At 45.2% G+C, this 70684-nt stretch overlaps 3 protein-coding genes across 9 annotated transcripts; all 3 read left to right on the forward strand.

Annotated features, from left to right (window-relative positions):
• The first annotated feature begins 6917 nt into the window (after positions 1 to 6917).
• Positions 6918 to 7760, forward strand: LOC149867593 (uncharacterized). Its single transcript, XM_090041256.1, has one exon. The coding sequence runs from the start codon at positions 7087 to 7089 to the stop codon at positions 7735 to 7737; it is 651 nt and encodes a 216-aa protein (XP_089897382.1). The 5' UTR covers positions 6918 to 7086; the 3' UTR covers positions 7738 to 7760.
• Positions 7761 to 14512: 6752 nt separating this feature from the next.
• Positions 14513 to 24934, forward strand: NMI (N-myc and STAT interactor). 5 transcript variants are annotated; one of them, XM_090045764.1, is made up of 10 exons: positions 14513 to 14709; positions 15760 to 15813; positions 17594 to 17668; positions 17811 to 17969; positions 18834 to 18962; positions 20165 to 20327; positions 20826 to 20932; positions 21057 to 21246; positions 21804 to 21916; positions 22660 to 24934. In XM_090045764.1, the coding sequence occupies exons 2-10, from the start codon at positions 15766 to 15768 to the stop codon at positions 22858 to 22860; spliced, it is 1185 nt and encodes a 394-aa protein (XP_089901890.1). In that variant the 5' UTR covers positions 14513 to 14709; positions 15760 to 15765; the 3' UTR covers positions 22861 to 24934. The 5 variants fall into 5 exon arrangements, with proteins under 5 accessions (XP_089901890.1, XP_089901889.1, XP_089901892.1 ...); XM_090045763.1 differs by lacking the exon at positions 14513 to 14709 and adding an exon at positions 14730 to 14887 and having other exon boundaries at positions 17817 to 17969; XM_090045762.1 differs by lacking the exon at positions 14513 to 14709 and adding an exon at positions 14732 to 14887.
• A 1822-nt stretch (positions 24935 to 26756) lies between these two features.
• Positions 26757 to 39158, forward strand: RBM43 (RNA binding motif protein 43). Of its 3 annotated transcripts, none has more exons than XM_090045770.1 (4): positions 26757 to 27124; positions 35065 to 35263; positions 35796 to 35890; positions 35974 to 39158. In XM_090045770.1, exons 2-4 carry the CDS (start codon positions 35143 to 35145, stop codon positions 36733 to 36735), a joined length of 978 nt encoding a protein of 325 aa, XP_089901896.1. In that variant the 5' UTR covers positions 26757 to 27124; positions 35065 to 35142; the 3' UTR covers positions 36736 to 39158. The 3 variants fall into 3 exon arrangements, with proteins under 3 accessions (XP_089901896.1, XP_089901894.1, XP_089901895.1); XM_090045768.1 differs by lacking the exon at positions 26757 to 27124 and adding an exon at positions 27339 to 27485; XM_090045769.1 differs by lacking the exon at positions 26757 to 27124 and adding an exon at positions 27627 to 29200.
• The last annotated feature ends 31526 nt before the right edge of the window (positions 39159 to 70684 follow it).

The raw sequence follows: 70684 nt of genomic DNA on the forward strand, positions 1-70684 counted from the left end.
TGCACATGGACAGTAATGACCAGTCACCTGACACACGTTAAATCCTGCTTTTAATTCCTTGTACTTTGTTAGTTTGTCCAAGTTTTTAGAGAGGTGAACCAGCAAAGAAGGTTTGACTAACTCAATAGGCTTACTAGAATTCCTACTGCATGACAGAAATCCCTTATCTGGGCTCTGCCCTTAACTGTAGCCCATTGCAGCCAGGGGACTCCAAAATCCTTCCTAATAGTGAAATTCCCTGCCTGCCAACTAGGAAAAATCTCCCACTTCATAGCAAAACATTTCTTAACAAGTAACAGATGTGACGGACAGAACTTCCTTGATCGAGGTCTTGGTTCCTCTGTTTTGATGCCTGCAGCAAGATCGAGGGTGATGGGTGTCAAACTTTTTAAACTTAAGGCACCCTTTGTTAGGTTCAAGCCACCCCTCAGAAAATGCCAGCCCTTAGTTTTCACTCATTTTTTAACTGCAGAAAAAGAATAATGTTTTTTTTTCCTGTCTCAAGCAACATAGAAGGCCACAACAGGTGAGAATATATTCAACATTATGGGTTCCTAGTTGAAATCTCTGGATTCATATTGTAAAATCTGTTTGCACACCTAAAAGTGCTAAAATTGTGTGGCACCCCACAACACCCCTGAAAGGATCTCAAGGCATCTCAAGGTGCTGTGGCACCCTGGATGAGAATCACTGATCTGGGGATTCACAGCTGAACAGATCCTTGGATAATTCTCCCAAGAATGTCAGGTAGAACCTGCTGGCTGTGCAGGCTGCTCCAGGTGATCTGTGGATGAAAATGCATTTGCAGAGTCACATGCTAGGAACTCTTCCTGAAGAGACTCTTTTCCCTTTTACCTACAAATACCCTTAAAAAAAATGTGGTGATGGGAGGCAGTGGATTCAGGACTTGACACCCTGGCAACACTTTGTCAAGCTCTGCATATTGCTGTGGTTTTCTTTTCCTATTGTTTAAGAAACCTTCCATTTCTTTTGTTTGGATCATGGCAGTGCATCTTTCGAACTTGTATTTTCACAATATTTCCTTTCCCCATGTTTTTCATGTTTTTCTGGCAAAGACGACTGCTCATGTTGTAATTCTAGCTTTATACAGTGACACTCCATCCAGAACTTTGTATTCCCTCTGCTTCCTTTGCCAGCTCCCAACTTTGAGCCTTTTGTTATGTCATCCATTATGCATCCTCCAAATTATCAATTAGAATATACAAAATGATCGTCTTGGGAAAACTTTTGAAGGCCTGCTCAGCCTTTGACACACACATGTTTATCTATAATGCCTCAATTAGTAAAGGTAAGCAGATTATATACAATGCAAGGACATTAGATAATTTCAGAGTGCATGTCACTGAATTCCTGTTATACAATCACAGTCATTCTGACCCTGCAGCTCCTGTTGCTTTCATACTTGCTGCTATCCATGTGATGACATGTTATTATAAAGATCAGTGATTTATACTTATTTGATTTCATATCTTTGGAAGAAATGGATACAAGTCCTAAAATGACTAACAGTTTTCCTTTTCTCCAGATTATCCATGGAAATTGGAACCTAAGTAGGAATTTCTAGACACTTAAGGCTGAAACAAAAACTCAGCTTATACGCAGCTTAAAGGTACCATGAGAATTTCTTATCTTCATTGTAGTAGCACTAAAGAAACTGGCCTCCTAGTATGTCCTAATAGTAAATGTCTGAATGTCAAGATGATCCTATCCCCTCAAATGACACCCCCAAAGCTACACATAATTGATTCTATCAGCAGAATGAAAGGGGGTCCAAAGGTCTGTGTGGCATGATGGGGCAGATCCAATTTCCATCAAGAACTATCTTGAGGCATTGCACTTCCAGATGACATCCGTAAAGGAACTGATGCTCTTTTTTTATCTAGTATGTTATTTTTAGCTGTCTTAGACATTTAAAAAGTTCTCCACACTGTCAGCTAATTTTTTTGAAAGTGTGATGGTATTTGGAGTTAGCCTTGAAAGTCTAAGATTCTTGATTCATATTATTAAGTAAGCACCTCAGCTGTCAGCTAAAAAAGAGTACATTTCCAAGTCTTATAGTTGAATGAAAAAGTGTAAAATCATCAGAGCCAAGAAGTTGAAGACCTTCAAGGCAAATAAAAATAAAAAATCCCCCACCCCTACACACTTTTAAAACAATCATTTGTGAGGGCTAGCTGGTAATGATTTGGCCCAGGGGTTTTGAAAGGGTAAAAGATGATTGGAGGGCTTGGGATTCCCTTTCCTCACCAATCAGGCTCCAGAGACACACCCTCCATGTCCCCTGATTGGCCCCTTGGGTCACCTGGAGGGGGATAAAACAGGTAGCGCAGCTGACTCAAGAGAGAGACCAGTGAGGGACCGTAAGGAAGGAGCTTCAAAGAGCTGGGCCAGAGGGGTGGGAGCAGTTGCCCTAGAAGCAGCAGGACCTGCAGGCAGCAGTGGGATCCTCAGCAGTGTGGCGTGTGGCCGGCAGGTGAGGCTCCCCGCAGGGCTCCAGGATCCCCCTACAAGAGGCTGCAGCCAGCAGGAGAGGTTCCCCAGCTCTAGCAAGAAGCTGAGCAGTGACCTGAGAGCTTCCCAGCTCTGTTTCCAGCTCCTCCAGCAGGAGGCCAGGAAGCTCAATGTGAGGCAGGGGCTCCTGGAAGGTCAAAATGCCTAGCAGCCACAAGTGGCTGGCTGGTAGGGTTTCTACTTACCACATGGGTGATCTGAGTTCAAGTCCAACCTGGGGTGAAAGGAAAAAATTCTTGTTGCAGTGCAAGGGAGTCATTGCGTTTTCCCTCTTTCCCCCCTCCTGGTACGTAGGCCCCGAAATTTCTTGTTATTTGACATTTTGTATTTTGTGCATTTTATATTTTGCCAACCAGTATTGTTTGTTCTGCTGGTTCTGTTTTATATTTTGTTAAACCTGTTTTTTGTCAACTAGATGAATATGTCTACGATTGTAAGTGCCTAACCTTTATTGAATCCTGCCCCCTCGGGACACTGTAGTGTCCCCTATACCTCCTGGTTTATACATGTTATGTTCCCAGTACTGTTTTTCTCATTAAAGGTATATGGTTTCATAGTTGGTAGGGTTGGAAGGGACCTGAGCAGATCATCAAGTCCGACCCCCTGCCATGGCAGGAAAGAGTACTGGGGTCAAACAACCCTGGCTAGGTGATTATCTAGCCTCCGAACAGACTGGGGAACAGTAATTTAGGCTTAAAACAGACAAGGAAAAATGTTAACTTGAATTAATCACGAGTATATAGTGTGAGTCCAGTTGAACCATTCACAGGTACGTGGAGCATGGAGCTGGGCAGTCTGCAAGGTCTAGATTTGATGCAGCACAAAACCCTCAGATGAGAATTAAACTGAGCAGTCTGCTAGTAAGGGTATTCAGAGGTGTACTTGTACTCCCCTCTGATTTCAGCTCCATCCAAAGTTTAAAACCAACTGCCCCGCAGCAACATTTCTAGTCAGGCAGCACTGACAAAACCACTTGACTTCATGGCTCATCAACAGGGATCCTGGTTTTCTCTGATTTAAAAAAAAAAATCCTCAATCTTCAGACCTAAAAAAGTAACCCCAAATCCACATTTCTCCAAGACTAAAATGAAACAAAATTAATATATAGATATCTATAGATAGATAGATAGAGATAATGCCATTTCATTTTAATCATGGAAAAATGTGGATTTGGGGCCACTCCCTCTAACCTGAAAACTGGTGGCCCCCCGCTTTTTTTTTAAATCAGAGAAAACCAGGATCTCTGCTCATTAATAATCTACCTGCTTCCTTCTAAGCTCTTCAGTCGATGGGTGTGAAGGACCTCTCCTCCTTTTTAACAGCCTTCACGTTCCACCCCTCCAGTCCAGGCCACCAACGCCAGCAGCCTGGTGAGCTGGATGGAACAGCTCTGAGCCTGTACTCTGGAAACCCCTGATTTTTGAGATGCAAGTTAGGTCTGTGATAGTCTGAGCAATTACAACATCTCAGTTGCTCTGCCATTGGCTAGGAGGGAATTTAGCTGTGGCTGTCCAGGGCATTTTCAGATGGCAGAATTTGAGCAGAGCAGAGGCACTGCCCTGTCTTGGCCCCTAGGTGCCCTCCCTCATGGACACTGATCCAGGCCCAGCCTTTCATTTACCAGCTGGCCATGCCCTGCTCCTGGGAACAGCAGCTCCCCACGTCCTGCCTTGCAGGTGGCTTTTACCTCCTTCCAAGCAAGCGACACTCCTATTTTTTAGCTTGGCTCCTAAATGAGTGAGTGAGCAAAGCTGCTTATTTCTCCCCCACAGGAGAGAACCACGCTGGGGCAGCGTTTCTCAAGCCACGGGTCATGATTTACAAGTGGGTTGCAAATATATTAAGTCCCCATTGATGATCTCACTCTGCTCTATAGGGGAAGGAAGGAGGGTCACTACAACTCCCACAGAGCTTGTGCACCTGCTCTGATTCCTTCGATTGGAGAGGGGGTACATCTTGGAGTACCGCCTGGGTTACACATTAAATACAAATTTTAAATACAAATTTAAAATCAAATATTGGCTTTTCTATGTTATTTTCAGTCATAAGTGTTCATTAAATTGAATTCATGATGAGTCTTCCCAAGTCTAAAGCCTTTTTTCATTCAAATATAATATTCAACAAAAATAATTTATTCAGCTCTTCATTCAAACATTATATCCTGCTGGTTTTTAAACATAAAAAGGCTTGGCTGTGAAGAGCACTTAGACCACCCATGATATTTTGTCCTATACGAGAAAGGACCGAACATAATATTTTCAGGGAATGATCAGAAAATGATCCATTTCTTTAAACACAGAGTATTTTGGGTTAAGACAAGAAATCACCCTTATCAAGAATGTTAAAAGAGCCAGTACGAGGAGTTATGATTTGTTTTTTGGTGGAAATAAGGTGTAAAAATTAGATGGAGAACAACCACTGTATATCTGTACCTCATTAAAGGAACACTACTGCAAGTTCAGGTGCCAAAATTATTCAGTCAGAACAACAAATAGTCATAAATAGATCAGAGAAACCCTAAGTGGGTGCATCTGCACGTGCACATGTACTGTGCAGTAACTGAAATTACTGCGCAGTATGGGGACACGTCTACATGTGCATGCAGGTATCAAATTTACACCTGATTAGTTACTGCGCAGTCACTCATGTGTAGAAGACTTACTGCTTAGTAACACTGTGTGTGGAGACTGACTTGGGACTAACTTCAGTCCCAGGTCAGTCCACACAAAGCATTAATGCACTTTAATGCCTGCATGTATAGATGCTGGCCTATTTCCACTTACTGCAGTTACTAACTGCACAGTAAATTTAAGCCAGTGTAAATGCACGTGTGGACACGCCCATTTTTTACTCCCTGAAGAGCTTATCTCTGAAAACACCTTTATGTGACAGTTAATGTGGAGGGGAGGGGCATTCCAAAGAAAATAGGGTCTCCAAAGAGAAGAAAACATTCTGGGTCTCTGACAGCCTCTTCAGGTTAGAGAAAAAAATTGGCATTTACAGATCAGATTCTTGACTCTGTGACTCATGGTGTGTCAAAAGGGGCAAGGAGAAAAACCACAAGCTGGAGAGAGATGTTGCTCTCCCTAGAAGTGCAAGTTTTCTTGTTTGTATTATAACTACACCACAGGGCTTCTCCCAAGCCAATTTTTGTGGAGCTTAAGACTAGACAAGTCATGGAGTCCATTTTAGAATCTTTGGCCTTGGGCCTTGTTTGTAACTCTAGTACTTGTGTTAATGCACACAAGTTCATTTTTTTTATAGGCCATGTGGACACTCTCAAAGGTTAAATTGCAATCTTTGTGGTATACAAATTACTGTATTTACTCAAATCCAAGACAAGGGTTTTTTTTCCCCCCCTAGTGCCCCATGGTGATTGCGGGGAAAAATCGTCTTAGGTTCAAGTACCAGTCCAAGGCAGGGAGTAGATCAGTTCTGGCTTTGGCTTTGGACTCGGGGCCAAAGCTGGAGATGAGGCACAGTCTACCATGGCTGGAGGTGGCTATTGTGGGAGGGGGCACACCACAGGAGGAGTGTGGGGTAGAATATGCAGTGAGGGACACATGGGGGAGGCCTGTGGTATGTGGGTTGGAGAGGCAGGCACAGGCTTTGGGGAGGCAGGGGGCACATGGCGGGGAGGCAGGCAATAGGATGGTAGGGGGCAAGTGGCAGGAAGGGTGGGGACCTTGGTGGGCAATTGACAGGAGCAACACAAAATGAGGGCAGGCACAAGCATGGGCGGGGGGCAAAGGGTGGAGAAGGCAGGTAGAGGAGGCAGGGGAAGGCTCTGGCTCCTTGCCCACTGCTGCTGCTTTGCACGGGGTAGGAAAATAAATTTAAGATGATTTTCCAATAATTAGATTCTATACATGGAAAATTATAACAAATCTGATTACTGGGGGGTTGTCTTAAATTCTAAGTCATCTTGGACTTGCGTAAATGCAGTATTTAATTCCTGGTTTTTTCCCCCTATTGTATTAAGGATCAAGATTCAACTTCTGAGGCCATTTTATTTCCAAATTAACATATCCAATGTTCTGAGGTGCTTTAATGCATAAACATTCACTTCTTTATTGAACACACGTGTTTACACCACTGTAAAAAAAGAGCAGACACATGACGTACAGTCCTACGTCAGTGCAACTCTGGTACAGAATTATCCCAGGAAAAGTCAGCTTTAACTTACATTTGTAGGTATCATGTGTCCATAGTTTATTCCTGGGTCATTAGTGTAACTGGGGGTGCGCAAAAGGGACACCCAATCAAGTGCCATGTTAGGAGAGGCACTGGAATCACCTCCCCTACTCCACAGTGTGGAGTTAGTGGTTTGGCAGCGTTGCCACGCCTTAACTCAAAATCAGTCCTTGGCTGCTGGTGCTTTAAGAGCAACAGCTGGGGCAGGGAGAATACAAATGCCTATAGCAGCAGCCCAGCTGTGGAGATTTCAGCTTGGGTAAGAGTTCTGGCTCCACCTCTCCCTCTGATTCCCAGATGCTGTGTCCCTAATTTGTATCCCATGACCACACTCTTGTGTCCCTTTCCTTTCTCCATAACATGCACCGCGCTCGCCTCAACTGCCTGCCTCTGAACGGGGCCGTGCGCTTCGGCCACCGGGACAAGAGGTGCCGACGGTGTGGCTACGCGGCGGAGACCCTCCCCCACGTGCTGTGCGGCTGCAAGCCGCACGCCAGAGCCTGGCAGCTGCGCCACAATGCTGTCCAGGATTGCCTGGTGCGGGCCATCCCGGCCGGGGCAGGGGAGATCTCCGTGAACCGCACCGTCCCGGGCTGCGAGAGCCAGCTGCGCCCTGACATCATCGTCATAGACCACGAGGCCAAGAAGATCGTGACGGTGGACGTCACCATCCCCTTCGAGAACCGGCGCCAAGCCTTCACCGAGGCCCGGGCTTGCAAGCGGGAGAAATACGCCCTGCTGGCCGACACCCTGAGGGGCCACGGCTACAACGTGACGGTGGACGCGCTTATCGTGGGGACGCTCGGAGCCTGGGACCCCAGCAACGAGAGCGTCCTCCACGCCTGTCACGTTTCCCACCTCTATGCCAAGCTGATGCGCTGCCTCATGGTGTCCGACACCATCCGCTGGTCCCGCGACATCTACATGGAGCACATCACGGGCCACCGCCAGTACATCGACCCCTCCAGACCAGCTGCCGCCGGACCGGACCCGGAGGACGCCGCCGCCTGAACCGTGCCCCCCCCCCGCTTCGAGAGGACTTCGCCACCATGGACGACCCCGCCCCACCGGAAGAGGACCCCTGCGATTGGACTTTATGGACTAAGACGCTGTCTCCGAGCCACTTCCTTCAACATCACGGACCACTGTAACGGGTATGTGTGTATCTATCTCCTTTCCCTCTCAGCGTTGTGACCCCCCCCCTTCCCCCTTCCACATCCCCCCCACCCCCGGGCTTAGTTGGCTAACATTGTATGGTATGTAACCTAGTCGCGTTCCCCTCCTCTCCCCCATCCCTCGATTGTTAGTCCCTTGCTCGGGCGCTTTGTATTTCCATCTCAACTTTGTCATCTTTTTTTTGCAGGGTTTTCCCTGGGTGGCAACTCCACTTGTTATGCCACCAGCCAAGGTAGTAATTTGGCAAGGCTAACTGGTTATTATCTGTCCCTTGTCACATAGTGGCAAGGTACTATAATACAGGGGTATAGGTTGTAGCTGTGTTGGTCTAAGGGCATGGGCAGACAAGGTTCTTTGGGTAAATCCAACATCGTTTATTAGACCAACTCAAAAAGTTGCAAAAAATATTTTTAGCAAGCTTTTGGGTATAAATATCCTTCATCAGACTGAGGAAGCACCTGCAGGTGGTGCATACCCTTCTTGGATGGAATGAATAGTAAAGAAGCCAGAGGCTGTTATGCATGCAAGAAAGGCAGTCTGTGAAGTTGTAAATTGAGGAGTCAGTGGGTGAGAGATGAGGGTGGAAATGGAAGTGGGGGACGAATGTGGGTGGTAAATAATGGAGAGGTACCTGGGGAGTCAGATGTCAGGCAGGTTATAATATGCCATTAATCCAATGTCTATATTTAGTCCATGCTTTTTTGTATCTGTAGCTTGATGAAGTGAAGTTCATAGGTTCAGCTGTGAAAAGTGTTTTGTAAATTCCCTTTGAGGATTAGAACTGAGATATTGGAAAGAAAGTGGTTTTCTTATGAGAAATGTGCCCCCACAGGTAATTGGGTACTCTTGTCTTTGATAGGCTCCTTCCTACTCTGAGTTCTTGGCCTTCTGGTCTCTCATTTCCCTGAATCTCCATGGCTTTGACTCAAGGAGTTATCATCTGGTTCCATCCTAAGAGGGGCTTTACCTCTTGATGGGAAGACTGAGTGCAAGCACAAGTTCTCAGGAGCAAAGACATTTATTGTGGGAAAGGCCACCCATCCAGAGGTTCTGCCCCCTCAAAAGGGTAAAGCCATTCCTCTGTGGCTAATCCTGCCCATGCAACTCAGAGCACCCCCAAAGATACTCAGCTGTTCTTTTTTAAGTCTTTCTAGGTTCTCCACCCCAAAACTCCACAGCTCCTCAGTCTACTCAGCATCCAGACAATTGGCCTGCCCAGTCTGCTCTCCCACTGTCATGTTAGTCTCCCATCTTAGTCTCCATTGGCCACCTTCAGGGTGTCTGGCATCTCAACTTTACTGATATGTCAACAAAGCCATTTAAGACTGTCAATAGGACTGTGTTCTTGATTTGTCTTGCCCCACACCCAGTGAAGCAAGAAATCTGCCTATCTCTTTAACTCATTCCTTCCTCACGTACTAGCATTATTGGGAAACTGAAGCATGCAGTATTATAATGACACAAACATGATCAACATAGAAATATTACAGACCCATGGTTTGTCATACCCTGTAACTGCAGCCTTGGGAATTGAGAGAGGGGAAGGACTACAACTGCAATATTTTTATTCTTGGGGAATTCAAATCAGAAAGTCCTTTCTGCCAAATAAGGCAAAAGTATGCAATTTATTATTCAAATTAGTTTCTTTAGCCTTCAACCTATTTGCAAAGGGGGCCTCTCTTGCAAAAGTTTTGGCCTCTCTGCTAGAATTTGTTCTGCCATCTAGAAATTAATAATATTAAGAAATCATAAGCTCTGAGAACTGCATTTTTTTTGTTCAGTGAGTAATCCAATTTGCAGCCAACCAAGGTCTGGCTCAGTCACAACACTGTATGTCTTGACTTATTTTTACTTCATTGCTTTCTTTGTAGTGGTCATATTAGGACTGTTTGCTACCTCAGTGTCGTAACATGATAATATGTCTCTCCCTGGGACAAAGACTCAGGGAGCTGACACTGTTAGGGCACATTTCAGAGTCTTATCTGTAAATAATGCAAATCAGTATTGGCTGTTTGCATCCTAACCATTTTGGAAGCATACTTTTTTCTTGTAAAAGGGAGATACTTGGCATCTAAATGCACCTAGACCAAGGGCAGGCAAAATATGACCCATGGCTGGAACCAGCCCACCAGGTGATTTCATTCTGCTCACAGGCAGGTTCCAATTCACTGTATCCAGCCTGACTCCAGGCTTCCCTTGCTATGCTGACATGGGGCTGAGCCCTCCTACCCCTGCCTGCAGGATGACCCTGACCCTGGCCCTGCAGGCAGAGAAGTGGTGGCAGTGGCAGGGAAAAATGGTGGTGGGTGGGTGGGAGGGCAGAAGGAAGTAGGTGACGTGTGGGCAGGAAGCAGCAAAGGCAATGAGTGGGGTCAAGGGATGTGGTGGCAGCAGAGCTGCTAGACTCTCCAGGGCAGGTGTACTTCTGCATCTCTGGAACTGGCCATTTGATTCTAGTGTTGACAAAGGACCAAATTCTATTCCATCTATTAGTCTTGTAAGAGGACTCAGGTGCCCAAGTGTGATTCTTTTCTGCCCTGTTCAATTCCTGAAAACCCATTTATGCAACTACTTCTGTAATACACCAGTATCTGGAATCCCTATGCTGCGTTTGATAGTTTACGCACCACCTCAGAATAAGATCCAAAACCTCCACCATGGTAAGGAGATTACCTAAATTCAACTTGGACTAAAGAGCAGTCTAAAGATCACCAGTGGAGAAACACTGTGGTCAAGGCTATATCTTAAATCCTACCTCCCTTTCCAAGGCTTAGATGCCTTTGTCCCTTCAAGAGCCACATTGTAGAAACCTCTCCTCAAGGTAAGCACCTTTACTTTCTCTTATGACATGGGTAAGCACAACCAGCATACTTCTTATATAATAACTTCAGGCAGTGAGACCATAGACATTCACATCCCTATCTGCCAGAAAATGTGCCCTAACCAGCAGGGCTGTCTTCACCCCTTCTTTTGAAGCTGTTCCACTGTGCAGAAGAATTTAATTGAGGCATGAAAAAATCAAAAGCATTAGCTAGCTTAGCTGTTAGGGCACTCACTTGGGAGAGTAACGCTTACAGGACAGTTTATGAATCGTCTTTGGACCATTAACTATGACCCAGGTCTCTTCCTTCCCAGATGAGTGTTAGTCACTAAGCTACAGTAACACTTACACTTATACTTTGCTTGAGTCCACGTATCTTCAATTCCTTACTGCTCTGTGAAACAGCTTCAAAAGAAGGTATGCAGAGAGCCCCTACTTCAGAACCTATAACCTGATGGTGAAGGTGCTCTCTGGGAAGCTGGGAGCTACAGCCTTGAATCTGCTCAGACATAGGAGGTAATTAAACCTGATTTCTCCACATGCTAGATAAGTGCTCAAACACTGTCCTTTCTGACTGTTTTAAAGGAAAGCAGCTAATACTTTTGTAAAGCTAGCAGCAGCTAAGTAGTTTTCAAGATCACAGTTTTGTATACAGGCACCTAAATTCTATTTCAGTTTTTTTCTGAAATATAGTCCAATTTCAGAAAGCTTAACAGAATACACTGCCATGTGATCTTTAATGACCACTGTCCAAACCCTGAGTTGTGATCAAGCTGTGTGTGGCATAAATCAGGGGCAGGAACGTGGGTGAGGTCTTTAAACTTCTTTTGAGCACAATTTCAAGGGCTTGCCCATACCAAGAATTCTTGTATAAGACAAATTCCTAATTAATATCTTTGTAGATGCTCCTTTTCCACAGCAAGAGTGTTGTTCTGAATTACTTGAATCTACTTTGATAGTTAATCCATTCTAAATTCACAGCTTAAAGCTACTTTAAGCAGTTATTTCCCAAAGTAGACTGCTCTAAATTTAAGGCTTGTCTAAGAAAAAGCCATGGCTAATTTGAACCCCTGCACACAGGCAGGGGTGCACCATTCAAGAAGATATGGTGGTGTGGTCACATGTCCCTGTCCTGCCAAGAACTCTGGTGTCAGTCACCAAGCACATGCACAAAGGACTCACTGCATGTGCACAGTGAACTCTCTTCTGTTGCTACATACACAGCTTTCTGGTATCTTGGATCTGCTCTGATCAAATCTGGACTGCATGCAGGTCTTTTCCTCTTCTGATTTCTGATGCACAGCAAGAAGTTTCATCATTGTGAAGAACCAGGTCAGTGTCAATCCTAGTTGGTCAGGGGAAGCCTCCAATTTTTTGAAGGTTCTTTATATTCTAGATTAGATTTTAAGTAATCTCCCCTTTTCCCCTTTAGTTTGCTTTTTCAGAAGTGTTCCCCATTTCTCCAATTCACATATGAGCGCTACTCTTCACAGTACAAATAAATTAAGTAGACAACTCAATATCGGTTGAGGAACTCAGCCCAGTTTAAAGGCTCCAGTAAACTTTCCTCCCCAAAACCAGACACAAGCTTTCCAATTCCCTTGTGAGGCCAAAAGCTAGTATAAACAGATGAGCTCTGCAGTATTCCCTGTAGTTTAAGAAACTCAGGCTTTGTCAGACCAGCAGCTAGTCCCCAAGCTGAGTTGTTGGCAAGTTGTTCTCCATGACCATACTGTGACATTTAAAACCTAAGTGCTTTGAGCATAACATAATCACTTCCCCTTTACTCCCGGAACACCCCTCCCTTTTACTCATCGGTTAGTTACCAACTCTTTGTTTAGAAAGCAAAAGCAGGCAACCTTATTAATTGTCAAGGTTAGGAAAATCCAGAAGGAAGAGGCTCATAAAAAGACTGGGTCAGATTTTTATGTACTTATCCAAAAACAGAGAGGGAAAACTAAAATACTGCTCCCTTTTATGGCATGGTAGAACCCCATCTCCAGTAGTACAGGTTGAATTGTATCTACCTAGAATGTGTTTGAATGTTCCTCTTGTCCAGCCAATTGAAGCAAGAAGACTAATGATTTATAACTCATCTTGCATGGACCTCCAGGCAAAATTAGTCTCATGCTAACAAATGTCTGCACAGAATAAGGGACTAAACATTTAATTTTCATTCTTCTTCCCTGAAAATTGATGTCCAGCTCTGTTAATTAACTCTTTACCTAGTAAATTCATGCCTGTAATTTCTTTGTCATTAAAATTTGTTAGGTAAACTGAACAATCATCTTCAAGTAACTCTTGACAGTGCTGGTAAACACATTTAGCAGTAATGTAATACTAGATTGCTAACTTTACAGTACAATCTGTTACAACTCACAACCACTGTGCCATATTCTTGAAACAAACCTACTAGTTTTAGTTCAAGAAAAACCTCAAGTGTTTGAGGTCCTTTTTCCCTTTAAAAATTAACTCACTGGGTTGGCTTGCTGGCACTTAACAAGAGAGCAATTCCCAACCCATTTCTCAACTGAGACATAGTGTTTTGCACCCCAGAGTAGTGTCCTGTTCCTACCAAGTCTGTCCAGCCTCTGTCACCCTACTATTGGCCCAGTTCCTCTCTGTTGTGGTAATGCATAGTCATCTCCCAGTCCTTCCCACTATCTGCTTATGCAAGTGTTTTGTTTCTGCTGGCATCACTGCTTCCCACCCTACAATAACCACCCAATGTATTGTCTAACATTTCCAAAGGGCTGAGCAGTGGGGGAATTTTCCTCCTCCTGCTCCTAGGATGGTCCTGATGCCCTAAATGGCATTGGTCTCCTCTGCTAGAAGTTGCTCCTGTGAGACTTTTCTGACAGGGAAGATGATCCAGCCTTCAGCAAGGGGTTGGACTAGATGACCTCCTGAGGACCCTTCCACCTTATTTGTCTATGGGTCTGTCCCGTCATTGCCCATTGTAAAATCAGCTGTGATTCAGCATGAGTCTTCCCTAGTTCCTTTTCCACCTGTTGAGTTTCCATCTACTATGCTGGGGTTTACCACAGCCCAGGAACGCTTGCGTCACTTCCACAGCCTGCACCTTCAAGCCTGCGTGTCACTGGCCACGCTGCCATATCAAGCAGGGAGCAACCGGGGTGACCGCCCTGGGCACCAATGTGAAGGGGCACCAACAGCTGCTGTCCAGCTGGGGCGAGGCATGGGATGGAGCCGTGACTGGGTCATTTGGGGGGCGCGGGGATGGGAGGAGGGCGGCTGCCACCACTGCATGCACTCCTGGGCAAGCACAGAGGGCACGTGCCCCTGGACCCGTGCATGAGGCGAGGGCCGGCTGCCGCTGCGGACTTTGCCCTGGACGCCAAACTTCCTTGCCCCGGCACTGACCGGCCCAGTCCTGCAAAGAGGCCCTACAAGTTCTGCTGCCATCTGCGACTCCTCCACCCAGCTTCTCCTTGTCCAGATCCCTCGTCCAGGCGGACTCTCTGTGCCAAACCCGAGGAGCTTCACCTTGCCTGGGGTGCGCCCCGCTTCACCCCACGCAACAGTGGTTTTTCACGTGTCTGACAACTCGCACCTTGCTTGAAGGGTGTTTGTCTGGAGCGCTTTGTGCTAGACATCACCTCCAGCCCTAGTCCCAGCCGTTCCCTGACCGCAGCTACCCGCTCCCTGTCAGCGCGACCCGGCAGGCGCCCTCGCTCCGTGCAGCGGCCTCCGCGCCCCTGGCGGCCGGGCCGGGCTGGGCCGAGCTGTGCGCGGGGCTGGGCAGACCCTCCCCTTCCCCCGGGGGAGCAGCAGGCGCTGCCCCGTGTGGAGAAGGCTTCCCCGGAACAGGGTGTGAAGGGCCGGGCCAGGCCGGGCCTCGCTCCCAGCCCGTGAGTGGTACCGGAACCGGAACCGGAACCGGAACCAAAGCGGGGGCCCGACTTCCGGGGCTCTGCGGCCCGGGTCTGTTCCCACGCGTTTGAGAAAGAGCGGAGAGGGGGAATGTAAGTGACCCGGAAGGTTTTCTAGCTTTCAGTTATTTCCAGACAGGAAGTTCATTCACCAGTGGGTACAGCAGAGACGAGCGCTTCACTTCACTGATCATTAGTGATAATCACCGAGAAGTCGCGTCCTTTGCAAACCATAATGGCAAGCCCGGAGAGCCCCGCTGGTGTGGCCAAGGTATTCCTCCAAAGGCAACAACACACCTGAGCGATGTGGCCGCTGGCACAAATAGCCACGTTTAACTCTGCGGCCTGAAATGTGTGGCGTTTATATACGTGCTACAGGAAGGGGGGGGGAGGGGGGCACTTTAATTAGAGTAGCTCCGAGAACTGCTTTAATTAACGTACCTGTAGCGTCTAGCGTCGGGCGGGCAGTTCTTTTACGTGGAGGGCTGCTTACTGAGTTTTGGCAAGCCATTGAGGGCTGAATGACTGGCAGTCCAGGACAGATAAATATTAATTTTCTACATTTTTTAGGGGCCCTGCGGACCGGATAGAATGTCCTGGTGGGCTGCATTTTGCCCACCCCTGGTCTAGCGTGTCAGCATCCCCGTACTTAAAAGTGCCAGCAGGGTCACTTTAATTAAAGCTTATGTAGCAACACTTTAGTTAAAAAGCCCCTGCCACCACTTTTAAGTGCAGGGATGCTGATATACAAGATGCTGGAGTCTGCTGGTGTGTGCTAATTGCCACAGTCCAGCAGACTTCATTTATCAAGCATGGACTGACGCCCAGTAATTGCAGCACATCGGAGCAGCCTCACTGCTCACGTATAGGCAGCCATACAGTTTCTAGGTCTGTAGTAGAGCCAGTTTAAAATGTGAGCCTCAAATAAGTTAGCTTGTGGTTTGAGTCGATTAATTTCCTGAAGGCTATGTCAGTTTAATTTAATTTCTGTCAGCCCCAGTTCTGGAGCGACGTATGCACATGCGCAAGTCCTTAGATGGCCAAAGCTTTTAATTTTTCACTATAGAAGTCATGTGTAACCCACAGGATACTATGATAATATCCTCTGTTGTGAAAGTAGTGTATTTTGTTCTATTCTTTCAGGTTGCAATGGATTCTGAGAGTCCACCGTGTTCCTTAAAGGACTGGGCTTCTGCAGTAAGTAGTTGCTAGTGTACCACCGTATAAGAATCACTGTATGATCTCTGAAAAGTACTGCGCTGACAATCTAGGATGTTTTCCTGTAATATAGCACTATCCAGCTGGCAGCCTATGGAATGCATTCAGCCCATGAGGGATTAACATGTAGCCCCTGAGCTCCTATCCAGCCACTGCTCCCACTCTGGCTCTAGCACTTGCCACAGTCTGGGGTCTCTAGATTTCCCCTCCCTCAGCTTTCATTTCCTGCTCCTGACCTAGGGGTGGTACAATCCATGGTGCCAAGGAAGCATACAGTATGGCACAGTGCATTGAGAGAGCTGAGGGTGGGGCTGCCACATGTATAGAGGTGGGAAGGGATCGGTGTGGGGGGCTGCCTACATATGCAGTGGGTGGGGGTATGTGACCCAGGGCCTACTCGTGCTAGTGTAGCCTCCGATGCATGCAGCCCCTATGACCTGCAGCACCTGCTGCTGCCCCTTTATCTTTTGTTTCCTTTCACTTTAAAAACTAAGCATTAAGGTTTTTATTTTGTAGTTCTAAGATACATGCATGTGTATTTCCTCATTGTTTAAAACACTTAAAACTAGACTGGACAAAGTAATGGGAAAAATATGTAAAGGAAAATCCAGGATTGCTAGGGGAGTTGCTTGGATTATCAGGGCCAGTGGTGATGCATAGAGGGTGCACGGGGGTGCATGTGCAGCCCCTGGAGTGCTGGTGCACCCCTGACCGGCTGTGCCTGCTGCTTAGGTGATGGGGATGGGGGGTAGGTGGGAGCGCTGAAGCCTCCCCTGCGAGTGCTGGCTGGGGAGTGGAGTGCTGGAAACAGCTGCAGTGATGGGCCATCTCACGATCAGCGGCATCAGATGTGGGGGGACACCCCCCCTGTTCAGTAAGATCAGCCGCGGGGGGGGGAACTGAGGCAGCACCAGTTTCCCATGATCAGGGCTTTTCCATGCCACCTTTTTTATTTACCTTCAAGTTTTATGCCATCCTAAGTGAAACAAGAGACGTTTTATTTATTTTTCAGCAGGCTGTTCTGAATCTCCTTTGCTCCTTCCTTGCCTCCCCCAGTATTGCCATCAGCAGGGAGAAAATGGACCAAAGAGGTTTTTTTTTCCATATTGGTGATAGATCTAGCCTGCTCCTGAAGATAGTTGTGCATTTTTTCATCTTTATGCACTGTGATTAACTCTGTTTACCCAAGTAGGATAACTCACATTGCATAAAGGGAGTGCTAATGTATTGGAAAGGTTAGGGCCTTTTCTTGGAAGAACAAGTGCGCAATTTGTCTCTAAAGTTGGCCATCAGTATTAGCCATATCCTTTTGGATATTTAGGCCCACATGTTTAATGACCAATACCTATTTTTGTGAGGGTTTTTTTTTACCCTTTGTAGCTAGAAAAATGATTCAGCAAGTTCTGTCTATATTATCAACATTTATTTAAGAAAAAGCAAGCTATTTCTTTTGCATAATATGCTGGGCAAGAAGCTAATTCAAGAACTCTGGTGTTGTCAGAACTTCTGAATCCGCACGTTTCCTCCACTTTTCCTTGTGGTTAGTAAAATTGGTAGTGTTGTAGAGAAGCAATAGAACTGATAATTTGTAGCTGTCAAGGAAAGCCTTGATTCTTTTCACTTTAGCATAATTTGAACAAGGTTGACATGAGTTAACCCATTATTTATATGGGTTTGGCTCATTATTTAAAACAAATTTAACCTTTCACTATTACTATCACAGAATGGAAAAAGCATGTGCATTTTCTTTTCTCTCTAGAACATAGAAGTCAGTGACCTTTTGGGCTCACAGGTAGAAGTTGACAGTCATAAAGAAGAATGGGAAAAATGGAAGGCAAGTTCTACAAAACATATATTCCTGTTTCCATTCAAGTCTCTCAAAACAATTTTTTCCCAAAGTGTATTTGTTTAAACCTATTTAATAATGTTTTATATATTCTAGTTAAAATATACTAAACCACTTTTTCACGATTAAGGAACAGCTTGAAAAAGCTGAAAAGGCAAAAACTGAACTCCTCCTTTCAAAATTAAGCTGTGATTCAAAAAAAGAGACAGCACAGGACATGCTGATAAAGCTGAGGGAAACAGAAGAGGAACAGCGTAAGGAGACTTTTATGATAAGGAAAGACTTTGAGGTAATGGAAAAATTTACCTATGGCTGTCAAAGTTTGGGGAACAGAAGTAGGGGTGCCCTTCATGGGGAATATATTTTTCTCCTTTCATGTTAAATATCCCTCCCAGACTACAGTTTGTAGGACCAGGAAATTTAGCACTTTTTATTATAATTCAGAACTGACATATTGATAAACACAGTAATGTTGAAGAAATGAAGGCAAAGTTAAGAGCTTTATCATTGTAGGTAGAAAAAGATAACTAGGAAAATTAATCTTCTGGGTGCAAGGCTGTTCACTGACTTCTTAGTTTTTACATTTTGCTGTTTAACTGTTCTGTCAGTTTATGCCATGAACATTTTACAACAAAACTTCCCAATACATCTTATGAAAACTTATAAGACTCAGGAGAGTTAACTTAAGATATACTGCACTATCTGAATCTTAGTTATCTGAGTAGATATTTTTGTTTTCCTAACTTTAAGTGTTGGAATTGGGTAACTGTTAACTTTCTAAACCTAATACAGCACTGCAACATAAATTGATACAGTACTGTAACTTGTAACTATTAGTATTATATATTGTTCTACAAACTTTATTTAACAGTAATTAATAGAGATACAGAAGTTTGATACAGTAACTTTTAATTGGCATTAGTATTGCATGACAAAATGTTCTCTTTAAATTTTACTGTATTTAATACCTCAGCTGTTAAGTTAAACATAATTTTACATGGTGCACCATGTCTGCTTCTTCACAGTATCCTTACAGGTTCATTGTACAAATTATTTTAGTTACTGGAATGGCTTCCTGATGAGTGCTTTACAAGGGGTTTGAATACCTGAGGATGTACTGTAATTTCAATTCATGTAATTTTTTTTTCAACAGAAAAACCTTAAAGTAGTAGAGCAACAAAATATTGAGTTAAAGAGAGAGATTCAGAAGCTCAAAGATAGTCTTGCTGCGATGAATTCAAACCTTGCTGAGATTAATTCAGAGCGTTCACAGGTTATTCAGGTAATTTCTATTTTATATATTTCACAATTCACCTTTCAAGTGGACACATTTTCAGTCTGCATTTACTAAACTCTGGGGGCCAGACATTCAGCTATTGTTTAGGTCAACCTCCATTGACCTCCTTTTAAAATGTAGCTATTACTTTGCTACTCTTCCTCTATTTGGCAAAATTAATGAATGCGAGGAGAACAAAGGACATAGAAATAAAGTAAAAGGGGGCCACATGAGTTATTGGGGGAAAATATGGAGGAAAGCTCACAATTATTAAATGACAAAACTGGAAATAAGTATTTAAAAATGAATAAGATGTGAAAACTAGTAATTTTCAAACATTTGCATTTTATATCACCATCAGAAAAGTCATATTATAGAAAACGCATCCTTTACAGGGAAAAACATGTACTGTAAGTTTAGTTTTTGTCAGATAGCACTTGGCACAATTATCTCATGTCTTGCTTCCTATAATACAAACTAGGAATAACTCTATTTGCAGGCAACAGTTTCATATGTTAAATGATATAGTCAGGGTCAGAACTATGTTTTGACTTTTGTTACAAATATTCATTATAGAGTTGGTAAAAACTTGGAATTTAAGTTTTGCAGAATAATTTGACATTTTGAAATGTTTTCATACCAAATTTGAATGAAGACAAATATTTTTGGCAATATTTAATGAAATGGGTATTATAAACAAATTCTGTTTTTAAAAACTCATTTCAGTCTTTCAGAATTGTTTCAAATATTATTCTTTTGTACAGTACTATGTAAAACTATATATAGCAGTCCTTTCATTATTGAAGAGTTAGGGTCAATGCACACAAACTTTTAACAAAGACTTTGTAATATCTGAATATGTACAATGTTCTGTGATTGGTGTTACAGATTTTAGAAATCACTGTTCTGAACATGCAGACAGAAACTGTTTACTTTAGGGTGAATTTTGCTGCACAAGGACAAAGCTCTGGCTCAAATTTTATTGAGAAGAAAAAATAAAAACTTGTTGGCTAAATTCTTAGTGAAATAACATGTACAATTGTGCTGAGATCATTAGAATTGGATCTCGTTATACTAGCATTAAATTTAACCCAATTGTGTATTTGCCTTTTTAAAAAAAAATGAAGTGAAAGATGCATATGATATTTTTTCCAGTTGCTTCATGAATTACAACTTTTTTATTTCTTGTCGTGGTTCTAAAACCTTAGATCAAAAAAGAGGTTTCCAAAAAGAAAATGAAGTTTACAAAAATGGAAAATACTGATAACAATGACACAGTTTTGAATACCCACTGCCTTTGTTGTGTAGCTGCCAAAATTCCATTCAGATTGAAGCAAGGAGAAGCTCTTCTCACTTTTGAAGATGAAGATGGTATGATGCATATTTTTAATATAAATATTAATGTGTTTCACTTTCATAGCAAGGGATTTGTGATGTAAACATTTACTTTGTTCTGAAAAAAAAAATTCAGAATAAAGGCAACTATGCAGAAGATGTTTTGCAGTCAAGTCACTGATTCAAAATAGTTACATGTGTGCCAAGCTTAGTAGCCCTTTGGGCTAGCATTGTTAAAACACACCAGCTGCAGTAGCCTAGAAGGGAGTGACGTAGAAAGCAGTGTGTGTCCAGGCACCTATGATTTTTCAGTCTGAATGACCTGGTTTAAAGCCATGTCAAGTGAGCGCAGCAGTTGCTCAGAGAGAGGCTTGGACTCACACTTCTGGAGTTCTCAGAGATGTCCTCATTCCTACTGATTTCTTTTTTAGTAATGTTAAAGGAGAGGTGTAGCTAAAGGGCACTGCATAGTAGCCTTACTCTTATGAAGTTTGATCATAGGATCACTGTCTGAAAACTTCTTTTCCTTTGTAGTTGCCCAGAAACTAATAGAAAAGGGTACGCATACTGTGAACTTGGACAATGGGAAGACTGATGTGAAAGCCAAGCCTATTACACTAGAAACAGGAGTCAAATTTGAGGTAATTGACTAACTAATATGGAAACTTTTGAGATACTGGAATAGTGTACAGTATTTTTTATTTTAGCTACTGTATTTGTAACAGATGCAGAGTACATAAAACAAATAAAAGCTATTTTTCTTAGCTTCATGTGAACATTTCTGGGAAGAAGATCAATGTATCTGAGGTACCAGATCTGCCAGTACCTGACGAATGGATGAGAGACAAATTGGAACTAAATTTTTACAAATCCAAAGGAGGAGGAGGAGAAGTAGAGAATGTGGAATATGACAGAACTTCGAGAACAGCTGTCATCACTTTCCTCAGACCTGGAGGTATTTTGTCTTGTTAGCTAAAGTTTTAGAGAGCTGGATTCTCTGCTCATCTACATTGTAGTAGCATGCACTGTTGACTTCAGCTGAATTATTCTTGATTTACTTAGTGAGGAGAGACTCATGCTCATAGTTCTGTAAACAAAGCTGTATTTAATTGCATTCTTTTCAGGTAAAAAACTTGATATTCAGTTTGTAAGTTTTGATATTTACTCCTATCTCAAAGTCTATTCTTTCTTTGCATCACTGGACCTCTTTACTGGAAAAAAGTGGGAAAATATGTTTGGCTTTACTTTTCATTTCATGTTAATGTTATTGAAAATTTGACTAGATCTTCAGCTGGTGTGAGCGAGTGAAGGACTGCTAATATCAGTGGAGCTGCATCTATTCATATCCACAGTGGACTTGTTCCACAAGTTTTTACTAAACACTTAATCAAGGATTTTATCATGAATTACATATAAGTTTTATATAAACGGATCAGCTTATTACCTGATGCACTTGCAAAGTAAGTCTTAGAATTTAGTATTTATTTCTCGTGTTCTAATTCTTTTTTCCAGTTGCTGATAACATTTTGAGACACACAAAACATCCTTTCCAGTTAGATGGAAGACGACGCTCTGTTTCCGTTTCTGTTTCCCCAGTCATAGAAAAGCATTTAGAAAAGTTTCAGGTAAATTGAGTAAACAAGCCATGCTCTGGGAATGGGTGATGTAGACACAACCTTCTTGGTAAGAGAGTTGCAAGGAAGCTGCTGTTGCTCTCAGCTTTGTAACAAGAGGGAGTTTCCTATGAGTTGTTTTTCCAGTGATGATTCTAGGACTTGTAGAGATGCAAAAGAGACCAGCTTTTTTATCATGTTCTAGTACTGCAACAGCAATGCGCTTCAATGTCTATGTTAGTATAGACATCTATAACAGCCATAAAGCAGTAAGATGTGTCAATATAAACAGGCTACCACATATAGCACTAATTGAACCCATTGTTGATAGTTTTAGCTGGTCGATGAGCATCGGGTATGTTTAGATGAGTGATTCTCGACCAGGATGCTGTGGGAACCTTTTAAGAGTGCCATGTGATGTTAGCACTGGTACGTGTACAATGGAGCCATGCTGACTTATTTCTGCTGAGATCTTGACCAACTGTTATTTATAATAAGGAATTTACGACAGACAGGCTAAAGAGGACTGAACAAAGGAGTCTGACACTATAAGGTTCAAACCTTCCATTGATTTTTTTTTTTTCAGTGGCAGACCTAGAACATAGCAGAAAATACAAAGATGCAAGCCAAGTTGATAGCAATATCTTCATCTGTACCAACATTTTTATTATGTATATCTATCAGTGATTTAATGTTTAATACTTGACATTATTCAGCAATTTTTTGATTTTACTTTATTTATTTTTTCTCACCAGGCTTATTTTGGGATTTCCACAAGGACCATCCTACTCACAGGAATTCAAGAGGTTGTGGAAGATGAGGAAAGCACACAGGACATCATTGAGATACATTTTCAGAAGCCAAGCAATGGAGGTGGGGAAATTGAGAATATCACCTATGTATCAAACCAAACCAAGCAAGCCTGTTTTGAGGAGGATGTTGGGAAAGTTTCGTGAAGTACAGCAAATGGAGCCTTAACCTTTGCCAGACACTTCATGTTATCAGGAAGACATTTGGCAGAAATATAGCTTTTATAACAATTATGCTTTCTAGCCTTATAAATTTACTCTTGAAATGGAGCTGCCCTTTCTGTCTCTTTGTTTGTGATGGCAAACTCCTTTTGATCTTGAGAGCAGAACTATCTGAAACTCAGTGAACGAGGCTTGCAGAGGTTCTTTGCATATGCCAAGAAAAAAATTTCACACATGGCTGAGATATTCATTACAAAACTCATCTGAAACCTTAGTTTGCCTTGTATACATGATTCTGTCAAAACCATAAATATTACAAATGCTTCAAACCTGAGCCTAGGCTACCTTCTGCAGATCTGACCGAGCTTCATATTGGTAACAAACCCCCAAATGAGTTAGACTCCCCCTGACTTTGTCAGGAAAACTTTGCACAACTCTACAGAAAAGTGCCTGTAGTTTTATATACTTGTTTTAACTAGCTACATTGGATAGCTCAGTTGACTCCCATCCTGATAAGGGTCTTGGGTACTCCTGTAGTCCAAACTATTATTTTGTAATTACATAAGATATTCGTATCACGACAGCAATTAAGAAAGTAAAATACTACAAACATGTTTATTATCTGGAAGGAAGGAGAATATACAGAAATGGCACCAGTTTATTCAACATGTTGGCACCTTTCTGGGCTATATGATGCTGTAGGGAACAGTACCAGAGCTGATTTGGTCTGCTTTTGACCCTTTTGAAATGCCATTACTTCTTCTAGGACCTGATCAAACTCTGAACTCTTGGCTAATATCAGTTCTGCATCCTCTGCCTCCTCTCTGTCTGAAGGCTGTATTGCTTTTTGACAGGTCTTTTTCATGAACATTTGTATTGACAATTATACTATTTCTTGATCATGCTCATTATGCTGCCTAATTTAAAAATACCCAGATGCTAGCTAAGAATGTGACCTGGGCGTCGTTTATTTTATGACTACATTAACACAATCAGCTTGTGAACATCACTGGTGGATTTTAGTCTGCATGATCTGTGCCAAACTACCACCCTCACAATGGAGGGTGTATGGAGAAGGTTAATTGGGGGTCACATGGAGAGCAGGACAAATTATGTCCTCGGTATTCGTGAACTAGAGACAAAAATATCTGCCATATGAACAGTTAGCTTTAACTCATAAGGCACAATAAAATCACACTCCAGTTAAAAAAAAACTACAGTATGTTGTACAGGGAAAGGTGGATAAAAGCACAGTAGAGATATAAGCAGCACGTTGGCAGGAAACTGAAATTTTTGGTTGTAAAAGCATACAACAATGGAAATTAACTGCATTTAACATAGTCAATTTCATGAAATTCTTGAACATGATTTACTTTCTTGGTTTAAAGGATCTTACTGGGCAAATGCAATTTGGTGTTGTTCTCGTGTAGGAAAGGTATTAACAATATACTCCAACTATTGTTATTGTAATCACATTTAGGTTGAACATTCATAACAACTTAAATATCAAACTATCTAGAAAACAAAAAAAGATGAGTATTGCTGATATTGATTTGCAACTGCTGGGTAAGGAGATTTGTGTGCTTACAGCTCCACTTGCTGTTTGGTGCCTGCAAAGCGCTTATAGTGATTATACTAGCAACAAACATGAAGTGAATAATTAATAAAGTTATATGAATATGGAATGACTAGGGGTGGCCTGTATGCTTTGCTTACAACCTTGAAAAATGTAATGCTATTCAGATCAGGTGTCCTAAACTGCAAAGAAAAAATGCATGAAGACTAGTAAATCTTGATATTTACACTATATCTCACTAATAAGAGTTGAGATATAAATCCTTAGAGAATAAGATTTAAATAGAAGGTCTAATAAAGCTTATTGCTCGTGGGGCTAGTGAAAAGCTGCCCAACATAAAACTCAGGTGATTTTTTTTGAGTAATCTTAAGAATCATGGTATTTGTGAATTTCTCATTGTGTACTTAATCTGTTGGTTATTCTTTTGAATCTTTACTTGACTGTTTCATACTTTAATATAAAGGTTGTTTTAATACAATCAAATGTTGCTATTTCTTTGCCTTCGATATGGTTTCTGCCTATAACATAAAATTATACAAGGGTAATAAATTACACACTTTGACAATATATTGGTAAAAGCATTGTTCCAAAATTTTCCCCTATGTGATGCAATAAGAGTTAGAATTTATATTCTGTGGGTTGAAGTGTGCTAGAGAGGACAGGTGTTCAAAATTCCTTTGAGGAAGCCCTGGCTAGAGTGGTAGTCTTATCTTGCATCTTTGGGACACATCTACACTCCACATCCCTGATCCTGAGTGGTAGGTTTTGAGTCAAGCCTCATACCTTGGCCTGCTCTGCTGCTGCTCAGCTACTGTGAAGGTTTGGGTGGGGAGGCTCCTGATACCATTACACCTTTCCTTACCTATGTAGGTAGATTTTGGCTCAGAAGAGGTGTAGAATTTGAGCAAAGAAACTTATCTTCTATTTGAGTACTAAGGGGAATGGATCTTTGGATACATTCTTGGTAGATAAACAGGAATTGATCAGAGAAGTACCAGGCTGCCATCTGTTTCTCTTCCTGATGGAAAAAATGAGCCTCAAGAATGGCTTGATGCTTGGATTAAAAAAGTTAAAAACTCTAAAATCCTTGGGAACATTTACTCTGTCAGTGGGGGCCAACCTTTTTGGCAGGCATGCCACAAATTGGCCCCAGAGCCTTTGCAATTGCCACTCTGATTTTTTGCCCAATCTGTTGCTCTGCTTTCTGCCTTGTCTGCCACTAGGATCCCTGCTGGGCTGCATGTGGCACGTGCGCTGCAGGTTGGTTATCTCTGATCTGTGTGGAAGGTAAGGAGCCCAGGGCTCTCTTGGAGATGATGTGGTGTAGCTTATTGTTCTTGGCCACACTCTAAGATAAGTTGTTTGTGAATAGGGTACTGATTCTCTCATCCATGGCTGCCCTTCAGTAGTTTTCCAGGAGCTTACATAGATGTGTTTAAAGTGTTATGGATCGGGGGGTTACTACAGCACAAAAATCTAATACTATAGTTTGCTTTCTTTTTACTTTGCAGCAAAACCTAGTAGAACAGAAGAGGGCACCCTAATCCATCACTCACTCTTACCCATACCATACCATATCACTGTTGCCCATACCATAAAAGCAGGACTGCATTCATACTGCTGTCCTATAAAACATGGCAATCAAACCAGATGATACAGCTGATTCTACAATTCAATAATAATACAAGGGAAATACTAATTCCCATCTTCCATTGAAAAGTGCTTTGAGATCTAAAGATGAAAAGCCTTCCATGAGCTTTTGGTATCATGAACTGAGAAAACTGCTTTAGGGCTCTGAATTTAGCAACTGAAGTGGGAGGCTGAATCATCTCCAAAACAATCTGATATATACCATGGTGCTAATGTTAGAAATATTATTAAAAATCTATAGTGAATAGAGTGTTGTTAGAACTGCACAGTTTGTATCTCGTACCTGATAAGCAGAAACACCACCAAGGACATCTCGCTAATTTACTATCTCTTTGTAACACTAAATCACACATACCTTCAAACTCCTCTGCCTCTACTCTTGTAAACTACAAAGGCTGTGATTTAATTGGCTGTGTCCTTGGGAAAGAGAGGGGTTTGAACTTTTGGTAACCTGGAGAGCTTTCTAAGCATGCGTAATTAGCTAATGCATATATGCCTATCTGCCCCGCATACTTAAGTAGTTAATTATAATGCACATGCGACAGATGACATGACGTCATTTCATATAAGTTTGTATGAACCGGAAACGAGTTGTAGGAGTTCCTGCTTCTGCATATGTGCCCAGGAGGGAAGGGATAAAACCCAGCTGAGAGTTTTCCTCGGAGGCAGAGTGTGGTCTTTTGTCTTCACTCTGACCCTATTTGCAAATATACCTTTTGTGTTGCTAATAGTGTGTATCTGAGAGTTCTTCGCCTCCGGAGAAACGAACCGCAACATTTTTGCAACACTAATATGTGCTATGATGCTAAATCTACCTCTCCATGTCTACCAGGGCCTATTGCACTCAGCAACAAACAGGGTCCAGTGGAAATAAGAACTCACCTCAGTTTCTAAATGATCGCTTTGGATCTTGTTGCACACTGCACTTTGAACATTTGACCTGGTCATCGGTGTTACTGCCAGCTCCAATTCGGTGCCTTTGAGGCTAAAAACCTTCTTGGACTGTCCCCCACCCGCACAGCGGTGAGTTGCCCCTGGAGGGCTGGCAGGCAGGGGTCTGACTAGGAGCTGCAGCGGCGACCTGCCAAGGGCTTTGCTCTAGGTAGGGGCGGGCGGGGGAGAATGGATGAGAGGCAGAAAGGACACGGCGGTGTGAGAAAGGTGGTGAAAAGAAGCCTGCCCCTGAGGAGATCGAAGGAAAAAACGTTAACAAGAACTTAGGAGGAAGGAAGTGAACGGCGTCACGTGTTGATGCGCTGGGATGGCGGCGCGCGGCGGGGGTCGCGGCTGGGAGCGGGGGAGGCGGGACGGAGCGCCGCCCGCCCTCGCCGCCGGGCCGGGGCGGGGCTGCGGGGAAACGAAAGCGGCTCCGGGCGCAGACATGGCAAGTGACTGCTCTTCCGCCGGGGCCTTTGTGCTCGGCCGGGACGCGACAGGACGGGCTGGGCTGGGCTGGGTCGGGCCGGGCTGGGCTGGGCTGGGTCGGGCGGCGGGAAGCCGGAGCCGCAGGACCTGACCCCGCAGCCCCGGCGGGCTGGGGAGGGGCTGGTTGAAATCATGGGCCGTGACCCTCATCCCGTTTGGCTCCGGGGCACCTGCCTCCCCGGCCCCCTCCCTCCCGCGCCGAGCCGGAAACCCTGCTGTGTCGCAGCGCGGGCCCAGCTCCTTGCGGGGGGGATCCAAGCAGGGACAAGGCTCTGCCCCCGCGTATCGCTCGTCTCCTCGGGCGCCCTGCCAGGGATTTGGCGGTGCCCGCCACCACGGTGGCGAGCCCGGGAATGAAGCACATCCGACGTGCAGAAGCTTTCCCGAGTCTGCACCCGCGTCTCTGCAAACGCTGCGGCTCCGAAGGCGGCAGAAGCCCTGGCCTTGGGGCAGAGGGCTACACGCTTAACAGATAACCTTAGTTGTGCCAAGACAACTAAGGCCAGATCCTGGAATAACATCCAAGTCCGTGTGTCTACATAGAGCTCCCTTGACTTCCAGCAGGCTGTAGGGGCCTGTATGCATGGACCCAGTTGTAGCCTTATTATCCAACTTGTGAGATAAGGCAATGCCATTGTTATAAAACAATGAGGATCCATCTCCAGCCCACAGGGCCTTGTTGTACAGTGCATTGGTCTCCCCACCGGTTCCAGAAATATGGTGGTGAAGGAGTGGAAGCAGTTAATGCTGCCTTCCAGACAGAGGGGGAGCTTTGTGAGCTGAATGATGCATGACGGATCACTTCAGCACACAAGGTAGGGCCAGTGTGTGGGGTCAGGCTGCAGCTGGATCTGGCACATAGGATCAGGCCAGCACATGGGTTCACTCCATAGCCAGATCTGGCATGTGTGCGCAGGCCAACTCACCGGATTGCAACTTGGAGACAGATCCTGCCCACTGACCCCACACTCAATCTGTCTCATGGGCTGACCTTGCCTGCAGGATCTGGCCTGTGGTCTGAGCCCCTTCCCCTCAACAGATCCAGGCTACAGGCCTGGAAAGTTGAACAATACTACTATGGATTCCGTGTTTGGTTTTTTGCCTCAAAGATGCAAGTCTCAGAATCCTAAAAAATTAGGGTTGAAAGAGACCTCAGGAGGTCATCTAGCCCAACCCCCTGCTCAAAGCAGGACCATCCCCAACTAGATTATCTCAGCCAAGGTTTTGTCTAACTGGTCTTAAAAACCTCCAAGGATGGAAAGTGCCCAACTTCTCTGGGTAGCTTGTTCCAGCGTTTTACTATCCTTCTAATGAGAGTTTTTCCTAATAACTAACCTAAACTTCCCTTGCTGTAACTTGAGATCATTGTTCCTTGTTTTGTTATTTGCCACCACTGAGAACAATCTAGCTCCAACGTAAGTCTTAATATATAGGGGCAGATTTTCTGTAAACTTCAGTGAAGCCAACTTACATTAGCACAGGGGTGGGCAATTATTTTGGGCAGAGGGCCGCTTACTGAGTTTTGGCAAGCTATCAAGGGCCACATGACTAGCAGCCCAGGGCAGATAAATATTAATTTTCTAAATTTTTTAGGGACCCTGCGGGCCAGATAGAATGGCTTGGCAGGCTGTATCTGGCCCCCCGGCTGCATTTTGCCCACCCCTGCACTAGCAGGTATTTGGCTTTTATTTTCTATCAATTCTTTTGTTATGTCTTGACATTTACGTAACAGCGAGCGTTTAAATGTTATGACAGTAATCTTTTCCATTCACAGTTCTCTGAACTCTGTCAACATATGACACAGCATCTTTGTCTGGCACATGTAAAAAACCAAAAGCATTAAATAATATCAACATCATAATGAATAAAAGAAAGGGCATCTTACTTTGACAAGACAATTCTTAAGTCTTTAATTGAGAGTGTGTAATATTCAAATATCACAGCACTTCATGGTATTTATTTTTCAGTCATCACGTGTGCAACATACTAAGTGTATCACTTAAAATTTTTATGTAATAGCAATGTAAATGACCAGAATGCAAATGTGGATCTTGTTCTCTAAAATAAGCGTTGGTGTTCACAGGTGGTAGCATTATACCATTAGGGATGCATAGGTTCAGTCTCTTAAAACTATTGTGTAGAAAAGTGAAATTTTAACTCTTGGAAACATTAATAGATTAGCCCACCCCTGGGTTTCCTTTTCAGGTAGCTGATTTAGTATATTTACCTGAATTAGTCACATTTCTGAGGCCTACTTCTTAAGAAGTTGATTTTGTGACTTGCCCAGGGCAAGTCACTGTCAACTTTGAACTGGAATTTGGGAGTTATTCTTCTCTATTCTTATGGTTATGCCACTTAATCACACACTTTCTTGTAAGGTAACATCTCTGCCTGTTGAATAGCATAGTTACTGGTCAGAGTTTTCTATAATTTCTTTAGAGCAGAGAGAGGGGGAATGGGGTATTATAGGAACTAGGAGCACATCTATATCAGTTGGGTATTGGATTGGCACCAGTAAAAGGAAAAATACTGTTCTCAGCTTTTTTTGGTCCGTGTAGTTGATAATTATGGCTGTGTGCCTGGAGAACCCTGGTGAGTGTAGTTTGGTCCCTGTGCCCCGCTGCTGGCCCAGGCCTGCGGCAGACTACAGTGAGCAGTGGAAGGGGAAGGGAGCACCAGGGAATGGTCTCAGGGAGCTGGTGTCAGCACCAAAGGGACTGTTACCAGCTCCTGCTGCTGCCACGGCAGTGTCACGTGTGCAGCAAGGGCCTGAGTGCCAGGGCTGCTGCGGAGGTGGGCTGCGCACAGGTGGGGCGAGGTGCCGCACAAGGGACATTTTGCTCTGCCAAGCATCGGGCACCTTTGCAAAACCTGCTTCTCCCTGGTGACTGGGAACTTGACTGTGTGGCGTGCACCAGTGCTGAAACAGTGGTGTTCTCTGGGGCTCCAAATGCGTCTGGTGCTGCTGTTCACCTAGAGGGCCACTCAGTGCACCAAGGCTGGCAGTACAGGCTTCATGGGAAGCGTGGCTGTGGGTAGGAGCCTTGAGTGAGGAGGCAATGTGCATGGCAATAAGTGGTCTTATCAAAGGCTGGAGCAAGCAGGAAGCGTGTGTGTATTATAAATGCAAAACAAACAAACAAAAGATCTATTTATGTCAATAGTATAAAATGCCTTGCGCTATTGCTAAATATCAGTTATCGGATTGGAATCCACCAGTATGGTTGGTTAATCATGGCCTATCAGTATTGGCCAAGAAAATCTTTATCAGTGCATCCCTAGTGGCAACTAGCTCTACCCATAGCTCTATGCCAGCGGTGGGTAAAATACAGCCCACAGGCCACATCTGGCCTGCCAGGCCATTCTATCTGGCCCACAGGGCCCCTAAAAATGTTAGAAAATTACTTTTTATCTGCCCCTGGTTGCCTACCAAAGATGACAGGTGGCAGTGGCAGCAGGACCCAGCGGCTGAGCAGTAAGGCTCACCTGGCTCCACCCTGCCCCCAGCCTCCCCTCCCCCCCCCCCAACTGGAAGCATCTGTGACTCTGGCCTGGCAACCCTTTGGCTGTTCCATGCCTTCCCTCTGTCCAAGTGTCCAATCTTATCTGACTTTCCACAGGGATGAGGGAAACCACTGCAATCTGGCCAGCAGTTGGGAACTGCTTGGTGCTTGCTGGGCCAGGCTGGAGCCAGAGAGGGAAGCGGCGGGTGGAGTGGCAGAGAGAAGGGAGAGTGGTGGTGGGCCAGCGGGAAGCAACAGTGGTGAGGGAAGTAGTGGGGGGGGCCATGGGAAGCGGCAGTGGGGGGGCTGTGGGAAGCAGTGGTGGTACAGGGAGTGGTGGGAGAGTGGCGGAGGGGTCAGCGGAAAGTGGCAGTGGCAATGGCAGCAGGGGGACTGTGGAAAGTGGTGGTGGCATGGGGAGTGGTGGTGGTGGTGGTGGAAGCTAGAAGTAGCAGCCGCAGTGGTGGGTGGGCACGTGGGAGGAAAAGCAGGGGAGTGATGGTAGTGGGTGGGAGCATGGAGCCTGTGCTGGTGCCCTGGGGCAAGTGGGGACCCAGGGTGGTTGACAGGAGGGTGGAGCCTGGGTGCGGGGTCTGCCTGGCTGCATCACTTGAGGCTCACGTGTAGTCCATGAGAGTGGCACGTGATGGAGCCAGCAGCTTGGCCCCGTCTCTCTCCATCTCCCCACCACTACACCCACACCCTCCCACAGGCTTCACCCCAGCCACATAGCCCACACCCATCTACACTCAACCACCATACCCACACCCCCACATACCTACTCCCCAACCCCCCCACATACACCCCTTACTGCCCACACAATATAGAGTAGGGCTCTATTTTGAACTATTATGCAGTCACTTCTAGATATACTTCACAAGCATGTAAATCAGTACAAAAACATTTTTCAGTACAATTAAAATAAGTTATAGTAGATGTTTTATTTTTTTGTATATGATTTGGGGTTTTTTTCTGGTTTGAAGCCTGTAGCACCCTCCCTCCCAAAAGGAGTACGTCTGTGGCAAGGGGAAGGACTTCCAGGGGGTAGGGAGCAGGACTGTTGGTCCCAGTATGGCAACTAGGGGCGGGGCAACTGTCAAGGGGCGGGGCTACCCATGCAGCTCTTGACAGTTCACCAAAACCCAGTAAGCGGCCCTTCAGCTAAATTGCCCGCCCCTGCTCTGTGCATTGATTACTAATCTAGGGGTTGCTTCAGGAAGCCACCTATTAAGGGTCTGTGAGGAACTGTGTGGCAACCGAGTGCTTATCTCTGTGTTTTCCCCACTCCTACCCGTCCTCTGTGCTGAAGGCTGTGCACAGGGTGACTGTGGAGCTGGTTCTGGCATCTCTGTGCCTGCATGGGACTCCCTCAGAGTTTCATAGTAGCAAGGGTCAGGAGGGACCTGAACAGATCATCTAGCTGACCCCTTGCCACAGGCAGGAATGAATGCTGGATTCACAGACCCCAGACAGGTGATCATCCAACCTCCTCTTGAATTTGCCCAAGGTAGGGGCGAGGACCACTTCCCTGGGAAGATGGTTCCAGATTCTGGCCACCCTAACTGTAAAATATTACCTTCTGCTCTCTAACCTAAACCTATTCTCCATCAGCTTATTACTGTTGTTCCTTATCACCCCAGGTGGTGCTGGGGAGAATAGGGCTCTTCCTGTTTGCTGTTGATCTCCCCTGATGAGTCTGTAGGCAGCCACCAGGTCCCCCCTCAGCCTCCTCTTGCTGAGGCTGAACAGGTTCAGGTCCCCCAGTCTCTCCTCATAGGGCCTGTCCTGCTGCCCTCTCACCAAGCTGGTGGCCCTCCTCTGAACCCTCTCCAGGCTGGCCACATCCCTCTTGAAGTGCGGCGCCCAGTGCTGGACGCAGTACTCCAGCTGAGGCCTGACCAAGGTCGCATAGAGGGGGAGTATCACCTCTCTGGACCAGCTTGAGATGCATCTTTGGATGCATGACAAGGTATGGCTGGCCCTGCTGGCTGTGGTCTGGCATTGGCTGCTCATGTTCATCTTGGAGGTAGGCTGTATGTATGCTGTGGATTCTTTCTCCCAAGGTGCAGCACCCTGCATTTGTCTACGTTGAACCCCATCCTATTCTCATCTGCCCACTTTTGTAGTCTGTCTGAATCTAGTTGCAGCCTCTCTCTGTTCAAGTGCATCCACCTCGCCCCACATCTTAGTGTCATCAGCAAACTTGGACAGCATTTTGAGGGGGGAACGATCCACCTCCATTCTCTGTGCGATACGTGGATGATGCAGAGTCATGCATATTTGGAGGGGAAAGAGAAATCTGTTTATGCTGGGGAAATTGCCTTTATATAAAAGCTGCCAGCTCTTCAGATTAGAAGCTTGATAAAAAAAATAGGCTTTGTGTTTTCTCAAATTAAAATGTGTAGAGTGTACCACTGTACTGTTTAATTGAATTTGTCTCCTCACTCCCTTTGGAAATAAGGAGACTGGAAATAATAGACATAGCTCGAAATCCACATCAATGAAAAATTATCCTCCTGCAGCACGCTTTGCAGGCTTTCTAGCTGCTGTACCAGCTGGGCTACCTTCTGCAGTGCAGATCCAGGAGAAGGCTCTGACAAGCAGCATGAAGAATTTAAGGAAAAACTGACTTTGCTTGCAAACACTCAGAAATTATTGAGACTATTGTTTTCACAAGTGCCTCCATATATACCTGCTGAGATTATATTTTCTTCTGCAAGTCAATGAACTGTTGCAAACCTCAGTCAGTCTATAAACACTTTCCAGTAATTCTGTTACAGTATTTCAGTAAAAAACTACTATTTGTTTTTCTGTGATGAATATGGAAGGAGACTGATTTTCTCAACAGAGGGCGAGTCTACACCTGCCCCTACAGCACTATTGTTACTGCACTGTCATTTAGTCCTTTGGAAGGACTGTAGCAACACTATACCAAGGGTGTGATACACTTGTGGTGTCATGGTTTTTGCCTGCTGGCGCTACGTCACCATAGCGTGTTGCTACAGAGATGTAGTGTCTTGTGTAGACGCGCCCAGAATGTAACAGAAAATCCTGTGACATGCATTTTCTGTTTACAGAATGGGGAGTTTGTGAGGTGTCCCAAGCAAAGTAACTAAATATACACTAGATTCACATCAGAACAGAGATGACCAGAACTGTACAAGGCTGTTCCTCCAAAACAGACTCAAGGCATGTTGTGAAACATGCCAGCTCTTAGCTTTCACTCTTTTTTGACTATGGAAAAGTAGTAGAGCAACTATGGCAAAGAAATCAGAAGGACTACAACAGGCTAGGATGTTTTTTGACATTGTGGATTCCTGTTGGAAATCTCTGGGTTTAACTTTGTGAATCCTGTGTAGGTGTTTGAACATCTAACAGTGCTTATATTGTGTCACACCCTGCATCACCCTTAAAAGGATCTTGCAGCACCTTGATTGACAATTACAGATCTGACAGAAGAGGGAGATGGGAAAAAAGGATTCTGGTCCTCCTGAACTCTGATGAAGTTGGATCTGGTCCCCTAAAATTGCTGTCAGTTCTGTTTCTACTGAACAATAAATAGAATAAAAGTATTTTCTAATTCAGTTCAAACTGTCAATAATAGAATGAAAAACTAGAGCACAAATATTTTTATTAATATCACACCAAGTACTCCTCATTTTAGGAGCAACTTAAGTTTAAACTTTTGATTCCCATGTATATTATCCTAGCAAGACAAAGAGTGTTGAAGTGGGTGGAAATTATGCTCTTGTTGACTTGAGGTAAATGGTCCTCTTTACAATGGTAGAGAGAACTTTGTGTAAATGAGAAGTAAGCCTGCGGTTTTGTGGAAAGTACTATGATTTTTTTGGAGAGAATCAAAAGCCGATTCAGAAGTCCTCTTCTTGTGGGAACTTGTATGTAGCAAGTCGTTATGTAGGAGGAATGGGGTGAAATGGATAGCAGGAAGGGCTGGGGAGCCTCTCATAATGAGGAACCATCTAGAGGCCTAAGCCATTACTTGCATTTGCCATATGCTCTTGTCTTGGTATACAGGCTGCTGGAGATGCTTCTAAATCAGAGAGAACAGTTATAGTCTCTGGTATTCCAGACGGCGTTCTGAAAGATGATGTCATGGCTGACATACTGATGATTCATTTCCAGCGGGCGAAGAATAGGGGTGGAGATGTGAAAGGCATAGTCTATCCGACAACAACAAAAGGAGTTGCATATATAACGTTTGAAGATCAGAAAGGTATTTATATTCAAAAGATGTAATTATAACCATGCAATAGAAGAATGAGGTTTAGAACATTAACCATAAAACATAACATTTTCAATAAATTATTATTACTGGGATTTCATCTACGCAGGGATTTAATGTCCTCATTTTAATAACTCAAGTTTTAGGATTTCCTCCTATTCATTAAAAGCACAAATGTGAACAGGCTTCTTGCACAATTGTTGTATGTTTTTTTTAAGACTGGTAAAAGAATAAATCTATGCCCTACATAACAGATATGATTTTTATAGTCGAGCCTTGGGGAGTAAATCTCTGCCAATTAATGTTCTAAGGAGTCAGGCTGCTGTCTCTCTCTCTTCTGAACAATTTTGAGTAATGCATAAAATATCAGGCAGGAATACTGAACATGAGGAAATGGCTAGGGAGAACACTGAGAGAGGGGAAGAAAAAGAGACCAAGGCCTGTGAAATATTCCAAGAATCAGACTGCCAGTAAAATTTCATCCTTTGACTGCAAAACAACTGAGTTTGAATTTCCCTTTCAGTTACAGAGAATGTTCTCAAGAAAGGTGAACATCAACTAGAAGACAAGAGGCTGCCCAGACACTATCCTCTGAAAGTATCTCTTTACAGCGAAGATGTAAGTTTATCCATCACAGTGTCCTTGCTGCATATTCATTGATGTGGTGTTTTTATTGATTATTTTTCTTCTGATGTTTGTAGGTCTTCTCCTGTATCTCGTGTGTCCTTGATTTGTCTGGTTTTGGAGATAAATATGTTTTAGAAGATCTGGTGCAAGAACTTCAAAAGAACATCACAGCTTTAAGTTTCAGTCCTTTACAGCCTAATGGGCAAATTTCTGTTCAGGGTTCATTCCCATCAATACAATCATTAAAAGACAATCTGTTGTTAAAAGCAAATTCCCTTTCAAACACAGACAAGAAAGCAAAATGTAAGTCGAGTCAAAGATCTAACAGCAAGACCCAGAAACATGGAGTATCCGTGGAGTCAAAGAAAAATTTTATCCATAATGCAGTTGGAGAAAACCAGGTTGTTCTTGACACTGATGTATACTACTACATGAAACACATTTTACGTGAGGACAGTCTAGCAAAAAACAGTGTTGTAAGTCGTGAGGTTACAGACGGTGAGATCACGATACTGTATCTTGAAAAGGTCAATGCTAGTTCTGATCCTAGCAAGTTAGAAAAAGCCAAAAAGAAAATTGAAGACTTGTCTGCAGAACTTCACAGCAAATTACGAAAAGAAAGATTCCATCTTGATGGAAGGAAACATGAAATGCAGGTGTATCAGCATGCATGCAAGAGGGTGCAGTCCCAATACTCACAGGTCTTGGTTATTCCTTATGAGACTCACATAGATGTTATAGGAAGTTCTTCTGATGTTTTTGGGTTTGCACAAGAAGTGAAAATAAAGGTAAAACATTACTTGCAGAAAACCCCCCAGGAGATGATAGTCTTATAGGTGCTGCAGATAAGATATGTCAGGTGAGAGTTTCTCAGTGAGATCTATTACTCTAAAGAACAGTCTTGCCGAGGGAGTGGTGGAAACCCTACTGTTTGGAATATTTTGTAGAGTGTTTTGCACTTCAGAGAACGTCGCAAATTTTAATTAATTAGAGCTCCATCCTGCTCTCCCTAGCTGTTCCACTATCTTTAATGACAATCTGTTGTTCCACACAAGGATCTAAGAGGAATATTAGTACCTCTTTACACATTAACAGTAGAGAAGCCACACAGCTGTTAGCAGTGATGTGGAAGAGCTTGTACTCTTGAGTTCAGTCCCACTGTGTGGGTACAGACACTGTCACAGTATTAAAGGCTGAACATTTGGTTTACAGCCCCAAATACTAACAGTTTAAAACAGGCAGCAGTGATCTCTTGCTACATCCATGAGCTTAAAGATGGAAGTTATTTTAGGTGATGAACAGGTTGTCTTTGTTCTATCATCTCTACAGTAGTTACTTCTTGAGGAACTAGTAACTTATGTTGTTTACATAGGTTTATTGCAGATATTTCGGAGTATTTCTGTTCGCAGGTCTGGGAGATACCTGCCTGGCTTTGGAGTTATTCGTTAGGTTTGAAAGACTACCTATGTTTCTGTTTCCAGCAAGTACAAAACTGTATGCTGCACATATTGGTTATTTTCCTGGCTGTATGTGGCATGGATATGACTTTTATATGGCATTAATTATTATTTGATAACCAGTCATTTTTCTTTTGTCTGGAGGCACATGAGCACACTTGACCTGTCTTGAGACATGGAGTACATTAAAGTAAGAGAGATGATTATATAAGGAGATACAAGTCTTCTCCTTAGCATAAGAGGCCAGTCATACACTATATAAAGGCAATCAAATGAGGGAGTAAATGTTGAAAAAGGTACTTTATATTAATGTATGTTTGTCTAAGCAGACAGCGTCTGAAAGTGAGAACTGTCACTTGCCTTCAGTAACTTCTTTGTAGGAGAAGCTCCTTGTAATTGAGACATACCCAAAAGAAAGAGCTTTTACAGATGGGGAAAAAAGCACAAACATTAGTTTCTAAGGCCTGAACTATGTTTCCCAGAACATGACAGGAATTTGGAGCCATCTTGTAGAAGGCTTTCCTTGTTTTTCAGTGTATTCAGAGACCCTTCTACAATCAAAAATGCATATTAGGTATTGGAGGGCGGGGGGAAGATCAACCTAATTTATGCAGAAGTGACACACATTTGGATCCTCAATGATTGCAATAGCAGCTGCACAGCTCTTAAATTCAGTTTTTTTCTACAACTATTTCCAAATTTTAGAGTCCAAATTGTTGTCATTTTTGTAGTTTGGATTTTGGCTTTTGTTCTGCTTATACAGATATAAGAAACACAGCAGTGAAATGGGCATAGGCTGTCAGAGTAGGTCATTATCATATTTAAACACTGAATTATCTGAGCAACAGAGGAGCTATCATTTCTAGTACACATGTGAACAGCCTCAAAAATGTATTGTAAAGCAAGTGATGAACATAATTCACAAAAGTTACAGTTAGAAGAGATCTAATGTCACATGCCCCCCTGTCATTGCTTGATTGTTTCTGGCTGTGTTTTGTAGCCTGATGTTGTATTTCAAATAATGGGGTTTCTGCCACATTGCCAAAGAAAAAAACTATTTTTTGTTAGATTGTGGATATAAGTATTCATTAATTATTTTCTAGTTTATAAATTTTACGGAATGGTAACTTTAACTTCATAGGGTTGTACAGTTCCTACCAAAAGGCAATCTGATTATCTGATAGGTGTTAGTACATCATTAATGAAAGTTGCATAGTATTTGGACGGTAAAGAACTATGTAAGTGCTGCCTGCCTGTATTATTCCACAATGCCTTTCCTTTTTCCCCTCTCCCTTAATATCTGAAGGTACGCATAGTATGTAAAGTTAAAACCGTATGTTTTTTGTAAACTTCATTTTTAGGGCTTTAACATAACAGTAGAATTTGTTATTTGGCCAACCTGCAACATGAACACAGTTATATTATACCTATAAATCAGGAGACTGGATTGCTGGAATGGGAAGGGGATGGGGGACAGGGTTACAATTCTATGTTCCTTTTAAAAAAAACAAAAAAACCCCCACAGACGCAAACAAGCCATGAATTTAGCTCTTTATCCCCTGTAGCTGATGAGCACAGGAAAGTTGTTCAGGATTTTGAGTGGTTTTATATCATTCAACTTGGAAATAAAGAAAACTTGGTCAAAACAAGACATGCTAGCCAGAGATATAGTATAGTTTTCTTTGGAGAAGTAAGGGCTCTGTTGCTTTCAAGTAAGAAGCAATGTAATGAAAACATTATTCAAAATATCGTTTGAAATTTTTTGGTTATTTCAAGAAAAATAAAAAAATCCAGAACCTGAACATTGTACTAGACTTTTTCTTGCAGTGACAATGCATCACTATAATAACAGAAGATGAAATTATTAAATCAGTGCCAGCAGTATTCACGAAAACTTTCAGTCAGGAAGGAAGACAAGATCCTTCTGTAATTTAAGTATTGAAGGGAGGAGGGGACTTCAGATAATCTTTTGAATGAACAAAAAATCCTTCCACAATATTAGAAGTCATTGCCGCTATCCAGACTGTAGTCATTTTCCTTTTTTTTATTTCTTGCCTTATCCCTTTCTCTGTGCATTTAGCATCATGAATTTTGGCAAAAACATTTGTGTTTTAGATCAGGGCTGTCCACCTGGCTGCATGCAAGCCTGTGAGGAGTTAATGTATGGCTGGGGCTCTTCCTTATTGCTCTGACTGCTGCTGCAGCCTGGATCTCCAGGCTCCCCATCCCTTTTCTGACTTCCTCTTCTTGTCCCCACTCCAAGGAGCAGAGCAGTTCAGCTCAGTGTATGCTGTAGGAGTCTGCAGGCAAGGATGTTGATGGGAGAGGAGGACCACTCACTGCCTGTGTGGTGTAAGAAAGGGAGGGGGGTGCCTGCCTACATGCAGTGCAGGAAGAGATTGCAGCCAGGTTGGGCAAGAAGGCTGTGGCCCTGGTTGGTGCAGCCCTGGGCTGCTAAGAGGTTGGACAGCTCTGTCTTAGATTTTCTTTATGGTACTGCTGATTATTTTAGTCCAACATTGTTCTGGGGCTTTGTTCTGTTTCTACGATATGTTGTATAACGCAAAAATAGTTCAGATCTTTTGAAAAGAATAATTTTCCATCAGTTATAAGTCAGATGCAAGATAGTATCACGGATGCTAACTCCTTTACAACACTGATCTTTGAAAAAAATAAAATGTGAAACATTGACAGCTGCTCTATGAGCACATGCTTATTGCCTTTACATAGAACACTTGAGTGGACAGCAGAGGGAACCTAACCTGCTAGTACAGATGGACTATACTATTGATGATATAAGTATGACATCCAAGAGTGAGATTATATAGGTTTGCCCCTCTCCCTCATGTCCCTCAGCAGCTATTCTCTCTCTCTGTTATTATTCTGCACGTACTTTGCACATGCTGCCTTCTATTGGAGGGGAAGAGGTCTCATAGTTCATATGTTACAGTTTATAAGGCCCAGTTCTTGATTATTCAGACAAAGTTCATTGTTGATAGGCACACAAGGATTGTAGAGTTGGTTGAACTCTGGGCCAGATTCTGACTCACTGAAGCCAATGGAGTTTATATCATTTTATGCCTGTGAAAAGGTCAAGGTTACATACCTAGAGCAGACCCCTGGGCAGGGGAGTTTGCCTAACCGCAGTGGTGTGGCCACGCTCCAGTGGGAGCTCCCAACTTCCCCTGGTGTCGTTTTATCACCTCGCCAGGTGAAGCAGATTGGGCTCATTAACTAGCCCAGGATTATTTCTGGTCCTGGAAGATGGGACAATGAGGGACGGTAAGTGAGAGAGATGGGGCAGGCAGGTAGTGTGAGTGCCTGTCTGCTGCCCAGAACTGAAGTCCCCAGGAATGGGGCAAGAGACCTGCATGGTCTTGAATGCTCGGAGCTCACATACCCAGGGGAAACTGACGCTCCTATGTTAATTGGCTGCTGTGCATGGTCAATTAGGCTGGCGTGGCATCAATTACTGAAGGGCAAAAAAAAGGAAAAGTTTGATCACAGCTTCGGTGATCAAGCATTTATTGATTAAGGAACGAGGAAAGTGAGAAGCTACATCTGAGTCCCCTGCAGCTGGGAGAAGCACTACCGGATGGATGGCAAGTTGCCCATAATTTTACTTCCTATGCCAAGAAGTTTTGTTTCATTGAGTATACCTGGTTGGGCACCAGGTAAGTGATGGCCAACACTGGGTCGGGGAGTCATCACCCCTCCCCTCATTAACTAGGTCATCAAAGTTGTGGCAGGAGAGATAATAGAGAGGAAGACTGACCTAGTTGAGTTGACTGGCACTGGCCTTGGAAGAGGGAAGCCAGTGAATGTCAATGCAACATAAAGGCCCACGTCCATACACAGTAATATCCTGACAAAGTGGTGCATTAGCCGGGAAGTCTAACGACGGCCGAGGGGAAGCTGAACATACGGAGGTCTCAATGGTTGTGGCAGCCAGAGCAGACCCTATCCAGCAGACGCTTCATTTGATGGGACAAGTCCTCCAGTAACAAGAAGAGCAGCTGGCTCATCAGCTTACCCTGGAGGAAAGTTGGATCCAACAACAAGCGTAGCAGCAGAGGAATGCCGTGGAACTAAGAGTACCCAAGATGTCAGTGCATGATGACCCAGAGGTATTCTTGGAAAGTTTTCAAGTGAGTGGCATTCGCGGCTGGGCTTCAGCAATCCCACTGGGCTGGACAGCTGGGAGTATTACTAATAGAAAAAGCTCCAGCAGCCTATGGTGCTATGGCACAAGATGAAGCCATAGATTATGATAAGGTAAAGAGAGAAATCTTTTATTGGCTGGATATTAACTCGGAGACCTACAGGAGGCATTCAGAGCCAACATGGAGAGTGGAAAAGGAGCCGCAGGCTCTGCTGCAAAGTCTAGCTGAGCCGGTAGCCAAATGGTTGAAGCTGGCAGAAAGTTCAAAGAATGACATCTGCAACCGGATCTTACTAGAACAGTTTCTGAATGACCTAGATGAGGAAACTCAGAGTTGGGTTCGATATCTTTGGCTGAGGTTGGCAGAGAAGTTCAGCAGTGCCCTACGGGAAGGGCCTTCACATTGGAACATGAAGTCCACCGTGTACTTGACCCGAGAGTCCATGAGACCAGGGAGTAAAGAGGTCCGAGACCACCAGAGACCCAACAACAACTTGGTGATCTGCTTCTGTAGCAGGGCACTAAGATGCCTGCTACTGATAACAGGAATATGGACTCAGCTGCCACTCACCAGGGCAGCACAGGTATGGGTTGCCAAGGCAACCAGTTTGGTCAGCTGACCAGAAGGGGGCAGGGCCTGGCTTATATAAACAGCGAGGCTGAGGCCAGAGTCAGTTCCCCTTGAGAAGCTGGAGCTCTGTTGGAGCAAGCAGAGCAGAACAACAGAGAAGCCTGATGGTCTGAGCAGTGGCTGCCCAATGAGACTGGGTGGAGGAAAACCCTGGTAGGGATATGAATGGAGCTATGGATAGCCAGTCGGCTTGGAATTTATGTTATAACACAGGAGTGTGAGGTTTTTGTTTGTGGTTGTTGTATAAGACCAGAGGATAGGGCGAGGCTGTAGGGGTTGGAGGAGGCCTCACAGGAGCTCCCCAGTGGAGGGGGGGATTCCTAGCGTTGGAGAGTGGCGCTGCATTTTGGGGTGTCCCGACCCCAGCCCCAGTGTGGGCAGCATCGGGAGGAGCTCAGTGTGGGTGCACGCAAGAAGCCCCAGTGGGGCATAAGACCCGAGAAGGCGGGTCTGGGGCCAGGTAAGGCTGAGGCCACCTGAGCCCAATTGTGAGAAGCCCAGTGGGCGTAAGACCCAAGAAGCGGGTCTGGGGGGCCAGGTAAGGCCAAGACCACCTGAGTCCCAATTTGCGGGAAGTGTGAGCAAAGCCCCAGTGCGGACGGGGAGCGTGAGGCACCGGCCCCGGTTGGGGGTGAGAGCGCGGGGAGCACGAGGCACCGGCCCCGGTTGGGGGTAAGAGCGTGAGGCACAGGCCACGGTTGGGGGCGATTTGCATAAAGGCAAAGGCAAGCCCAGTGTGGGCAATATCGGGAGCGCGAGGCAAGGCCCCAGGGAGGGCAACAGTATTGAGGCAAGGCCCCAGGGAGGGCGATGGTATCGAGGCAGGCCCCGGTGCAGCGAGGGCTGCGAGGGAAGCGAGGGGGCACCCGTGAGGGCGCAGGCGGACCATTGGACAGAGCCCCGGTACAGCAAGGTACCATGCCAAGGAGGGCAGGAAGGCAGCCTCCCTTTTATGATATTTATCAGCAAGACGTGGTGGGCGAGATAGAGGGTGCGTTTGAGACCCAATTTGGCACGGTAGGTAGGGGTGCTAGGGGAGGTCACGGCACCCCTAGGCCGCCCTGCCACAGCTTCCAATGTGGGAAGGCAGGGCATATGTCCTGAGACTACACCGATTTGATGCAGGCAGTATCTAAGGTGGTACGTTCCCCGTTCAAAGACTTGGGCACCACTCCAGGCCCCAGGGAATCTTGGAGGGGTAGAGACCATGGACTGTAGCATAGGGAAGGAGATTAAAGGTGCCCCATTGCTGCATCCAGTATTGGAGCTGTGGGTCAGAGGTGAGAGGTTTGAAGCCATCCTAGATACCGAATGTGCTCACACATTTATACATGAGACCCTAGCACCTGGTGAATACGTGTGGAAGGCCACCCTGATCTGGGTGACATGCATGCACGGACAGGGCACTTACTACCCCTGGAGGGTTTATCAGGTCACTGTATTGGAGACCACTAGAGAAATGCCCGTCGAAGTGGCCTGTGATTTACCATACCCAATGATTGATTTTAGGCCAGGACTGGAGAGAAACCTACAAAGTGTTAAACATCATAAGAGGTGACAGGCTAGGCAAAGTTGGCCTGTTAGGGAGTGAAGATGATCCATTTGGGGAAGGCTTCGATGTGGAATGGCTATCCTGTAGTAGGTCATCCTGGAACCCACAAGAGATAGAGGAGGAGTTCCAGGCTATCAAAGAGACTGAGCTGGCAAAAAATGAAGAGGAAGTGGTGGACCCAGGACGCTATGCAAGCCTGCCCAGATTTGAGGTCAGGAGAGGGTTACTTTACAGGATAAAGAGAGGGCCCCAAGATGGGGAGGAGGTAGCTCAACTGTTAATACCATATCGATATAGAGTTTCCTTACTTATGAAAACCTTTTCCTTCCTTATGAAAACCCCTTGGGCAGACATATGGGTTATAACAATACAGAAGCCCGAAAATGGTGCTTCTGGCCCAGGATGTACAAGCAGGTAGAATTTCTGCCGGGCTTGCCCAGCATGTCAGAGGGTAAGCACGCATAAGACAGCTCAAGCACACTTACAACCTGTGCCCATGATAAGAGATCCATTCTTCCGCATTGGGCTGGATGAGGTGGGTCCCCTCCCTAAAAGTTTGGCAGGACATCAGTATCTGTTGATTATCATAGATTATGTGACATGGTTCCCCGAGGCAGTCTGTATGCAAACTGTCACTGGGCCCCAGGTGGCGGAAGAACTTCTCAAATGGGTTGCCTGGGTAGGCATTCCCAAGGAAATCGTCACAGACCAACGGTCTAATTTTATGTCACAGGTTTTGCGGAGCAAGGTATTACAAATTAAACAACTACGTACAACTATACCACCCCCAAACCAATAGGTTAGTGGAAAGATTTAATGGAACCTTGAAAAGTAGGCTGCAGCGGTGTGTGCAAGCAGAGCCCCGTAAATGGGACCTGATGATTCTGTTGCTGTTGTTTGCAACACAGGAAGCCTCACAGTCGTCTTTGGGGTATGGCCCATTCATAGATTCATAGTTGTTAGGGTCGGAGGGGATCTCAATAGATCATTGAGTCCAACCCCCTGCATAGGCAGGAAAGAGTGCTGGGTTCAGATGACCCCAGCCAGATGCCTATCTAACCTCTTGAAGATCCCCAGGGTAGGGGAGAGCACCACCTCCCTCTGGAGTCCATTCCAGATTTTGGCCACTCTAACCGTAAAGAAATTCCTCCTAATGTCCAGTCTAAATCTGCTCTCTGCTAGCTTATGGCCATTCTTTCTTGTAATTCCCAGGGGTGCCTTGGTGAGTAGAGCCTCGCCAATTCCCTTCTGCACCCCCATGATGAATTTATAGGTAGCCACAAGGTCGCCTCACAAGCTTCTCTTGTGGAGGCTGAAGAGGCCCAGGTGCCCTAGTCTCTCCTTGTAGGGCTTGGTCTGCAAGCCCTTAACCATACAAGTGGCCCTTCTCTGGACCCTCTCCAGGTTACCCATATCCCTCTTAAAGTGTGGTGCCCAAAACTGGATGCAGTATTCCAACTGCGGTCTGACCAGTGCCTGATAGAGGGGAAGTATCACCTCCTTGGTTCTGTTTGTCATGCATCTGTTGATACATGATAAAGTGCAGTTAGCTTTGCTGATTACTTCCTCACACTGATGACTCATGTTCATCTTGGAGTCCACTAGGACTCCGAGATCCCTTTCTGCTTCTGTGTTGCTGAGCAAGTCATTTCCTAGGCAGTAAGTGTGCTGGACACTTTTCCTCCCTAGGTGCAGCACTTTGCATTTCTCCTTGTTAAATCACATTCTGTTGTTTTCTGCACATTTGTCCAACCTGTCCAGGTCTGCCTGTAGTTGTTCTCTGCCCTCCGGTGTGTGTCCACTTCTCCCCACACTTTTGTATCATCTGCCATCTTGGACAGAGTACACTGCACTCCCTTGTCCAAATCACTGATGAAGACATTGAAGAGTATCGGTCCAAGGACCAAGCCCTGTGGGACCCCACTGCCCACGTCCTTCCAGGTTGATACCAACCCGTCCATCACCACTCTCTGGGTACGACCCTCTAGCCAATTTGCTACCCACCGGACTATGTAATCATCCAAGTCATAGTCTTTTAATTTGTTCCCCAGTATGGGGGTGGTGGGGGGGATACTGTATCGAAGGCCTTTCTGAAGCCTAAGTAAATGATATCTACCCCTACTCCTGCATCCAAGTGTTTTGTAACCTGTTCATAAAAACAGAATAGATTAGTCAGGCATGATCTACCTGGTACGAACTCGTGCTGGTTTCCCCTCAGCATAATTTTTCCTGCTGGGCTCTCACATATATGAACCTTAATAATCTTTTCAAAGACTTTACCAAGGATGGAGGTGAGACCGACTGGCCTGTAGTTGCTTGGATCCTCCTTCCTCCCATTCTTGAAAATAGGGACCATGTTGGCCCTTTTCCAGTCCTCTGGGACCTGGCCTGTGTGCCGTGAGTGCTCAAATATTCTTGCCAGTGGCTGTGCAATGACATCAGCCAGTGCCTTCAGTACCCTCAGATGGAGCTCATCTGGGTCTGCTGACTTAAATGCATCCAGTCCTTCCAAGTGAATCTGCACTATCTCAGGGTCAACACTTGGTGGTCTGGTGCCTTGCTGTTATCTCTCTATGATCCCATTGTGAGACTTGTCTTGCCCCTTGTTTAGGAACACTGAGGCAAAGAACTCATTGAGGAATTCAGCCTTGTCCCCCTGTCTATCATCAATTGCTTTTGCCCATTCAGTAGTGGTTCTATACCACCCTGGGCCTTCCTTTTACTCCCTATACAGCTGAAAAACAATTTTTTGTTATCCTTAACTTGTGATGCCATCCTCAGCTCCATGGTAGCTTTGGCCTTTCTAACTGCCTCCCTACAACTGCGAGCTGAGGAGGCATACTCCTTTTTAGTAATCTCTCCCTGTTCCCACTGCTAATATGCCCCCCTTTTTACCCTTAGGCTGCTCTGGATTTCTCTGGTTAGCCAAGGAAGACTCTTGGCCCCTCTCCCCATTTTCCACCGCATTGGGATTGTCTCCCTCTGTGCCCGAAGGATCGCTTCCTTAAGGCACAGCCACCCTTCCTGGGCTCCCATCTCGCCAAATCTCTTAGCCTGCAGTGTGTCATTGACTATAAGCCTAAGCTCGCTGAAGTCAGCCTTCCTAAAGTCTAGCACCTCCATCCTACTAGTTACCTTTCCTACTCTATTCAATTTAGTATATGGACATTGTCCAAGGGGCTTGTTAGATATGATGGAGGAAGGTTGGGAAGCAGTACCTCAGGAGGCCATGAACCATGTAGAGTATGTGCAAGAATTGAGGCAGTGCTTGCAGAGGGCGGTGGAGCTGTTGTGAGAGCACTTGGGGGTAGCACAGAGTACTCAAAAGGGTGCCTATGATAAAAAGACTCACGGCAGGAGCATTCAAGTAGGCCATAAGGTCTTGGTGTTACTCCCAGATACTGAGAACAAACTCCTAAGGTACTGGCAAGGGCCTTTTGAGGTGGTTTGGCAAGTTGGCCCCATCGATTACGAGGTATGTAAACCAGGACATAAGAAAGAGAGGCAAATATACCATGTTAATCTTCTTAAGGAATGGAGGGAGTAGGAGGGTCTGTTGATTGATCCCTCTCCACTGGACGGGGAGTTTGGTCGGGATGTGGGGGTGGACCCAAAGCAGAGCACAGAAGGGATAATGGTCCCAGCTGGGTTCAACTCAGTCCTCAGCAACTGTTGCAACAGCAACAGTTGAGGGCTTTGGCAGAGTTTCAGGATGTTTTTAGTGAGGTTCTGGGGTGCACTAGAGGGAAAACTCATCGGGTAATACCCCTGTGGGGACAAATTGTCAGAGAAAAATGGAGGAGGATTCCCCACTATAGATATGAGGCTATTCAGACAGAAATTACTAAAATGTCAGAACGGGGCATCATTCAGGACTCCCGAAGTCCGTGGTGCAGCCCCATTGTGGCGGTGACTAAGCCTGATGGGTCATTGTGGCTATGTGTGGACTTCAGGAAAGTGAACGCCATATTGCAATTCAATGCTTTTCCCATGCCTCAAATTAGTGAACTGTTGGAAAAAGTGGGACAGGCCAGGTTTATCTCAACCCTGGATTTGGCAAAAAGGTGTTGGCAAGTGCCACTGCGGAGGGAGGATAGAGCCAAGATGGCATTTGGCACTCTGTGGGGCTTATATGAATTTAGACAGATGGCTTTTGGGCTACATGGGGCAGCAGCTACCTTTCAAAGGTTAATCGAGTTGGTGTTGGCCCCACATCAACAATACGCTGCATCATACATAGACGATATTATTATTTATACGCAAGGTTGAGAGGAGCACCTAGAAGCAGTTAAAGCAGTGCTGCAGGCATTATGCCAAGCCGGGCTCATGGCCAACCCAAAAAAATGTAAGGCTGAGACAAAGTACCTAGGGTTTATGGTAGGCCGGGGACATATTAGCTTATTAATTGACAAGGTAGAAGCCTTGTGTAATTACATTCCCCCCAGAACTGCAAACAGCTGAGGGCATTCTTAGGCCTAGCAGGGAATTATTGTCAACTTATACCCCATTTCGCAGAAATCACAGCGCCCTTAACTGACTTGCTGCAAGGGAAGAGTAAGGGCCCCCTTAAGTGGGATTCAGTGAATAGGCAGGCATTTGAGAAAACAGAAAAAGCCCTCTGTCAGGAGGCAGTGTTGGAGACTCTGGGCTTTGCTAGGGCATGAGTTTACCCTAATTACTGATCATGTCCCACTAAGATGGCTTAAGACTAAACAGATGGACAATGCATGTATCACCCAATGGGCTCTGACCTTACAGCCTTTTCACTTTGTGTGAAACAATGTTGTGTATGAGCCAGGAAGAACTAATACGGTTACCGACTTTTTTTCAAGATGTTATGAAGAGGAGTCAGTGGAACAAGGCCCCTCAGAGATGAGCATGTGCCCATTGATTCAAAATGAAGATATGCCTAACGGCATGTTAAAGGGGAAGGTATGTGAAAAGGTCAAGGTTACATACCTAGAGCAGATCCCTGGCCAGGCAAGTTAGCATGGCCACGCTTCAACAGGAGTTCCCAACTTCCCCCTGGTGCTGTTTTATCATCTCGCCAGGTGAAACGGATTGGGCTCATTAAACAGCCCAGGGTTATTTCCAGTCCCGGGAGATGGGACAACGGGGGGACGGTAAGCGAGAGATACGGGGCAGGCAGGTAGTGTGAGTGCCTGTCTGCTGCCCAGAACTGAAGTCCCCAGGAATGGGGCAAGAGACCTACGTGGTCTTGAGAGTTTGGAGAAGCTTACATACCCAGGGGAAACCAACTCTCCCAGATTAATTGGCTGCCATACACTGTCAATTAGGCATGGCAGCCAATTACTGAAGAAAAAAAAGGAAGGAAAAGTTTGATCGTGGGTTTGGTGATCAAGCATTTATGGATTAAGGAACCGGGGAAGTGAGAGACTGCATCTGAGTCCCCTGCAGCTGGGAGAAGTACCATCGGATGGATAGCAAGTTGCCTGTAATATTACTTCCTATGCCAGAAGTTTTGTTTCATTGAGTATACCTGACTGGGCACTGGGCAAGTGACGGCCAAGACTGGGTCAGGGAGTCATCACCCCTCCCCCCATTAATTAGCTCATCAGAGTTGTGGCAGGCGAGATAATAGAGAGGAAGACTGACCCAGCTGAGTTGACTGGCACTGGCCTTGGAAGAGGGAAGCCAGTGAATGTCAACAGGATGTCAACGGGATATTACTGCACGGTCATATGCAGTAATAGGCCAACAATGCAATCTGAGAATATGGCCCCAAATTTATTAAAAAATAATCTTGTGGATGAAAAATACTATAAAATATTAATAGCAAGATTTTTATAGGAAAGAAAGTAATGGTAAGTTTCTTGGTGCAGGTTTAACAGCCTCCAAAATGCCTGGCTAGTATCCCAGTGTTTCATTGGAACGTTTGCTGCATCTAATACACAAACCCATTGCTGTGTCACCTGACAATCAAAGAAGGATTGCTGCATTGCTAATTTTGTCTTTTTTTAAAAAAAGTGTGGTGGGTGGGAGGATATGAAGAACTAGAACTCAAAAGCAAAAAAAGCCCTCTCACATTGTTGAAAATGTGTGGGAGAAAAAATACCAAGTTTCTATTGTCATCTGGATTCATTGTGACTTCAGAACATGCCTGTGCATGTACTCGGCAGGGGGAGGGGCATTTTAATTAGAGCGGTTCCTGGACAGCTGCTTTAATTATAATGGCTCGCTGTCACATGTATTAAGCCCCTGTATGTTTCAGAATGGCCACGAGATGTTTTACCTAATGTTCTTCTGATGAGGTTTAAATAAAGCATCCCCACGGCCATTTTAAAATGCACGGGGGCTTAATACACATGAGGGTGAGGCGATGCTGGAGCATTCTGACGAGAACATGGAGCAGACTTGATCAAGTCTGCTCAGACGTGTTCTCATTAGAATATGAACGAGCACATCTGTAGGCACACATCAAATCTCATGCTGTAGGATGAAACCTTAAAATACACACAAACTGAAAATCAGCTGTGCTGCCGTTGACTAACAGTTCAATACCTGCAACAGCCTAGGATTAGAGAGCATGCACAGCCATGCTCCCTGCACAAGGCAGCTCATGTTACGGTTCATCTGGAGGAGTTCAAACCCTCCTTGGTTTGTGTTCAGTCAGCTTCTGTAAACATACTTAAACAGTCTTCTGCTTTGCACCTCTCGTGCAAGATCAGGTTTGCCATAAAGCAGAATAAGGACAATGCTGGGAACATTTTTTCTAAATGGGGAGTATTCCTGTGGTGATTATTTTGCTTTTCTGATTCAGAGGGGATGGTGGATATTTACTGGCAGTCCAGTTTCCATCCAGCGTGTTATGAATATGTATTTTACTGCCTGCAAGATTGCTGCTGGGCGGACAGCACAGTAACTTGAATGATTGATCTGTGTCAGTTCCTTTTTCCTCCTTGGCCTTTTGTCTTCCCTCCTGCATTCACACACCACACCTCTTAATTGGACACCATAATGGGAGAAACCATTTCCCTTCACCTTTATGGTAGCAAGACCATCAACAGGGGTTTTAGGATGCAGACTCCCTTTTGGCTTTTCTTATGCAGCTAGAAGATAGAGGTCTTTTCTGTATTGTGGGGCAGGCTTCAGGAAGATACCCAGCTAACAACCAGTGAGTCAAACATTTTAGTTTTGAACAAGATCAATTCAATATAAGAAGGAACCCCCTCCCCCAATGGATTAAAAGAAACTGCACAAAAATCCCTCTCCGAGTACTTAGCAAAGCCCAGACAGGGAAACTCTCCTTTGCTAAGTTACAGAGAAGCACAGGAAAAAACCCAACATAAAACAAGGCTGGAAAGCAGGTCTCCTTGCAGGTGAGGTTTTATGTGTCTGTTCAAGTACGCTTGAAAGCTGAATGATGTCAGTTAAGCACGTCACCCCTTTCTTCTGAGCTCTCAATGCTAACAACTTTTTGAGGTGTAAGTTGGATACTCCTAAGACAAGTGTCATCATGCCATTTTAACTACAGAAGTAAATTTCTCTACATAAATAAGATTTGGACTCTGATTTTTATGTTTTAGGTATTGCTCTTCTCATGCAAAACCTTTAATGACTTAGGAAGTGAAGTCCCATTTTCCAAAGTGTCCTAGAAGCCCTAGTTCTGTTGAAAATAGGTTGTAGGCTCCCAAGTGCCTACAAACGTGAGACTAAGCCATTTAAAGACACTCAGCCAGATTTCAAAGAGATTTAGAAATGCAAAGATGCAGATAACTACCCTGTAGCATTTTAAGAGCACCTAATTATTAGAGAATTAAAAAATCCTATTAGATATCAGCACATAAATGCCTTTACAAATCTGGGCCTCTGGCCTGTGAGAAGACAAACAAGCAGGCTGCAGTCAGAACAGGGGAGACAGGGCAGCTGCACTAGTTTCTTTAACTCTGATGCATCCTAAAAGATGTTCCTAGAGGACTAAGTTAATAAAAGTGGTAGAAACTGGGGCATGCAATGAGCATTATTAGACCTCTCCTAAGAATAACCCAGTTGGGTATAAATACGACCCCTATTAGGCAGTAGCCATTATTTATGGGACCCTGGGAGAAGTTCAAGTTGAACTATCCTTAAATGGATTTTCTTATTGATTATTATTTGTAATACAGTAGTAGTATACTATATAGTGTATGCTGTAGGTCAAGCCCCATTATATTAAGTGCTATAAACAAACAAACAAGTAGGCATTGGAAGAGCTGGCCTCATCTCCTAGATTTTATAATTTAAGAAATCACTGAATACAAAAGGAGCTACATAAAAGCACAGCATCTGAGATGATCAAGCACGTTATACTGTCAGTTTTGATTTCTCTAACATCATCGGACATGCAAAGTTTTTTCCTCCTTGCATAATTGAGATATATACATAATACACATAAACATTTATAGCAAATGCACATTATTGTGACATGTCAGAAGACGGGTATTCCAACCTTCCCAGTTTTCAGTTTGTTCACAGTGGTAGCTACAGACATTAACATCCAACAGTCCTCTACCAGGCTATTAATACAACCCTTTATGTACCAATAGTCCCTTGTGCTGAGCATTTCATGGCACCATGCAAAGACATGTTGCATCATACTATGCATACTCACTAGTCAGCAGCATCTACAGCACATATCACTATATACAAGATGAAGTGGGGGTGGGGAGGTAGGCCACCCTGCTCCACTGAGTCCCAATGCAGTACTCTCATTACAGCTTCAAGAATAGTTCCCCGTGCCATATTCCACTCACAGTGCTACTCAACCCCCAGGCCACATCCTATCTCAGTTTATCCAGCTGCTTTCAACTGTCCCCATTTGGGGATATTTTTCACTTTCTAACCATTTGCTCTGTACTGCATCAGTACTTCATCACCAAGTCTCCAGTTTCCCCAGTCACAGTTCCTCTACCACCATTTCTCAGGGACTTCTTAGACTGTGAACTGTCCAGCAACACTCCATACACACAGAGCTCTTCCTATCTCAGCAGTCTGACCATGACTGGGCACATCTACACAGGACATTTACTGCAGAGCTGCCTAATTAGCTGTGCAGTAAACATTTCAATGTCTATACATGCAGCCCTGTTAGACTGCAGTAAACTAATAAACTCCACAGCAGGTTAGTCCTTATAAATACAAGGACTAACCTACTGTGGAGTTTTTTATTGTGCAGCAACACACATATAGACACTGACCCAGGTAGCTAGCCCTGCACTGAAGTACCCTTGTGCCCCAACTAGCTCCTCTACAGCACACTGAGCCGGATTGGAGCAGCCTTGGGCTGGCATACTGACTCCCTGAGCCCCCTGTCAGCTGGAGCTTCTCTGATCCAGCTCAATGTGCTGCAGTCCTGGGTGCACATTTAAATGAACCACCTGGGAGCAATAAACTCTGGTGCAAAGTGCGCAAAGATTTATTTCTGCATGTTAATAGCATGTTTGCCCACTGACTCCAATTTACCACCTTTTATAATTCCAGGGAAGGGTGGAGCCAAAAGCAGTAAGTTCTCGCAGTCTTAAAAAGCCCACTGTCAGGTTTTCAGTGGTGCTTTCCTACACATGTTTAGAATGGAATATCCTAATCCCATTACAGTGAGGTATTACTATCGTTTGAATGTAAGAATATGTAACAGCTCATCTGTTAATATTAATTAGTTGATTTATAGTAAACATTATTGCAGAGATGGCTTTTGAAGGAGGATCTGAAGGGGAAAAGAAAGCAATAATAGTTTCAGAGAATAATTCACAGAAGAAGAGTAATAGCTTGGTTAAATGAAGCAGGCTATACAAGGATGAGCAACAGTCTACTGCAGACTGTAAAAATACCAGTGGCATCCATCTTCCCTTCATTAGGCTCTGGAAGCTACTCAGGCAAAAATTGTCCCCAAAACAGACAGTACAGCAACAATAGGAATGTTTTCCACAGAGCTCTACAGTCAAAATCGCCTCTTAGGTTTGGCTTTTTTCACAATGGAGCTTTTTGCTGTTTCCTGTTTTAGTCTCCCATTCAGAGACATGATGTTGATATATCCATAGATTGTAAGGCCAGAAGGGATCTTGGAAGATCATCAGGTCCAGCCCCCTGCACCAAGCAGGAAAAATAGCGGCGGGGTCAGGTGACCCCAGCAACATGACTGTCCAATCTTCTCTAGAAGATTTCCAGGGTAGGTGATTGCACCACCTCTGGAGGGAGCTTGTTCCACACCCTGACTGAAGAAATTTTTCCTAATGTTGACCCTGAAATGGTCTTCCAGGAGTTTGTGGCCATGACTCCTAGTTTTCCCTTTGGGTGCCCTTGTAAACAGTTGCTCACTGAGCCCTTGATGTACTCCCTTAGTGTAGCAGTAAGCTGATACCAGGTCCCCTCTCAGCCTTCTCTTCTTCAGGCTGAAGAGTTCCAGATCCCTCAACCTTTCTTCATATGGCTTGCTGTGCAAGACTGATCATATGGGTGGCTCTTCTTTGGACTCTCTCAAGCTTGTCCATGTCCTTGTTAAAGTGTGGTGCTCAGAACTGGATGCAGCACTCCAGCTGTGGTCTCACCGGTGCTGAGTAGAGTGGAAGAATCATCTCCTTGGTTTTGCTGGAGATGCATCAATTGATGCATGCCAGAGTATTATTTGCCCTACTGGCATTGCACTGCCAGTTCATATTCATATTGTGATCTATTATTACCCCCAGGTCCCTTTCATTCATGGTGCTAGTCAGTTTGTTGCCACCAAGCCTGTAGGTGTGTTGGGGGCTGCTCATCCTGAGGTGGAACACTTTAAGTTTTTTGTTTGACTTCATCAGATTCCAATCCGCCTAACTTGCCAGCCTGTCTAGGGCTGCCTATATCTGTAGCCTGTCTTCAAGTGTGACCATGCTTCCTGTCGTCCATGAACTTGGCCAGTGAGCTCTTCACTAGGGCTGTGTGAAGCTTTGGTCCACGATTTGATTTGGTGGAGATTTGGCTCGATTCAGTGGCTGAATGACTGAATCCGAATCGAATCACTGTCTCTCACCCCGTTCTCAGTAAGAAACTGGGGGCTGTGGTGTAGACACCCACACAGTCAAATGGGTCACTAACTGGCTGGAGGGCTGCACCCAGAGGGTGGTAGTGGATGGGTCCTTCTCAACCTGGAAGGACGTGGGCAGTGGGGTCCCCCAGGGCTCGGTCCTCGGGCCCGCACTGTTCAACATCTTCATCAGTGACTTGGACGAGGGGGTAAAAAGCACCCTGTTCAAATTTGCTGATGTCACTAAGATGTGGGGGGACATGGCACACTGGAAGGATGCAACAGGCTACAATCAGACCTAGACAGGTTACAAGGGTGGGCAGACGAGAATAGGATGGGTTTCAACACAGACAAGTGCACCTCGGGAGGAACAACCGGCACCATACCTACAGGTTAGGGAACTCCCCTCTTTTCAGCATGGAGGCGGAAAAGGATCTGGGGGTCATCATTGACTCCAGGATGAACATGGGCCGGCAGTGTGGGGAGGCAGTTAGGAAGGCGAACTGCACCTTGTCATGCATCCACAGATGCATCTCGAGCAGGTCCAAAGAGGTGATCCTCCCCCTCTATGCGGCACTGGTCAGGCCGCAGCTGGAGTACTGCATCCAGTTCTGGGCGCCGCACTTCAAGAGGGATGTCAACAGCATGGAGAGGGTCCAGAGGAGGGCCACTCGTATGATCGGGGACAACAGGGCAGGCCCTATGAGGACAGGCTACGGGACCTGAACCTGTTCAGCCTCCAGAAGAGAAGGCTGAGGGGGGATCTTGTGGCCTGTTATAAACTAGTCAGGGGAGATCAGCAGGCATTGGGGGAGTCACTGTTTCCCCGAGCACCACCAGGAGTGACCAGGAATAATGGTCACAAGCTGGCAGAGGGTAGGTTTAGGTTAGATATCAGGAGGTGCTACTTCACGGTCAGGGTGGCTAGGGTCTGGAACCAACTTCCAAGAGAAGTGGTGCAGGCTTCTACCCTCGGGGTGTTTAAGAGGAGGTTAGATGAACATCTTGCTGGGGTCATTTGACCCCAGTCTTCTTTCCTGCCATGGCAGGGGGTCAGACTAGATGATCTGCTCAGGTCCCTTCCGACCCTAGAAACTATGAAACTATGAATCAGGATTCTGTATCAAATTGGAACCCTCTGAAACAATTCAGAGAGATTCGGAAAGATTAGGATACTCGACATAGATACAGCTTTAAATGTTTTTTCTACATACCTCAAGGTGCCAGGCACAGCTTGTGAATGCTGTGATGCTGGGGTGGATGGAGCATCTCACAGAAGTGCCTGGGGCTCCCCAGCGTTATAGGCAGCAGACCTGGAAGTGGACCAGAAGCACTTCTGGTCCACTTCTGAGTCTTCTGGGGAGCATGCTGGGGTCCCCCACCCGGCTCAGTAACTGGTGCCTCCTGGGCCTGGGGGTACACCTGGGGTTCCCCTGTGGCCGATTGCTGAGCCATGGGGAAATGGGGGGGGGCCCTGAGTACGCTCCCCTGCAGACCTGGAAGTGGACTGGAAGTACTTCCAGTCCACTTCCGGCTTTTCATCGAGCACGTGGGGGGCCTTCCCGTACTCCTGTGGGACACTCCATCCGACCCAGTATTGCAGCATTCACGAGCCACACCTGGTACCTCGAGGTATGTAGAAAAAACATTTAAAGCTGTGCCTATGGCCAAATTGCTGGTTCTCCGAATCAGCATCGAATCTTTAGATTCGGATTCGGCTGAATCAAATTGGGGACAGTGATCCGAATCAATTAATCAAATCACTGTCCTCTATTTGGGCCAAATCCAAATCGAATATGGCCTGCTTTGCACACCCCTTCTCTTCACCCCCACATCCAAATCATAAATAAAGATGTTGAAAGGTACTGGACCAAGCACTGACCCCGGTGGGACACTGCTGTCCACTTCTCACTAGGATGACACAGATTTGTTCACTACAACTCTCTGGGTCCTATCCTGCAGTCTGTTTCTTACCCACCTGACTGTCTCAGAGTTAAGCCCACAATCCTCCAATTTTCTCGCAAGGACATCGTGGGATCAAAGGCCTTTTGGAAGTCAAGGTATACAATGTCAACCTGCTCTCTCATGCCCAGGTGACGAGTTACCTGGTCATAGAAGCTCATAAGGGTGGTTAGGCAAGACCTGCCTGTGACAAGCCATGCTGTCTGTTATTCAGAATCTTACCTTCTGCAAGCTTATCGCAGATAGACTCCTTGATGAACTTTCCCAGGATTTTCCCTATGATGGAAATTAGACTGAGTGGCCTATAGTTATCTAGGTCCTCCCTCCTGCCCTTCTTGTGGATGGGCATAACATTGGCCCTCTTCCAGTCCTCAGGGACTTCTCCCTAGCACCATGAGTTGTGGAAGAGTTTCGCTAGGGGTTCTGCAATGACTTTGTCATATATAATGCTAAAGAGATTTCCACCAGTCTTGGAAAACCTGTTTTTGAGTCTCTTGAGGTTACTGTGCAGCACTGCACAGCCTTGTTAATAGACACATAGTTTATTGGACATTTCATGTTCCTGTGATGCTTCAAAATGACAGTTCCTCTTGTAGCAGGCCAAGGGGTGTCCTGGGATTTTCTGCTGCTCCCTGGCTGTCAGCCCTTACCTGTTCATCTTCCTAATTTCTTTGATGTTACAGATTGAAATAGGAGTGGACCCTCAATTCAATCAGGTGGCAGTTTTGAGTGACTTCAGTTCTCACATCATGGGGCTTTCTCTCCAGTGTGAGTTCTTTCTTTGGGTTCCTACCAGCTATGCACCATTTGCTCAATGGACTTTAGCCCTCTATAGGACAATTAGTTCTTACTCGTGGGTGCATCCAACCCACAACAAGAATAGTCCACAGCCAGCTCTCCCTGGCCCCAATCAGCATTCCCCAGCCAGTTCTCTTGGCAAGCCCACAACCCCCAAACAATAAACTGATCAAAATGTTCTCACTCAGAGCATGCTTAGCATCCTCTCTGCTCCCCTTCAAGCCACCCCATGCCTCATGGTTCTTAATGGACATGTCTTCAAACAAGAAAACTCACCACAGTCTTCAAATAGTCCAGACTCTCCTGGGCCACTGCCCTCAGTAGTCTTGCCCTAGGACTTTCCCCATGCAGCGTAGCCCTTGCTGCCCTTGGTGTTTGTTAGTGTTTCTTTCAGGCTGTCTCAAGGCTTTGCATCAGGGTCCCTGCTCCACTGATTCAAAATTAGGCCAGGGCTTCTGCTCAGTCTCAGGCTCCTTCTTCTCTGACTGGCTCAGTCTGTCACAGAGGCTATATGGCCAGGAAAGTGGGCAGGGCCTGGTTTGCTTTGCCTTACCCTCTTTTCCTCTCTCTTTTCATAATGGGACCCCTAGGTCTTCCATTGCACTCTGCATGGGTTACACATCTAGGACTTCATCAGCACTGAGCTGTAGGCCTATATTAATCATGGTGGCATGATTCTCTTATTTTTCTTTTAAACAGAATGAAAACATTCATTTTTTAATAGACCAAGCTTCAGAAATGAGGACTGAGGGAGGGAATTGGGCAAGGCAAGAGTACAGTCTTAAAAAACTGATGTGGGGAAACTATAAAGTAAGGAAACCTGTTCTCACAGACTCACCATTCACATTCCTCCCCTGGTTCCCCAGGGGTTGTCCTGGGGCTGATACTGTGTGATATCTTAATTAATTATTTGGACAATGGTATTGTGAGTATGCTTAGCAAATTTGTGGAAGACACCAAATTGGGTAGAGTTGCAGGTATTGTGAAGTATAGGGCTAGGATGTAGAATTATCTGGATAGATTGGAAAAATGGTCCTCAGTCAATCAGGTAAGATTCAACAGGGACAATTGCAAAGTCCTGCACTTGGGACAGAATAATTGTATGCACAAATACAGATCTGGGAATGCTGAGCTAGACTGCAGTACTGCAGAGAATGACCTGGGGGTTACAGTTCACAATAAACTGAATATGAGCCAACAGCATGCTTTTGTTGCACAACAAGCCAACAGCATTCTGGGTTGTATTAACAAGAGTGTTGCTTGCAAATCAAGGGAAGTACTTCTTTTGCTTTATTCAGCACTGGTGAGGCCTCATCTAGAGTATTGTGTTCAGTTTTGGGCCCCACACTTCAAGACGGATGTGAATTGTTTGGAAATCCAGTGCAGAGCAACAAAAATGATTAGGGCTTGGGAGGCAAGACTTATGAGGAAAGGATGAAAGAGCTAGAATTATTTAGTCTGGAGAAGAGAACACTGAATGGGGATTTGATAACAATCTTTAAGTACCTGAAGGGTTATAATACAGATGCAGGGGGGCTTTTCTTTGTGACTGCAGGACTAGCAACAGACACTCAAAAAGCCAGAGCCTGAATTGATTCTATCTTTGCAGGTTAGTCTAACCTGCCTAGGTTGAACTGATTTGCAACTGTACAGACATTCCCTTTAGACAGAGGAAATGCAGGCAGGGAGGGGGGTTATTTCTCCCTGTACCTTGACTGCCCCCTAGGGACAGCAGCCAGATCTGCCCGCTCCTACTATCGCTGCCACCACTCACTCCTTACTTGGGGCAAGCGGTGGAATAAGCTCCCTCCTACCCCCTCAGCCAGATGCCAGAGGGAGGGGGGAATAACCCCCCTCTCTGCCTCCCACCTAAGGGACCCTGCCAGCCAGCACCTGGCCATGCCTCCACCCAGCTGCTGTAGTAGCGAGGGGGCAGAGCCCTTGATGGGGGCAGCAGTCCCTGTCATGGTATCTGGGGGGGCCACGCCTGCAGGCGGGAAGAGCAGCAGAGGACCGCATGCGACAGCACTGGGGTTCAGAGGAGGTCAGAGCCCTCCCATGCCGTCACCACTGAAATCTGCAGCAGCTGAGATAAGCTCCCTCCTGCTGCCTCCCATTGGCATCCTGGCAGAGGGGGGTAAAAGGGGGTTTATCTCGTTTCTTGCCCTGGGCACAGAGTGAGCAGTGGTGGGGGTGGCTGGTGTGAGCAGACCCCACTGCGGTCCCCCCGGGGGTGTGGGGGATTAATCCCACTCCCTGCCCCCCACCTAAGGGGCCCTGCGAGCTGGCATCTGGCCTCACCTCTGCTCAGCCACTGGAGTGGCCAGGGGGAGTGACCATGATGGGGGGCAGCCCCCCCATCATGGTTTCCTGGAGCGCGAGCCCTTTCCTGGCAGGGAATTATGCTGCGGGGCAGGGAAAGCTGCTGCAGACTGCGGTGGTGTGTGTGTGTTGGGGGCGGGGGGTGGCTCTGGTCCCTCTGAGCCCCGGTGCTGCTGTGCACAGTATGCTATAGCTCTGCTCACCCTGCAGCATGGTCCCCTGCCAGGAAGGGGCTTATGCTTCCCAGCACTATGACAGAGGCTGCTTTGAAAATGATCTGAAGTTCAAAAGCTCTGAATTTCAGATCTTAAAAATACACATCTACCCCTTGAATTCAATATGGCTGAGTGCAGCAGAGTGTAGCCTGTCTTGTTTGTAGAAAAAGGTCTATACAGATGTGTTACAATCCTGCACAGAAATATTTAGAAAGAAAATTGTACATTTCATAGACTTAAGTTTCTCTAAGGTGTAAACATAATGCTTACAGCAAGACAGTCCAACCTTTACGTGGCTGGCTTTCCCATGCCTCATGGGCTACAGCAGCCAGGGCTGCTTACCACAGGGTCCTGCAGGCTGCGTGCCACACATGCGCATAGGCAGGCATTCCCCACCCATGTACGCTGGGAATGGGTGGGCAAGCTTTCCCCTCCCCTACTGCATTGCCAGTGCAGGGTGAGCACCACCATCCACTGCCCCCATGTGCCATAGTGGTCTATCTCATCTGCAGTTCCTGGGCTCTCCTGTGGTCCTGTGCTGCATGAGCATTTCAGGTTGTCAGCTCACCTGGCACCACAGGCTGTGCTGCAGCATCCCCTCCCTGTTTAAGCTGAGATAGGAAGCAGGAGACCTGTGACTCTGGCTGCTGTTCCAGCCAAAGCAATGGGCAGTGCGGCTGGGTGGGAACCTGGGGGTTGCATTTTAGCTGCATGTGGCTGAGGAGCTGCCAGTTGGGTGAAGCTGCCAGTCTGATGAAGCTAAGGGTAACAAATGGATGATGGAAACTATTAATGCCTCATGCTGTCTTTCCTAGTTATGTTCCAAGTAGCTGTATTTGACAATCCATATTTGCAAGGGTGTAATTCAAGGTACTCTGCATTTTCTGTTAAGGGCTGGCAAGTAGTTAGCAATTTTACCCCTTTCACAGGAATTTCAAAGTGATAAAAGAGTTAGAGGGCACATTCCCCATTGCAAATTACACCAGACAATATGTCTGATATTATTTTCTACTGAAAGAATAAAAATGACAAGTAGGAGGATGAGCTGAAAATTGAACTTGCTTATTGAGGATTGGGAACTGTAAGCTTGGGTGTCACAAAAAACAGGAATCACAAGAGGGAGCCAGATACCTTACAAGTTGAATTTCTAGCTTCTCTGTTAAAATGAACATTACAGGGCTGTATCTGGATATCTGTCTCTTCGGAAAATAATCCCTGAGTCAGCATGAGAAGCTGCATTCTGCATACTTTAGAAGAAGAAATAAATATTTATAAGTAATAAAGACATGCTTTGTTACATAGCTGATGTAAGTGGGGCTTGATTCATTTAGTTTATGTTTATTTTACACAAAAATCTCCTGTGTGTTGCCTCCATAACCTATTAAATTCTGCTTAAATTGGAAGGAGAGAATTGGTCCAATGAACTTATTTATTCCACTGTGAAATTCAGTCACTGAACAAGAAAGCCCTTTTAGAATTGGTAGTTAAGCTGACATCTGTGAGAGGACATCTGAAAAAAAATAAACAAGTCTAAAAGGCTTTTGCTTGAATTACTCAGCCACAGAAGTCTCCTTCAGATTCCTCTCACTCTATGGACTAGACACGAGCTCAGTTCAAGCTGCTGTGCTAGAAGAGAAATGCTTCCCAACTAGAGTCTACCCCCAATCTGTAAAACAGGAAAAAAGGACGGGGAATCAACTCATTTCCTGAACTACACACTTAAAATATGAATTGTAGCAGCTAGAGCATAGCAGTGAGCTTCCACATTTTGCTGTTATTAAGCCAGAGTTAAGACCATAGGGCTTCATCCTGCTTAGCACAAGTATAGAGCACTGGGTGTGTAAACGCAACACAAAAAATGATAGTCAAAATGGACAGCACAGGGAACCCAGTCCTGTGTTAGCGTGAGTACTGCTGGATGCCATCATGTTACTTCCATTTAGAAACACCAGTAAGACAGAAATTCATAGCTAAGCATGCTTAAGACCATATCCAAACACCCATATCTCCAATCATACACTTCTGTGAGGCCATTCAAGGGTTGATAATGTCTGGCATTCAGTGCTCAGGGCCATGCCTATCATTAAACCTATTCATGCTGACTCATAATCTACTTTTCCTATGACTGTCTTCCATTCAAACTTACTCTAGTATTCAAAGGTTGGCTGAGTGTTGTACAGAGCTTTCAGGAGCAAGAACTCAGTATTTTCCATTAGGCAGCATGTCTCTGAACTTACTGCTCTACTGTTTTAACAGGTCAAAGTCAGAACATTGGTGTAAATTAGCACTGAAGTCAGGGGAGTGATGCTATTTTCCCTCAGTTATGGATCTGCCCTTTAGTTCAAACAGAGTTTAAAAAAAGAAGTGCTTGTCTTCCAGCCCTTGCATTTTAGCATGGATTTTGATGTTCCCTAAATAATTCAGCCTCCCTACCACTATAGGGGAAATAAAACCTTTTTGTGATGTTGCAACTAGAAATTCCTGACCACTGAATTACATAGGAGGCCTTCCTGCTTAAAATATAGAACAGTTCAGACTTGTTTTTGCTACTCTGGTTTGGCATGGATGCTTGGGTTTAATCAAGGATAGGCAATTGTTTGACAACATCCAGTTCTTCAAGACCTGAGTGCTCTAAAGCTCACAAACACCATCAAAAACTCTTACATTTTCCAAAGTAGCTGAACTTTTTTACCCTGAGTTAATAGAACAGGCATTTATTTCAGGCAGACCCCGTGTTTTCCAGACTTGAGTAATGCACTTCAGAAATTTCAGGCTTTGTATTGCCAAACCAAATGAGAAGGAAAAAAAAAGATCTCATTAATGTGTGGCAATGATAGGCCTGGAGGGCTGTGGCATTCTTTACATAGAGAGGAGACAGGCATTTAGGGAGTGTGGTTTTATTTATATATGGAAAAGAAATCCCCTTAGGGGTGTGGTCTCATTTATATGCAAAAGGAGAAAAAGTTTGGAGGTGTAGCCTCATATACATAAAATTCCCTGTGCATTTCCAAGAACACATTTAACTATTTTTCTGCTTCCTCCTGGCAGTAAATTCTGCTGTAGCTAACAACATATATTTTTTCTCATAGAATAAGTAAGAGTTAAAGGAGCTAAACTATTTTATCTTCTCCATTGCCATTAGGTCATTGCCTGGTAAAGCCAGGATAATTTTTACCTATTATGGAAAGGCAGAAAGAAAGAAAGCCAGAAAGATGTGGCAGATCTTAAAAATGATTTATCAATATTTATTCTATCTTCTGTTACATTCATTGCTTTTAGTTCCATTTTCCCATACAGTCTCCCAAGCTAAGTCCCCTTCTTATCTTGAGGTATTTTTTCTCCTTGGATGCTAGTCTGGTGTCTACTGTGGAGCTCACCTCTTTGGTGCTCTTTCCCCTTGCCCCTTTTTAACCACAGCACCCTATATTTTATTTTTTCCATCAGCTGTTCTTTTTCTTGACCCCCTGTCCCAGACAGTGAGGCCTCTCCCACTCCTAGCACCCCTGGAAGACTTGAGTCAGCTATTTTTTTGGTTTTCAGGTTTTTTTAGTTTCTTCCGCCCCATGTGGTAATTCATCCATATTTATAGTATGTGAGTTCCTTCAGAACCATGCTTTGTCCAGTCTACAACAATACTGCTCTGCCCCTTAATAACAATCATCTCACTCACAATATAGACCTTGTTAGCAGACTTTGATTGTGAGGTACTTAGGAACAAAATCTCAACAGCTTGCCATGGACCTAGACCTCAGTAAATCCCCTACTTTATTTTTCTTATAGGGGACTACATAAGAAAAAAGCTTCAGAAAGACCTCAGAATTTCTTTAGTGTTACTGTTGACATTTTTATCTCAATAACATTCATACTGATAACATATCTGTTATAGCTGATATGTGCTAACAGGAGCAACAAAATATTGAATAAGATTTCATAGTTTCATAATTGGTAGGGTGGGAAGGGACCTAAGTGGATCATCTAGTCTGACCCCCTGGGCAGGAAAGGATGTTGGGGTCAAATGACCCCAGCTAGGTGGCTGCCTAGCCTCCTTTTGAAGACCCCCGGGTGTGGGGCAAGCACCACTTCCCTTGGAAGTTGGTTCCAGCTCCTAGCCGTCCTGACAGTAGTACAAGTAGTGCCTCCTGATATCTAGCCTGAATCTACTCTCAGTCAACTTATGGCCGTTGTTCCTTGTTACCCCCGGTAGTGCTCAGGGGAATAGGGACTCTCCCATTGCGTGCTGGTCCCCCTTGGTAAGTTTATAGGTGGCCACCAGATCCCCTCTCAGCCTTCTCTTGTGGAGGCTGAACAGGTTCAGGTCCCTTAACCTCTCCTCGTAGGGCCTGCCCTGCTGCCCCCTGATCATGCGAGTGGCCCTCCTCTGGACCCTCTCCATGTTGTCCACATTCCTCCTGAAGTGTGGTGCCCAGAACTAGATGCACTACTCCAACTGTGGCCTGACCAATGTCGCATAGAGGGGGACGATCACCTCCTTGGATCTGCTCATGATGCATCTATGGATGCATGACAAGGTGCAGTTGGCCTTCCTGACTGCATCCCCACATTGGTGGCCCATGTTCAACTTGGAATCAATAGTGATTCCAAGATCCTTCTCTGCCTCTGTGCTGACGAGAAAGGAGATCCCCAGCCTGTCAGTATGGTGCTGGTTCTTCCTCCCCAGGTGCAATACCTTGCACTTGTCCGTGTTGAAACCCATCCTATTCTTGTCCACCCATCTCTCTAACCTGTTGAGATCTAGTTATAGCCTGTCCCTTTCTTCTAGCGTGCTCACTTCACCCCACATCTTAGTGTCATCTGCAAACTTGAACAAGGTGCTTTTCACCCCCTCATCCAAATCACCAATGAAGATATTGAACAGTGTGGGCCAGAGGACCGAGCCCTGGGGAATCCCACTGCCCACATCTCTCCAGGTTGAAAATGACCCATCCACCACCACTCTCTGGGTGCAGCCCTCCAGCCAATTTGCAACCCATCTGACTGTGTAGGTGTTGACACCACAGACACCTAATTTCTTAATGAGGATGGGATGAGAGACAGTGTCAAAGTCCTTCCTAAAGTCCAGAAAGACTATGTCCACCGCGACACCTGCATCCAAGGCTTTTGTGACCTGGTTATAGAAGGCCACCAGGTTGCTCTGACTAAGGACCTGCCTCTAATGAGCCTGTGTTGATTGCCCCTTAGCATAAACTCCCATGCTGGCCCCTTGCAGATGTGCTCCTGGATAATTTTCTCAAAGAGCTTCCCCAGGACCAAGGTAAGACTAACGGGCCTATAGTTTCCTGGGTCGTCTTTCCTCCCTTTTTTGAAAATGGGGACCACATTGGCCCTTTTCCGGTGATCAGGTACCTCACCAGAGAACCACAAGTGCTTGTAAAGCTGTGCCAGGGGTCCTGCAATGACCTCTGCCAGTTCCCTAAGTACTCTGGGGTGGAGATCATCAGGACCTGCTGATCTGAATGCATCCAGTCCCTCCAGAAGTTCCCTGACTAGGTCCTCACTGACCCTGGGCCTGGCTGCGCCTCCCCTGGGTCCGTCTGAAATCCCAGTGGGGGGATGTCCCTGTCCCTGCTTAGAAAAATGGAAGCAAAGAATCTGTTAAAGAGATTAGCTTTGTCATCTGGTGCTACCACCAGATTACCAAGCATGTCCTGCAGAGGCCCCATGTTATTTGGCACCTTCTTATTTACTTTCTATGTATTTAAAAAAGGACTTCTTGGTATCTTTGATCTGGGTAGCTAGTCCCAGTTCCATCTCTGCCTTAGCCTTCCTAATAGCCCCCCTACAATCTCAAGCCAAGGAGCTATAATCCTTCTTGGTAATGGCCCCTCCCTTCCATTGGGTATATGCCTCCTTTTTGGCTTTGAGGCATTCGTGGATACTTTTGGTGAATCATTTGTTGCAAATGATCCTAGGAAATTCTGAAACTCTAATTTACTTCTTTCAGTAGTGCTTCCTTTTATTGTTATTATGACTGGTTTTATTTTCACTTGATTTTATGTAAAATTATCCTCCAGTTTTGTTGCATTCTTAAAATACTCCCTTGGCCATTACTCACAGGTCACTGATATAAACATACATGGGTGGGGCTTTAATCTTGCCTATCCCACATCCCCATGCTTTGAGCTCAGTCCCTAAGGCCTGCACTCTGCAACAGACCAGGTGTCTCGGGCTGTGGAGAAGTGGAGCTGCCAGCATGTCTTCCAGCTCCAACCTCAGCACTGTGCAGCACCTGGTGAAGCAGCTCAAGCAGGAGATGGCCTTTGTGCAGATCAAAGCTGGGGGTGGAAAGGAGGGCAGGGGATTTGCAGCCATCCCTGCAGCACAAGTTGCATCTGTTGCAGCACCTCTTCAAAATTCTAAAACTGCTGATGAAAAGACAAGAGACAGGAAAGATCTATCAGGCCATCTCATTCACACTACAATGTCCTTTTTTTTTAATTTATTTTTTTCCACTTATTAACGTAAGAAGCCACAGAGTGTCTGCTATTTCTTTGGGAGATTATTGTATGCCTGGTCTTATGCATATATAGCACTGACATTCCAGGAAGTTTTCATTGATATCCAATGTAAAGCTCTCCTTAGTGCAGGGGCAGGCAAAATACATCCCACAGGCCGGATCTGGCCTGCCAGGCTTTTCTATCTGGCCCATAGGGCCTCTAAAAAATTTAGAAAATTAATATTTATCTTCCCCTGACTGCCTGTCAAAGATGACAGGAGCCAGGGGCAGTAGGATCCAGGGGAAGCTGCCGGCAGAATCAAGTGGCCGAAGAAGCAAGGCCTGGCAGCCCTGCACTGTCCACCCCCATCCAGAAGCCCTGTGTGGAGCAGAGGCTTCTGGGCAGGGCCCTTGGGGCTGTTCCTGCTTCCCTGCACCAGAGGGAAATTCAGATAAGAAGGGGGGTGGCAGGGGAGGACTGTGGGCAATTGCCCCAGTTCTCAGGGTTGGGCTGAGACAGCTGCTGCAGTCCTGGCACTGCAGCCGGGAGCCACATTGTACCAGAGTGGCTGGTAGGGGGTGGAGAGGTACGGCGGTCTACAGGCAGGGAAGAACTGAAAGCAATAGCAGGTTGGGGGAAGGGGCAGGGAGCGGGCATGCGGAGCACAGCCAGGAGCATCGGGTCCATGCCGGTGTGTCAGGGCCACAGCCAGCGGGGCCCAGAGCACCAGAGCAGGGGGGCAGGAGCACCCTGCTGGCCCATACCTTGTGTTCCCGACACCCTGCTCTGGGCCTTGGCAGCACTGGCCCCGGTGCACTGCGTGGGCCCCATACCCCCACCCAGCTCTTGCTGCATTCCATGCACCCACTTGCTGCCACTTCCCACCACCTGCTGCAGCCATTTGCTCACCACTGTCACTCCTGCCCTCCACCCCCTGCCTGTTGCTCTGGCACCACATGGTTCCTGGCTGCAGCGCTGGGCAGCAGGACATAGCAGGAGCTGTCCCACCACCTGTGATTCTTGGCTGGCCCTGTGAAGCCAGGCCTGTCCAGCTCCTGCTGCGTCCTGCAGTCTTGGCTGTGAAGCTGGGACATGGTGCTGGAGTGGCGAGCTGGGGGGGGAGGAGAACAGGAAAGCAGCAGAAGGGCAGTGGTAGCAGATGGAGGGGAAAGTCGATGTGAGCAGGAGCATGGGGCCATGCCTGTGTCCTGGAGCCAGAAGCAGCAGGAGCGCAGATCCTGGGCTTGGAGGAGCACTGCGGGGGGCTCTGCCTACCATGTGGGGGCTGTGGGCAAATCTTCCCCCTCCACACATGCTACAACCCTCCCCAGCCACCCTCCGCCCACACAGTCACAGTTCCCCACAAATCCCATACCCACCCATACCACATATCCATACACACATCCACATGCTCCCCTGCCCCACATACCCACACTCCCCACAACCCCCCCACACCCACAAACCTGTACCCACCCACCCACACTCGCTTACAATATACAAGACTAAGACTTCATTTTAAGCTATTGTGGAATCACCTCTATGTATACTACACAGATACATGGAAATCAGGACAAAAATATTTTTTGAAATCAAATTAATGAATGTTGTAGTAAATGTTTGTTTTTTAGAATATAATTTAGTATTTTTCTGGTTCCAAGATGGCAAACCCTTCCTGAAAGGATACTCCTGGGGGGGCAAGGAGAGGGACTTCTGGTGGCAAAGGTCAGGGGCTACAGGTGGGACTTCCAGTCCCAAGATGGTGACCATGGGGTGGGTCACCTGTGAAGGGGTGGAGCTACCCTTGTGGGCCTTGGCCGCTTGCCAAACCTGCACCTGAAATAATTGCCCGCCCTTGCTTTAGTACATTTCATGTCGTTAGGCCTTGTTTCTCTTAAACTTCCCCTTCAGGAGGGTTTCTTGTCCTGTTCTTAGTGTGGACCACATCCAACAGAGATACTTTGTTGGTCACTTCTCCTATAATGTGTTACTATTGCTTTCCTCCTATTTGTCATTACAAAACTTTTGGCTGATAACTCATTATGGGCCAAAATCCACTCCCACCTTTATGTGTCTGAGTGCTACTTGCACATCCAAATATATTTACAAGAGTGACATACCTGCGCTTCCCTAGATTTTAGATCTTATTTCCACCTGTATAGCTTTACTTACCTTGCACTTCCCTTCTGAACATGTTGCTTATGCTGCGTGGCAGAATTGGATCACCTGGGTACTCACATGGTACTGTGTCAGTTTCCAAAAGTGTGGTAAGAGAAAGACCATGACTAATTACTGCAGGAGGGTCCTCTCACTTTTTAACCCAACAGATGGTTAGGTCACATGCCTAGGGAGTGGGGGAGACAGGTTCTAGAAGCCCAGGGCTCTAGCACTAAGCTCTTCTCCTATCCCCATTGCCTGACATTTCAGATTGGCTGGATACACAGTGGTAGGATAAATTCTGGCCTATTGGAGACACAGGTTGGGGCTGGAACGCAGCGCCCCATCTCCTTCAGAGCAGTGCCTGTCTCACCGAGCTACACTCTCTCTGGCTTGTGTGTAAAAGTGAAGTAGAATTTGGCCCTATATATTTTGTTTGTTAAACGATCAGTCCAGATGTGTATTTTTTTTCTGTTCCGTTTTGTTCCTGTGCACTGTCTGCACAGGAGGGCCAGCAGTAGCATGTGGCCAGCCAGTTTCCCACAGACCCCCACCCAATGTTCTGTGGTGACCTTCTGCTGTACAGACCTTGTTGTATGTGTTAAGGAATTAGTGCTGCAATTTAACAAATATTCTTTTGGTATTTAAAAACTGTTTCAAACAATGTAGTCAGTTCTATCCTGTGAATATATTTCTGTTTTAATTTTTAAAAGTGCATTGGTTACAATCCCAGACTGACTAAATAATTTGTATCTCCCTACAATTTTGTCTAATTTTTTCAAAGAAATGAGGCTCAATGCTCCACATTTTGCTCAACATTCTTGCAGTTTTCCTTTGACTTGGATGAAATGTTTCTCTGTTGTGCTCAACAGATGCACAACCTCAGCTGAAGGATGACTAAAGTTCCCCCAGCTTTGGGGAACCTGAAGACTGCAGTTGCCCTTATCTGAGTCTTTCTGAGGCAGACTGCCGCTGGCTTTCTGTCTGCCTCAGGACAGAATATTTACACTGAGGGCAACACTGTGCCCACCATCACATTAAAAATGAATGTGCTAAGGGATGCCCTGTGGATTGTTTGGTTTGCCAGCTACCTTTGTATTAGCTGATTAAATACAGAGCTTTTTACTTGGCATCAGATGATGCTTATGTTTTCTCTGCATTAACCAATCTTTGTGCATATCTATTACTTTTACAGAACTTTTCACCAATAAACAAAAAAAATAAATAAAGCCCTAGCTCCCAGCAATAAGGAATTAAAAGCTCTGCATTCTTCTCCCAGGTGTTAGGCTAGTAGAAGTTGCAATATTTGCTATCTATTTCCAAGAGGTAATTAAAGCAGTCACCCCCACCAAGTGAATATTACATCAAGAGGCTGACGATTTCCCTGAGAAAACAGCTGTGTTCCACTAATGAGTCTCAAGATGAGCAAAATGCATTGACTGCTTGTAGTTAGTACAGTTCTGGCAGCTGAAACATAAAGGCCCTTCGATAGCTCCTACTGGCATTTCTTAGAAGTTTTGGTGCTTCCTACCACCCTTATGCCAGCTTGCTGTGAGACTTTTCCTTTTAAAATATTTACCTTGGGCAGTCACTGTAATCCAATTAGGTAACAGTGACACATGGATTTGCTTCTGTCAGGAGAGGGCAAATCAGGACAAATTAACTTTGATCAAAGGAGGACCCACCCCTACTCCCCCATAATCCTGTAAAGTTCCAACTCAGCCAAATAAGGAAAAATGTATTAAATCACCTTATCCACGGATATATATTTTGCACTGAATAGATTTATTTTAACAGATCTGGACCATGCACATGTTTGCAAGAAAACAGTTATATATTCCTAAATTGGAACATTTACATTTTTGCTGTGGGAATTTTTACATTATAATTTTACACCAAAAATTTACTTGGCTGGTGATTTACTGACTCCAGTTGTAAATCTGGATAAAATAAAAGTGTGTTGACAAACAGTGAGTCTAAATACCTTTTGCAGTATTTGTCACATCCTACCCATGTCCTTAACATCCTAGTGACATCTCGAAATGGATAGACAAAATTAACCCTATAGCCCCATCATC

The sequence above is a fragment of the Crocodylus siamensis genome, chromosome 4, assembly GCF_052110815.1.
Source record: "Crocodylus siamensis isolate JL-2025a chromosome 4, ASM5211081v1, whole genome shotgun sequence".
In the NCBI taxonomy this organism is placed as follows: domain Eukaryota; kingdom Metazoa; phylum Chordata; order Crocodylia; family Crocodylidae; genus Crocodylus; species Crocodylus siamensis.

What these genes read in the sequence shown, in the direction of transcription:
- LOC149867593 (XM_090041256.1), top strand. Translation starts at nt 7,087, where the DNA reads ATGCACCGCGCTCGCCTCAACTGCCTGCCTCTGAACGGGGCCGTGCGC.
- NMI (XM_090045762.1), top strand. Translation starts at nt 14,852, where the DNA reads ATGGCAAGCCCGGAGAGCCCCGCTGGTGTGGCCAAG. An exon ending in AAACAGGAGTCAAATTTGAG is followed by an intron (nt 20,933 to 21,056) that starts GTAATTGACTAA and finishes TATTTTTCTTAG; the next exon opens with CTTCATGTGAACATTTCTGG. An exon ending in AGCATTTAGAAAAGTTTCAG is followed by an intron (nt 21,917 to 22,659) that starts GTAAATTGAGTA and finishes TTTTCTCACCAG; the next exon opens with GCTTATTTTGGGATTTCCAC.
- RBM43 (XM_090045768.1), top strand. Translation starts at nt 27,363, where the DNA reads ATGGCGGCGCGCGGCGGGGGTCGCGGCTGGGAGCGGGGGAGGCGGGAC. An exon ending in CGGCTCCGGGCGCAGACATG is followed by an intron (nt 27,486 to 35,064) that starts GCAAGTGACTGC and finishes CTTGGTATACAG; the next exon opens with GCTGCTGGAGATGCTTCTAA. An exon ending in AACGTTTGAAGATCAGAAAG is followed by an intron (nt 35,264 to 35,795) that starts GTATTTATATTC and finishes TTTCCCTTTCAG; the next exon opens with TTACAGAGAATGTTCTCAAG.